Source organism: Squalius cephalus (genome assembly GCF_949319135.1).
Source record: "Squalius cephalus genome assembly, chromosome: 4".
Lineage (NCBI taxonomy): Eukaryota > Metazoa > Chordata > Actinopteri > Cypriniformes > Leuciscidae > Squalius > Squalius cephalus.
Window position 1 is genome coordinate 46,734,651 of NC_137125.1, and position 61,833 is coordinate 46,796,483.

Below are 61,833 nucleotides of genomic sequence, written 5' to 3' on the forward strand. Positions count from 1 at the left end.
AAAAAAGTACATTTACCTAGAAATTAGCCTTTTTCTTTTTTTTTTAAACCATATTCTCTTTCCTCAGATACTGTGATGAGGTGGAGCCCAAATGCTCCAGACTCAGACATTGATGCAGCAGTGGAGGAACACCTGAAGAACGCTCCAGGAACAGCTGAGGGTGGTGGATTTAAAAATGAGCCATAAAACAAAAGCCATAAACTTCGTAGACTCTAAAAACTTTTATTTATGGCTGTTTAACAGTAATGCAAGACTGTTAGTAGCTGAAACTTAGTACTGCCACAGCTCTGACTTCTATTCATCAATGATGGAATATTATAGAAAGACTCTAAAAATGGAATGCGTTGACTGTTCCTGTACTTTTGTTATATTCTGGTTTGATTAATGTCTGCTTAACCTTAATGTGAAACTGTTAGAGAAAATGCCATTACCACAGAATTTACCACATTGTATTATATCTAACAACTGGAAGACATTTCAAATGTAATATTCACAATAAAATGTTGTGCTAAATTATAGCACTATTTTTTGCTTCAGTCCACAAATAATTTGTTGATGTACACGTGATTAAACGGTTTTATAGACGTTCAGGTCTGACCGCACCGATTTTGGACCTTTTTAGAGCCTTTGTCAAGTTCAGATGTGTAAAAATAGCCTTAATGATTGCCTTTCACGATGTTACACAATATGGGTGTGATTATTTTATATGCAGGATTATATATATATAATAAACATCCAGAAGAACTAAAAAAATAAACCCATTTAGACGTCCAGGGACGCGCAGAAAAGACGTGGAATTCACGGCCAGACGACGTCAAAGACGTCGGTTCAACTTTCATTTTGGAACTATTTTTCAACCATGACGGGACGTCTCGGACGGACGTCTTTTCAACGGTCATTAAACGTCCAAATGTTTGCTGGATGAAGGTAAATCAGTAGCAAAACTCGAGAGCACGTAGATGTGAATTTGAGAACTTGTACAATAAATATTCGTACTTGTACATGAACATTTACACTCACAGCTCAAATGTGAAAACCTGTAAAATAAAAATCTGAAGTTGAATGTTGAAATTTGTACTCGCAGACAATAGTCACAAACCTGTATTCTGAAGCTGCAGACAAGTAGACACAAATGTGTAAAATGCCATTCACAGAAATACAACGACAGACACAAACTTGTAATATATATTTTGCGTTTAATCTTACATTCACATTCGCGGTACAACCTCAATTAGGCACTTGCAACTTCTCAAATCTGTCACTGCAATTTCAAATTTCGCGCCTTGACTTTTGCTACTCTTTTCGCGATATATCAGGTGCAAAACTAACTTGTGCACTTGAAACTCAGAGGCGGTGAGAGAGAAAGGGGGGCGGGAGGAGGGGGGGGTCAAAGGAGCCGTTTTATTGGTTGGCACCTAGCCAATGAAATGGGACTTCGACGATGTCACGAAACCCGCGTGCACTGAAACTAGACTGATATTTGAACGTGTGTAGAGGGAGTTCCTTTAGGTTATTAGCAGGGGGGGTGAAAAAAAAATGGCGGTGGTGTGAGTCATGCGGGTAGAAGGATCCCAATAATTAACTCCAAAACTTACAGAAAATCCTCACATTCTTCAATTATTTTTCAGTACTCATAAGAAAATTCTATGTGGTTTTAGTCTTGACCGACTTGGACTATTTATGTTGGTTTTTTTTTTGTCGATATTTATTTTCGTCGGCCTCATGCTTTTAACATTGCATTCTATGCTAACAAACCTGGACTTGCTATGCTAAGATCTGAGTAAGTTTATAACGTTAGAACTGCTGTAGCCTACGCCTTCTAAGTGAAGTGATGCCAAAAACCAAACGCCAGACAACAGCCATGACAACAGCCATGCAACCAACTCCCGACGTTGGTGCAAATGTCATTGTGGATATGGATGAGCTGGAAGCGGCTGTTTATCTGCTCCCAGATACGCCATCAAAAGAACCAGCTCCCAAAAAAGGCAGGTGCAACGACAACTCTGATGAGCTAAATTCAGCCATGGCGCTTGCCATCATCTCTTCTCTCAAGTCTGTAATTAACGACAGAGCCGACATTCTCGATAAAGGTATTGAAGGTCTGAAAACTTCTGTTGAATTTCTTACGGAAGAAATGAAAGACATTAAATGTAAGGCTGAACGCACTGATAAACGAGTCGATGCTGCTGAGAATAGGATTAACGATCTAGAAAGCAAAGTTATGGAGCTGGCACGATACAAAAGACGCTGGAACCTGCGTTTATATGGCCTTCCAGAACTACAGGGAGAAAATGTCCGTCAGCGTGTTTTGGATGTGTGCACATCCGTGATACCTGCTTATGCAGACAAAGTCAGCGATCTCACCGACTCGGTTCACAGGCTTGGGAAAATAAAGAACAGCAATACAGCCGGCGCTACTCCGAAACCACGAGGTGTCATCGTCCAATTTACAATGCGCCACTTTCGCGATGCTCTTTGGAAAGCTGCAAAGAACTCCGCCTTCTTGGCAGACAACCATCTACGCTTCGCAGAGGACCTCTCACCTGATGACCGTGAACGTCGCCAACAGCTATGGCCACTCGTTGAGAAAGCTCGTCAAGAGGGTCACCGTGCATACTTTGTTGGTCCGAAGGCTTTTGTGGATGGTAAAGAACTGATGCCTCCTAGTAAGATCTCAGGCAATGTCTGACTGCAATTAGTTCATACGCATCTAACCTTAAAGTTTTTGCTTATTGTTCCTGATGCCTTACTACTTTTGCTCGAACGTTACGTTACGTTACACACTTTCCGTACATCTATTTAAGGATAACCGCAATGTGTTAGGTAGCCTAGGCTATGTAAGGATTTGTTCAGTGTTAATTTTATTCATAGGCTACGTTAAGTGGTTTGGCTATCTCAACTTTTACAGCTATTTTACAGCTAACAATGTTTTCTTTCCATTACTGTCCTAGTTGGTTACATAAATTTTTTGAGGATAGACATTTTTTACAATGGGTTTACTCCTTCTTTCTAATTGAATTATTGCTTGCTATTCAATGTTCCCTAGCATCTCGTTATGTTCCTTTAATACAAGAGGGTTACGTAATGATCTTAAACGGAAGGCTATTTTTCTGTATGCCAAAGGGCTAAATTCTGATTTTTGTTTCTTTCAAGAATCACATGCTAATCCAGATGATACTAAATTTTGGAAATCTCAGTGGGGAGATGAAGTTTTCTTTTCCTTTGGGTCAACCCATTCTGCAGGGGTTATCATTCTGAAACACAAATTTCAAGGTAAAATTATTGAAGTGATTCCTGACCAAAACGGTCATTTTCTGTTTCTTGTGGTGTCTTTAGGTGACTTCTCTTCCTACTGATAAATGTATATGGCTTTAACTCCCCTAAAAAGAATCTCTTCCTGTTTAATCTAATAGAGGTTCAAATAAAATCCCTTTGTTGTAAATATCCCAATATACATGTAATTTTAGGTGGTGACTTGAACGAAACTTTGTGACACTCTTGATCGTTATCCCCGAAATCTTCGCATAAAGTTTCTCATCTGTCTGATTTTGTTTCACGCCTTGGGCTACTGGATATTTGGAGAGATAAGAATCCTGCAGCCTCTCAATTCACTTGGTCCAATAATTCAGGGTCTCTCAAATCTAGAATAGACTATTGGTTAATCTCATTTTCAGTATCACAATATGTATCTAGAACTGATATTTTACCATCTCCCTTTTCTGATCATAACTGCATCCTGCTTAATTTAAACGAACCTAGTCATATCCCGCGCTATTTAAATTCATACTGGAAGCTTAACGCCTCTCTGCTTGAACATAAGATTTTAGTTAAAGCTATTAACAACAAAATTAATCTTTACTTTAAGAAAGCTCAAATGGAAGGCAAATTCAGCACTAACTGGGAACTTCTCAAATTTGATATTCAAACAACCTTTAGAAAGGCTGGTGCTAAAAAGGCCAATTTGAGGAAATCATTTGAAGCTGATTTAATCAAGAAAATTATTAATTTATCTAATATTCCTTATGAGAACTTAACTGATAATCAAAAAGCTAATATGATGGATCTTCAACATAAGCTAGATAACTTGTATATGCAAAAAGCAAAAGGTGCCTTTATTCGCTCTCGTAGAAGATGGCTTGAGGAAGGGGAAAAGAATTCTGCCTATTTTTTTTAAATTAGAAAAGCATCGTTCTCAATACAATTCTATAAACAAACTAGCTTCAAATGGTGTTACATTAACAAGCCACAAGGACATCTCCCATGTCTGCAGGGAGTTTTATGAAGGCTTATCGGTCAAAATTTTCTCAATTGAATCTGGATAACTTTTTTAACTCACTGAACTTAAGTAGTGTTACTACTATTTCGGAAGACGATAAATCATTGTGTGAATCTCCTATCCAGCCTAAAGATATCGCGGAGGCTATTGACCGGTTAAAGCTTAATAAATCCCCTGGCAATGATGGTTTAACTGCAGAGTTTTTTAAGAAATTTGCTAAAGCCATCATCCCTTTCCTACATAATGTCTACGCTGAATGTCTTCACAATGGTGCTCTCCCCCCATCCATGACACAAAGTGTTATTTCACTACTTCCAAAACCTCAAAAAGATCGTTTATATATAGAGAACTGGCGGCCTATAAGTCTCCTAAATATTGATTACAAAATCCTGGCCTCTGTACTGGCTAAAAGACTAAAGTGCGTCCTGGACTGTATTATAGATGAATGTCAGTCGGGCTTCATTCCAGGAAGACTAATTTCCAACAACATTAGACTTGTTCTCGATTTAATAGATTATTCACATTTATTGGCAGATGACAGTTTCTTACTCTTTCTTGATTTTTACAAAGCCTTCGACACCATTGAACATCCATTTCTTTTCAGAGCCTTAATGTCTTTGGATTTGGGCAGAATTTTATCAATTCCATTCAGACTATTTATAAACACAATAATGCCTCAATCAAATTACAACATGGTACAACAAAGAGATTCAACATAGAGAGAGGTATCCGTCAAGGCCTTCCCATCTCACCCTTTCTTTTCCTTCTTCCGATGCAGCTTCTAGCCACTCACCTTAATTCCTGCAATATTGAAGGAATTTCTATTGCTGAACACTCCTTATTAATTAGTCAACTTGCAGATGACTCTACCTTATTTTTAAAAAACAAGGATCAAGTTCCCATAGCTCTGAACAGCATTAGATCCTTTTCAGAAGCATCAGGCCTTATGCTTAAAGGTACCGTATGTAGGATTGTGGCCAAAACTGGTACTGCAATCACTTTAAAAATGCTGTAGAGCGGTGTATCCCCTCCCCCTACCCCCTGACTCGAGGTTGCCAGATAAGCTGCAGGATTCAGCAGAAACGTAGGCTGCTTCAATGAGCTTCCAATGGCAAGTGACGACGAGACGTCCACAGTAAGTTTTTTTTCTGTTAATTGTGTTTATGCTTCATGAGAGATATTTTGAAAACAAAACAAAAAACATATAAACAACAAAATAAAACTTACTTATTTTTCAATACGAAAAAAAATAAATAATAACTCGATTTACAAGTACTAAAGTTTTTGTCATAAGTAGGCTAAAACATAACCAAAACATTTGCCACAGCAATTATAACGCGGGACAAATTAATATCACCAATGGCTATCACAGGGTTGTTTTCAGTCCCATCAGAAAATATTGTTAGAGTAACTAAATTACATTAGCAATGGTCATACAGGTCAACTTGCAGCATGTGTAACTTAGTCCACATTATACGTGAAGAACGAATGACGAATAATTTTTTCTGAGGTAAAGTTAGGCTTCTGTCTCAATTACGTTTCAAATTGCCATAATGGGCGTGCTAATGTTGTTTTCCTCAGCGTCTCAGCATAAGTACAGAGAAACGGGCTCCTATAATGCATTGCTAATGTTAGCAGACGTCCATGTGAGCTAACGTTACGTTACTTTGCACGAACATGCATTACTTTGTTCGACTGTCATGAATATATGAAATGGCCATTGACATCAAGTACAAGTTAGCCAAGCATAGATGAATCTTACCTGCCCAGGAGAAAATTAGCAACGTTGGCGTCTGTGTTCAAATTCTTCTGTTTTCAGCCGTCTCCATCTTTCAAAAGCATCTCCAATACAAATTCTGGTTTTATTTCGGACTTTGTCACGAAGAATTTCTGAATTATAACGAGGTCTTTTTGATTTAGTAACGTTAGACATTTTTATCCGACTAGAGTTAGGGTATGTTAGAGCAAAGCTGGCAACCCGGATCCCGAAACACTACTGACTTCGTGATTGGTAGATAGGTGGAGGGAGGCGCGTCAGGCCAAAACACAAAATGACAACATCAACATCAGTTGAGGGCTGCAAGTCCACTTTTTAAATGACAATATCCTAGCCATACTACTGTTGTCAGTGATATAAGTATTTGAAATGAACATGATTTCTTAATGTCTAGTGACACATCAGGGCAATTTTATGATTAATTGAAATAGATTTCTTACATACAGCTCCTTTAATATAAATAAATGTGAACTTTTTTCCTTAGGTTCTTCAACTTATGACACGTTATATAATATTCCTGTAAAAGCAGAGCTAAAGTATTTGGGCATAACGGTATGCAGAGATCAAAAAAGGAGAACGTCAGTAAATTTTGACCCCCTGATAATCAATATTCAAAGAAAATTAAATTCTTGGTTACAGAGGGACCTTTCAATCTCTGGTAGGATTTTGCTGTCTAAAACGGAAGCATTATCCTGCGTTATATATCCTGCTATGGTCTTGGATGTCCCTCTCGAGGTGTGCAGGAGATTAGACAAATTAATTGTCAACTTTGTGTGGAAATCTAGGTCTCACTTAATTAAAAAAAGTGTAATGTTAGCTGATCACACATATGGGGGTTTCAATCTTCTTGATTCCTCTCTACTTAGCAACTCTTTTAAAATCAAGTGGATTAAATCATTCCTTAAGAACCCCACTTCTATCTGGAACTGTATCCCTAACTTCCTGTTAAAACCTGTGGGAGGGCTTGAATTCCTTATACATTGCAATTATAATATCTCCAAGCTCCCTTTGAAGTTAGCAAACTTTCACAAACAGATGTTATCCTGTTGGTCTCTTATGTACAATCACAATTTTTCACCTCACACTTATTTTATTTGGAACAATAAGGATATTACATATAAGAATAAAACACTATTCTACCATTCTTGGTTTGATAAAAATATCCTTTTAGTGTCACAGCTTCTTGATGAAAATTCTGATTTCTTGTCTTATAGAGACTTTATGGATGCATTTTCTTTTCCGATCCCACCAAAAGAATATGCAGTCATTTTTGATGCTATTCCCTCTGGTGTTAGAATGCTACTTCAATCCAGTCCTAAAGGTCCTTCTTGTTCTCCTCCCTCTTTAGACTCCTCTAACCTCTATGTAGATAACTGTCTCTTTATAAGTAGTGAATTCACCAACAAGAAAATCAGATCAATCCTTCTCAAACCTTGTGCTACTGTTCCCCCTTGCATCAGTTTTTGGAATAATAAGTTCGAAAATATCGATTGGAAAAGATTTTGGTCTCTAAAAAAAGAGTTCTTGATTACCAACAAAGTTGTTGAGGTTTCCCTCAAGATTGTTCATAAATGTTACCCTTGTAACTATCGTCTGTCTAAATTTCATACTAGTATCAAAGAGGAATGCTCTTTTTGTCTGTGTTACCCAGAAACTATTGATCATATTTTTTGGGAGTGTATATATTCAAGGATTTTCTGACTTGATTTTTCGAACTATGTGAATAAAAATATTTCCGAAGATTTTACTTTAACTTTAAAAAAAGTTTATTTTGGGGTCCCCAAAGTCCAAAGTGATATTTCTAATAGAGAATTTGTTATTATTCTGCTTCTTTTCCTAGCAAAGTTTTTTATCCACAAATGTAAGTTTATCGATAGAAAACCTCTTTTTTGTATCTTTCTAAAGGACTTTAACCAATACTTGCTCTCTCTTGAACACTCATCAAGCCCTTTGGCTATAAATACACGTCTACAATGTGTCATGTTTAAGCTATTGAATTCCCCGTAACCTCTTGTATGTATTGTCATTTTATACTTGATATGTATTTTCTTGCAAGTACTTGTACTTATTCTGTTATCACTTTTTACAGCATCTGCTTGTTTGTGTACTCGTACTGAAATTTATAATAAAAAAAATAAATAAATAAAAAAAAGACTGATATTAAAAGAACAATATTATCAAACTCAGTAAACACCATGCTAATAATGCATACTACAGAAAAGCAGATGAGCACAGAATATGAACGCAACGCGTTTAATTGAGACAGTGGTATTAAAAGACCAAACCCAGGAAACACCATACAAACAAAGCACACAGAAAAGCAGATGAGCACAGAATATGAACACAACGCGTTTAATTGAGACAGTGGTATTAAAAGACCAAACTCAGGAAACACCATACAAACAAAGCACACAGAAAAGCAATTGAGAACAGAATATGAACGCAACAATTGTACGTTTTCTTCCCATAGAAAACCAAGAAAACACTTAATGAGGCTTAATGGATCAACAGTTATATATATATATAAAAAAAAACAATAACAAAAAACACATAATTCGTTGCATTATTAATAAAACACAGGCAGCAAGTTTATTTGCACTGAACACACATTTGCTTTCTTTCGTCATATTCTGCGCTCATCTGCTTTTCTGTAGTATGCATTATTAGCATGGTGTTTACTGAGTTTGATAATATTGTTTATTTCTTTTAATATCAGTCTAACAGAGCATCATAGTGTCACGGTGTGACAAATGAGAGGGCGGAACTAAAGTTCGCCGCAATTGTGTCCCCTCCGGTACAATAACAAGGACACACCACCCCCGTGTAAATGTGTATCTGTTGCCTTGCCAACTGGGATGAGGAAATCGACATCAGGGGGGTATTGCACAAAAGCAAGATAAGGGATTAAGCTGGGATTTTCCAGTTATCCTGGCTGAATTTAGCCCTGACTCGGTTGCATGAAGGGAGGCTAAATTAATCTACATTAAGTTACTATGGAGATTTACACTTTGCAGCTAGCCTGCTCCGGAGCAGGCTAACAACCAGGCTAAGATTAATCCTAGTGATTGATCGGCTAGTTCCTCCCTAAATCCTACTAGATATTAATGTGTTTTAGTCACTTCATGGTCCTGCATTAAAATACTAGATATACTGTCATTCATCCAAGTATGCGTACTGTTATTTTAGTTATTATTGAAAACTGCTGTTCATTTCAATGTCAGAGGTTTGATGAATATTATTCGAGATTTAAAGCATTTATTGTCATACACCCAGTGAGGAAAGCAGATTTTCCTGAGCAATTATTACTTTACTGTCCACAATGAATGCCAACACAGTGCAAAAGAACTATACAATACAATATGAGAAATAGAATATAGACTGTATATCTAAATATGCAAGTATAGAGTAGAAATGTACTGTTGAATGAGAAAAAATATCAATATATTATATTTTATTGCAGTTGATGAGATACAGTGCTAAGCATAAGTTTAGACACCCATGCTAAAAAGAGGAATAAAAAAATCATCTTTTGGAAATTGAACTTAATGCCTTAATTAAAAAAAATTAGGAAAAATCCAACCTTTAAGGACACCAATTTTCTTTGTGAATGAATAATGTATCGTAAATAAATAAATGTTCTTCCTTAAAATACAGGGTGCATAAGTCTGGACACCCCTATGTTAAATTCCCTTAGAGGCAGGCAGATTTTTATTTTTAAAGGCCAGTTACTTCATGGATCCAGGATACTATGCATCTTGATAAAGTTCCCTTGGCCTTTGGAATTAAAATAGCCCCACATCATCACATAGCCTTCACCATACCTAGAGATTGGCATGGTTTTATTTCAGTTAGCCTAATGATTTGCATTGAGAGATGATCTTATGGAAAGAACTCCATGCCAATCTCTAGGTATGGTGAAGGCTATGTGATGATGTGGGGCTTTTAGATGGATAAAAATAGAGCAAATTATCTGATTATAGATTACATCAAATCAATTAGAAACAAAACCTACATACAAATTGATAAGAGTAAAAAGATTATTGACATAAAATAAACTAAATAGATCAAATAGATGCACATAGTGGGTAGGTGTTTGCAATTATTCTACATGTTAAATGCATGTCCACTGGTCACATTTAAGGCAAAGTATACAATTATTTTTGAAAATGACAAGTAGGGCCTAACTCCTTGAATTGTAATTATGAGGGTTTCAGTGGAGCACTGGTTATTTGGACTATGCATTCAATCGGTCCGCTATTATTTGCCAAGCATTCTCTCTTTGCTTTATTACAGCAGCTGTGTTGCCTTTTTTACATATTATATGTTTAATTTCTTCATACGTTTCCATAAGAAGCTTTTGCTCATTAGGCGAAAAGTATGCCGCACGGGTTTTGTCCATTTTTGCATCGGTGATTCTGTGATCGATTTCGTGATCTTTTTAAGAATGCCGTGAACGCGCATTTATCCAAACTATATACACCCGGCTTGACATATCCGCGCGTTCTCATCCTGGCTCAGCAAACGTGCAACGGATTAAGCCAGGATGCACTGATTAAACTAGGTCAAGCCGCGACTGTTCTGTTATCCTGGCTTTCTTAATTCTACTTTTGTGCAATACCCCTCTGGTGTGGGGAATTAATCTAGAGCCATGACGAAGCCATGTGGGCATTGAGAAGGATATAAAAAGTCAGTGAAGAGAGACTGTGGTGTGGTTCTCCTCCCGTGAGATACTGTGTTTGTCGGCGGGCTGTGTTTTATTTGAGGCTGGGCTGTGAAGCGGGCGAAGATTGAAGCTGAGAAGTGGAAAGGAGAGAGTGAAGTATTTATCAATGAAAACCCAAGGAAGATCGTCAGCAGTGGGGAAGACGTGAAGTGATGAGTATCGGATCCGTTGTTTATATGCACTAACACTGAAGTGGTGTTGAGAGTTTGGAAAGTGTGTGGCACGAGTGAACTAGTACACCGAGTGAATTGTTGATCTGTCTCCAACCTTTGTCTGCCCCTCGCTGAATGTGACGATCGCTGCACCCGTTTTCTGCTGTCTCTGGAGAGAAGTCGAGCCCTTGTGAGAGACGAGAGTCGATCTGGTGGGAGAAAGACTGGTGGGTGAGTGCTGGCCCGAATGCACGGTGTGCAAGTGGAATGCAGTGCCTGAAGTGACGATTCACACGGTTTGTGTTATGGAGTGAAGTTCATCGTGTGGAGGAGTAATAGTAGTCTGCTGTGCACTCTCTCCTTACAGTCTTTCACTCGCCGTCTCCAAGGAAGGTTTTGATATATCAAGCGCCCACTTACCATTTTGAGATAGCTCGGCTCTGTTAATGCTGAATGTGTTATATGCTGTTGAACTGTTAAACCCTGCTACATTGTTACAGTGCACAGCTGAAGTGGAGTGTCTCGCTAAAGCATCCTCCCCGCCTGGTGGTCTCCACACGTCCTAACTGAAAGTCTCTGCCCTGTTCATAAAGAGAGAAGGTATGTCAGCTGAATGTTTCGTGTACTGTTGAACAGTTAAACCCTGCGACATTGTTACAGTGTACAGCCGAAGTGGAGCGTCCTGCTCGAAGTGTCCTCCCTGCCTGGTGGTCTTCACACGTCCTAATTGGAAGCCTCTGCCCTGTTCAGGAAGAGAGAAGGTATTTCAGCTGAATGTTTCGTATACTGTTGAACAGTTAAACCCTGCGACATTGTTACAGTGTACAGCCGAAGTGGAGTGTCCCGCTCAAAGTGTCCTCCCCGCCTGGTGGTCTTCATACGTTCCATCGAAAGCTTCTGCCCTGTTCAGAAATAGAGAAGGTATTTCAACTGGATGTTTATTGTGCTGTTGAATAGTTAAATCCTGCTACCTGGTTACAGCGCATAGCCGAAGTGGAGTGTCTCGTTCAAAGTGTCCTCCCCGTCTGGTGGTCTTCACAACTCCAAGCCCATCTGCATGGTGTGAAGTTATCTGTCCCCTGCAACACACGTGAGAACTGTATACTGATGTTGAAGTTGATTCTGTCTTAGAGAAGCTCCGTTCAGTCTGCGACTTCGAGCCTGCTACAACCCCAAGTCCATCTGCATGGTTTGAAGTTATCTGTCCCCTGCAACACGCGTGAGAACTGTATACTGCTGTGAAGTTGATTCTGTCTGTCTTAGAAAAAGCCCCGCTCAACCTGTTGACTTTGAGTCTGCTGCAGCCCCATAACCCACCTGTTTGGTGCGAAGTGTTCATTCCCTCTGTATTACAGGTGAGGACTGCACCCTCTGCTTGAAGTATTGACCCTGTCTGTCTTAGAAGAAGCTCTGCTCCGCCTGTTGACTTCGAGTCTGCAGCAGTTCCAGAGCCCACCTGTCTAGTGTGAAGTGTCCACCCTCCTGCAACACACGTGAGAATTGCACACTCTACTCGCTGTGTTGATTCTGCTATTCTTCGCCAAAGCCCCGCCCAAGTCGCCGTTCTGTTCGTCCTCGAGGAACCTTGTCCAGGCTGTCGGGGTGAGACAATTACATCCCGTTTGACCACCGACCCACCTGTGGAGACTCACCTGTCCCTCACAGGCCACTGCGAACCTGGCACCGGTGTGAGAAGAGGAAGAGCCCTGACCATCTACTCACTTGTGGAAACTCACCTGTCCATCGTATACCCTTGTGAACCCTACATCGGCGCGGGAAGAGGAAAGGCCCCGACCGGTTACTCACCTGGGGAAATTCACCTGTCCGTCGTAGGTCCCTGAGAACCCTGCATCAGTGCGGGAAGAGGAAAGGCCCCGACCGTCTACTCACCTGTGGAAATTCACCTGTCCATCGTAGGTCCCTGTGAACTCTGCATCAGTGTGGGAAGAGGAACAGCCCCGACCGCATACTCACCTGTGGAAATCCACTGGTCCATCACAGGCCACTGTGAACCTTGTACCGGCGTGGGAGTGGGCCCCGGAGACTACTGCATTGCCTCGATTCCTGGGAAGAAGAAAGGAGGATTTTAGTTTAGGTTATTCAAATTACTTTTAACTTTAATAAAAAGAACTGTTATTCCTTTAAATTCTGTCTCCGTCTCGTCTCTGACACGCTCCTCAGGGTGGTCCTGGTTCAGGGGTGGGCGCAGTCCGGCTTGGCCCATCCCGACCTGTGACAATAGTCCCGCCCACAGCCGGTTCCGGAAGTAAAAATTCAATACAATTTCTCCATTGACAGTTGGGATATAAGCCATAAAAACGTAACCATACATGGTAGACTTAAAACCAGCTACGGCTGTACTAAGCGATTATATATGCTCATATAACCGCCAAAAGTTCATGGGGCACTAACCTTGTTTTGGGATAAATGCCTTTTATTCACGATGTCTTGGAGAAGTACTTCATTACCCACAATCCTGAACAATCCCACAGTGATGCATCTGATTGGTGGAGCTCGTGTAACTGTCTGGTTAAACCCCGCGAAAGTCCGTGAAGACTGAAGATCATTAAAAAAAAAAAAAACTGTGTTTGTTGCGTTTTTTGCACGTTAGACTTATCAGTGCAATCATGATCTCCTTGGCTGCCATGTTTTTTTTCAAGGAGGAAAACAAAAGTGTAAAAAGGGGTGAAAACCACTTCAAATCGGGTCATGTAGTTGAGTGTAGCGTGTCTGAGGGTCAGCTTGTGGGTTTTGTAAGGGCCAGCATGAGGGACAAGACCTACAAAGTTGTGGTGAGTTTGGCAGGGAGATGGCAACGTTAGTTAGCATTATCGTTCACTTTAGCTAGGCTACTGTAGCCTCCATATGGTATGAGTCATATCAAGCATTTTATGATGCCACTGTCAAAACAATATTTAGCTTAGGCATACCTCTTCATGCATTTACTGAACATTTGTGTAATAATTTATTAATGGCAAGTTAATAAACTGAATATGATGCACTTTCTGGTTTGCTGACCATCACTGTTTCATTTTCACTTGTTGTTATTAAGAAAATACATTAAATGTTATTACAATTAAGGATGAACTATAACTTCATGAATAAAATGAGCATGGACCACAAGTGGGAAATTGTTGAGGCATTTGTCTGCAACCTGCCCGTGGGCCGCTGAAACTGATGAGCAGAACGCCGCGGACCGCCAAAACTATTAAACCTTGCAGGCTGTTGGTGACCCGGCTACCGGCAGTTTCATAAACACGTCCACACACAACACAACATGCTAGACATTACAAATAATAATGTCACGCACACAATATAAAATACACGATAAAATACACGATGATAAATATAAAATTCAATACACAATACCTATAAAACACTATTATTTACACGATTACTACTGAAAGAACTGCTATAAACTGCACAAGAAAAAGTTTGCGTGGCTGTCGTCAGATTTGAAAGTCGCTCTAAAGGCTCTTTCGCGGTTGTGGCTTCAGTCTACTTAAGTGAGGCGCGGTGGTTTATGGGATGAGTAGTTCCTTCGCTCGGAAATTAAAATATGTACACAGTCTTGTACCTTTGACTTTTTTTGGATTTTCTCGTCGTTTTTTCACTCGAAACGATATGTTGTATGCCTATGAGTTCAGCCGTAGCTGGTTATCCTCAGACATGCTCTAAAACTCTTTAAATACGGATTTTCCAAAACGTCAATGGGAGAAATGAATGGGAAATTTACTTCCGGCACCAAAGCGCTCTCGGGCTGTGGGCGGGACTGTGATGCTCTATAGCGTTTCAGTGCACGTGGGTTTCGTGACATCATCGAAGTCCCATTTCATTGGCTAGGTGCCAACCAATAAAACGGCTCCTTTGACCCCCCCCTCCTCCCGCCCCCCTTTCTCTCTCACCGCCTCTGAGTTTCAAGTGCACAAGTTAGTTTTGCACCTGATATATCGCGAAAAGAGTAGCAAAAGTCAAGGCGCGAAATTTGAAATTGCAGTGACAGATTTGAGAAGTTGCAAGTGCCTAATTGAGGTTGTACCGCGAATGTGAATGTAAGATTAAACGCAAAATATATATTACAAGTTTGTGTCTGTCGTTGTATTTCTGTGAATGGCATTTTACACATTTGTGTCTACTTGTCTGCAGCTTCAGATTCAGAATACAGGTTTGTGACTATTGTCTGCGAGTACAAATTTCAACATTCAACTTCAGATTTTTATTTTACAGGTTTTCACATTTGAGCTGTGAGTGTAAATGTTCATGTAGCCTACAAGTACGAATATTTATTGTACAAGTTCTCAAATTCACATCTACGTGCTCTCGAGTTTTGCTACTGATTTACCTTCATATGACAACGACCTCAGGATTATGATGACAGAATTTTCTGTGAAATTGTTTAGGTCTTTTTGCTGTGAATGGTGTCCTGAAGCTGGTCAGTGATGTTGCTGTGTGTGATTTAGATCATGTTCCTCTCAGACTTGATACATTTTGTCTGTTTTGTGAACATGTTTCTGGTTCTGCCGTCCCTCCACAACAGGAAGTGTCCTTTCTGAAGAACAGCATTCTGGGTATGAATGCTGATAAGTTTCTGTCAGGTTAGAGGACTGAAATAGAATGCATGTATCTGCATTTTATTTTTACATACATGATGTTGAATGTATTATTTATCAATTTAATTATCAGAATCTGCGGTAGGAATCACACCTGATTATTATGATGCCACCACCATTAAAAGCCCAACACATCGTGCTATAGTTTTATTTTTATAATTATTAATATTATTTGAAAATGCATGTGTATTTTATGTGATTTCAAATATGTGTACATTTTCAACATCCATCCAAAACATGCATGCATTTTATTTTGTAATATTTTGTTGCAGATGACATATCAGAAACCTACGATGATGTCGTCATCATACCACAGTTCTCCAATAATAAAGCAGGTGAGCGTTTAAAATAAAAAATCTTCATAACTAAATATTCAAATGAATTTAAAACATTTCAGAACATCACTATTAAACAGAAAAACCCAGTATTTAACAATTCACTGCACCTTCAACTTATTTAAAATCATATATAGATGAACATGTGGAAAATGGATTATAATTCAGGCATGTGATCAGCTAAGGACAAAAAGTAAAACCTCCCATTTTCTCCCGCATTCAATATAACTGCAATAACAACTACAATAATGATTATTTTTCACAATTTATTTTATTATTGTTTGAACTATAAATTCAACAAATAAATATATTACTATTGCAATAATACTTCTCGTAAAATAAAAACATTAATATTTATTAATATTATTAATATAAAATAAATTGCAAATAATAATAATAAAATGTTAATTGTAATATTTTAAGTCATTTTGCGGACCCCTATGGAAGTTTGCTGAGGCCCCCTATAGTGGGCCCTGACCCCCTGATTAAGAACCACTGTTCCTGGGAAAGGTAAAACACTTCAAAACAAAGTCAATAAGGTTATATATATATATATATATATATATATATATATATATATATATATATATATATATATATATATATATCTTTAATGATTATTATAAGAAAATACAAATACCACTAAAATTAATGTGCAGTAAAATATGCTTTACGCAAAAAAAAAACAAAAAAAAAGATTTGTACATTAGCTGTAAAAAAGAAAAAGAGTAATGATCAATTTCTGTAAAAATTTTTTGTCAATTTGTCCACAAGGTCAAGACTCCTGTCTGCTCCTCTTTACAATAACAAGTTCTTTGTCGCCATCTGGAGGATGAATCAAGCATTACAGCATTAACCATACATTACAGCTACAAATGCTTGACATGATGCCAAATTAATAACTTTGGAACAGAAACTAATGTTTATTTACAAATATTATCTGAATAGCCATCTTGGTTGTTGGTTGAAATGGACACAAATCAGTCCATTTCATTTTATATATTATTAATTTTCCTATAATTTTATATATTATTAAATTCCACTAAATATTATGCACATTTCCTCAAAAAAATTATAACTTCTATATTTATAGCAAAACTATTTTGTGTGTGAAAAAAAAAAGTAATTGAGCAGTCAGTCATCAGTCAGTCTTGTATGTTGTGTGTGCAGATACAGGCTTTGATGCTGAATATAACCTGCAGTGTTTCTCTATCAATCTCCTGTAAGTTTAGAGTGACTTTCTCTCCACGCTGAAATATGACTGACACGAGTCTGTCCTCAGTGAAGTGTCTCTTCACACTGGAGGAGGAGTCCCGCTCATCAGCGCTCACACTTTATTGATATATATGGAGAAAATAAAAATGCTGCTGTGTGATTTGTCAGTGATTGTGTTTGATGATTTCCTCTGTTGTGTCTAATAAGGTAACAGTGAGTGTCATTGGCAGCTGTGAGAGTCTCTCTCTCTTTAGGGGACTGACAGGAGCCAGTTTCTTCAGTGTGTTTGAGGGAGCAGAGGAGAAACAGAGTCAAACAAACAGTGTGACGAGCAGAAGAAGATGGAGGGATTTCTGACACTCGTTTTACTCTCCTCTATAGTCACTATAACCACATCTGGTAAGTGCAAAATAGATTTTAAAATTTTAAATACGTAGTTGTTTATAATGGCATTAGACCTCTACAAACTGAATAGAAGCCTTTGTAATATCTAGAAACTAAGATATTGTGACACTAGATCATTAATTATCAATTACATTTTATAAATGATTTGAGCTTTTACAGGAAACCAATTTGTTATACACTCATGCCCAGCTTTAGTTGTCCAGTTAGAAATATATATATATATATTTCTATTTACCAACTTATTACATTTTATGTTTCTTGACTTAGCATGATTCGATCCCTTTCTCTCTTTCATGTACAGATTTTGAGACTGTGAGGTTAGTTGGTGGTAACAGTCCCTGTGCTGGTAGAGTGGAGGTGCATCATGATGGTCAGTGGGGAACAGTGTGTGATGATGAATGGGATATGACTGATGCTGCAGTGGTGTGTAGAGAGATAGGATGTGGAGAGGCTCTAGAGGCTGTGCGTAATGCTCGCTTTGGACAAGGATCAGGACCAATCTGGATGGATGATGTGGGCTGTAGTGGATCAGAGTCAACACTGAAGAACTGTACATCAAGAGGATGGGGTGTTAGTAACTGTGGTCATAATGAAGATGCTGGAGTCAGATGCTCAGGTGAGCGGCTCCATACATCACACTGTTACATCACTGATCAGACTTTCATTGATAAATATCTTATAAGCAATTTAATGTAATTTGTTGTCAGAGCAAATCATAAGCGGCTAGTTGATGAAAAGTATATTTTATTGTCTTAACAACTCAATTTTATATATTTATGAAGGAATATTGTCTTATGTCCATATCATAATCATTGTGACAGATGGTCTTCTCTTTTGTGTAAATATATCCAGAAACAAACTACGGAAGGTCAAGACTTGTGGACGGGTCTCACCTGTGTTCTGGGAGAGTGGAGATGTTTCTCGTAGGCGGCTGGGGTTCAGTGTGTGACGCTGCCTTTGACCAGCAGGATGCAGAGGTTGTGTGTAGAGAGCTGGACTGTGGGGCTCCTGTACAGGTGCTGGGAGAAGATGCTTTTGGAAAAGGAAAGGGTCAGATTGGATCAAAAGAGATTCAGTGCAGAGGAGATGAAACACACATTCGACGTTGTCCATCATCAACTTCACAGAATATAAACTGCACCCATGACAATGACGTAGGACTGATATGTTCTGGTAAAATGTCAATGTTCAGCCTTTCAATAGAGAAATCAAATTGTTAACTAAAATGTAATTATTTGATTGGTTTCTTGGTTTGATCAGTTTCAGTAAACTCTCTGTTCTTTGTCTAGGTTACACTGACCTCAGACTGGTCAACGGTCCTGACGTCTGTTCTGGTCAAGTTGAGCGTCAGTACTTCAGTAAATGGGATACAGTGTCTGATGCATGCTGGGATATGAGAGCTGCCAGTGTCCTCTGTAGACAGCTGAATTGTGGGATTGCTGTGTCTGTTGTGGGATCAGACTGGTTTGGAGAGGGAAGCGGTAAAATCTGGGCTGATGTGTTTGATTGTGACGGGAATGAAACAAAACTCTCAGAATGTTCCATCTCTTCATGGAGTCGAGCTGAATGTTCTCATGGACGACATTTTGGAGTCATCTGCTCTAGTGAGTCCAAATTACCAGAAGATTTACTGATATTGTGCCCCTGAAAAGACTTACTAGTAGGCCTATAATAATGATGCAATATTTCAGTTTTTATTTTTTTATAAACTGTATTAATGTAAAGCATATTACCAAATTTGCAAATAAAACATGAGCTCTCCTCTCTAGATTCCTCTCTGGCTGTTCATGATGGTCTGGTGCGGTTGTCTGGAGAGAGACAGTGTGAGGGGGAGCTGGAAGTTTCCATCCATCAGGTCTGGAGGAGAGTTCTGCTGGACTCCTGGAGTCTCACTGAATCCTCTGTGGTCTGCAGACAGCTGGGCTGTGGCTCTGTGCTGAACTTCTCCGGCTCCTCTTCATCCAGTCCTGAACACAGTCATGAGTGTGTGACGGGCTTCCAGTGCTCTGGGAGTGAAGCTCATCTGGGGAACTGCAGCTCTCCACAAACTCTCAACTGCAGCTCCACACAACAGCTGTCAATCACCTGCCTTGGTGAGAACAACAACATCTGGGCAGATTCTTCAGTTGTTAGTGATCAATAATGTGTTTTTCTCTCTCTGAATATCAGGTCGCGGGTCCATCAGGCTGGTGGGTTCTGGGGGAGACTGTGCAGGGAGGCTGGAGGTTTTTCACAGCGGCTCATGGGGGACAGTGTGTGATGACTCCTGGGATATTAAAGATGCCCATGTGGTGTGCAGACAGCTGCAGTGTGGAGTGGCCCTCAGTAACCAGCAGGTACCAGCCTGGTTTGGTCCTGGTTCTGGACCCATATGGCTGGATGAGGTGGAGTGTGAGGGGAATGAGACGTCCCTGTGGAACTGCTCTTCTCCAGGCTGGGGGAAACATGACTGTCAACACAAGGAGGATGTAGGAGTCGTGTGCTCAGGTGAACAGTAAAGTAATGTCATTCATTTTTAAATATATAATTTCAAATGTTTAAAGGAATAATGTGCAGCTGGTAATTTTTGCAAAATAAACACCAGGATAATCAGGAGCGGATGGCTCATATTTTACAACAAAGACCATCTTACTGTATCGATGGTCTGATAGACAGCGCTGCCATGGATGCAGAATCAAGTAGTACATAAGATTCATAATATATTATAAAAATATAATTAAGTATCTTTTTCAGATGCTACCAGTATAGCAGTGTGCATTAGCCTTGTATTAACCAGTTATTTTGGTGATATTTTGGGTTTAGCACAACTTAAACTCCAATATTAATGCACATCCCTTTCCATGTAGAGTTTAAAGAGATCAGGTTAACTGAGGGCTGTGAAGGCAATGTGGAGGTTTTCTACAATGGATCCTGGGGTAATGTGTGCTGGAACCAGATGAACACAGACACAGTGAGTCTGATCTGTCAAGAGCTGAACTGTGGAAGATCTGGTGTTGTGTCTGATTCTACACCAAGACTGGAATCAGCTCGTAACTGGCTGGATGAAGTGAAATGTCGACCTCATGATACAAATTTGTGGCAGTGTCCGTCTTCACCCTGGGGACAGAATGACTGTAATAGAGATGAAGTGGCCAAAATCACCTGCTCAAGTGAGATTATGTTTAAATAATGTAAGATGGTCTCAGTAGTTATGTTTCTTTAAACACAATGTTTGTATATAATGTGGTGAATAAACTGTTTCTGAAACACTAAACTAATTTGATGGACAGAGCCTAATATGATTTATGAGGCTTAAATTATGTTTTCACATTGATATGTTTCACTGAGAGAAGTTATGATTTTTGAGTCCTAATGTTCAGTTCTCTTAATATTTAATCTCAGAGGAGGAGAATCCTGAGTCTCCTCTCAGTCGTCTGACATGTTCTACCTCTCCATCTCCTCACCAGAGACAGTGTTCAAGTAAGATTTTTAATTTAAGACTGTTTTCCATTAAAATGTGCATTTCAACAAGAATTTATTTGGATTTAAAAAACATAATCAAATTCATAAATGTAATCCACTAATCATACATTTAAAGCCGTCTTACTTAAGCTTCCATGTGTTTTCTTGAAAATGTTGTCCTGAAGCTGGTCAGTGATGTTGCTGTGTGTGATTTAGATCATGTTCCTCTCAGACTGAGGGGAGGTTTGGGCCGGTGCTCTGGGAGGCTGGAGGTGTATCATAACGCTGTGTGGGGTTCAGTCTGTGCTGATCTGTGGGACATCAGCGATGCTCAGGTGGTCTGCAGGCAGCTGGGTTGTGGAGCAGCACTGAGGGCTGATGGGAATTCAGTCTTTGGTGCTGGTGAAGGTGTTGTGTGGCTGAACAGAGTCGAGTGCAGAGGGAATGAGATTCACCTGTGGGACTGTCCTCTCTCCCTGAAGAACCACACTGACTGCTCCCACAAAGAGCACGCTGGACTCACCTGTGCAGGTCAGAGCAAATCACTGACTGAAATGAGTCATTTTCACATAATTGTAGTGCTACTAACTGTGTATTTGCATGATTTTTAATCTGTCTGTCTGTTGACAGATTTTCCAGATTTGTCAGTGTCCACTACTCCTGCCACAACAACATCAGCTTCTCCTCCAGTTTCTCAGACAGTGCGCTCAACATCAGTCACTCCTCCACAAACTCCTCCAGTGTCTCTCTCTGTGCTTGTGGTTGTACTGGGAGTTTTGCTCTTACTGCTCTTAGTGCCACTGCTTATACTGATTCAGCAGAACAGAGTGATGAGGAGAGGTAGGAGAGATCCAGAGACTGTCATATTGTGTGTTATTCAGTGTGTGATCAGTCATGTGTTGTGAACTGACAGCAGGTTTGTCTGTCTACACTCACAGCTCTCTCTAAGAGGAGACACAGGACGACGACTGAGGCCGTTTATGAGGAGATTCATCACAGACACAATCACTTCACTCAGAGAGGTGAGACATGAGCCGTGAAACTTATTTAATATGATTAATAAGAGAGTCTGTCAGACACTTGATGTTCATCTATTATTAGTCCTAAACCTCCGGCTTTAAACCAGAGAATTCCTCACAGAAAACCACAGAGCTGCAGGTGCATGTTTATGTGTGTGTGTGTGTGTGTGTGTGTGTCAGTGAGTGTCTCTTCCTGTGTGTATTTAGAGGGTAATAAGGAGGGGTTCATATTTTTCTAAGTCTAGGTGCAGGTGTGTGTGTGTGTGTGTGTGTGTGTGTGTGTGTGTGTGTGTGTGTGTGTGTGTGTGTGTGTGTGTGTGTGTGTGTGTGTGTGTGTGTGTGTGTTTGTTTCTTCCTGTGTGTATTTCTGGAAGGCAGTGAGGAATGGGTTCATGTGAGGATACATGTGTTTTTCTAATAGGCCTAAAACAAAAAACATGGTATTTCTGCCTCTAATGCTTTTAAAATGTAAGTAATTAATATTTGTGTTGTAAGTAACACAATGCTTCATGATCCAAAGGAGAAATGAGGATTCAATCTGTATGGAATTATGAATATGTTTCTGACTGTTCTGCTGTCCTTTAACAGGGAGTCTCGTCTCTGAAGAACTGCATTCTGGGTATGAAGATGCTGATGAGCTTCTCTCAGGTTAGAGAGCTGAAGAAGATCCAAATCAATAATTTGATTTACAAATGTAAAAAAAAATATTTACACATTTTAACACTAATTCAACTGTTCACAATACTAAAACTTTGATCTTATTAGAAAAAGAGTTCAAGACTGCATATTATGATGATGTCACCAATGGCAGTGTCCTGAAAGGTCACTGATCCCGCTGTGTCCCAATCTGAGGCTGTGTCCCAATCAGAGGCTGTGTCCAATCAGAGGCTGTGTCCAATCAGAGGCTGTGTCCCAATCAGAGGCTGTGTCCCAATCAGAGGCTGTGTCCTCCGGAGGTCGCATCTGAAGACTGCATACGTCATTCAGGCGGTCTCATTTAAGAAAAATACCTGTTAGATTGCAAAGTAAGAAAGAAATTTCAGTATTTTACACTTCATGAGGAATAACAGTCAATTTTATTACGGTTACTTCTCTTAAGTAAGACATCCTTGATGAGGTATACAGCCTTCAAATGTGACGACCGGAGGACACAGCCTCTGAATTGGGACACAGCAAACATTCATTACCCAAAACCTGCAACAGTATATTTTACATTTGTTTTGTTTCCCAAAATATTAAACAAGTAATAAAAACTCAGTGAGTGTTTTAGCGCAATTTTCTCACCTCATGGGATCACAACACTAAGAGATAGTAAATTTTTTCCTGTATTTTTTTTGTGCGTTCCCGAGATTAGACCTTCCTTAACATAATGCCAAAAACCCGAAGTCTCTAGGTGGTCTGGTTGAGGAGGAGATAGAAGTGCAAGATTGGTGCGCACAGACAGAACAGAAATCATGAGTTAACAATCGCAATTTGTCCGGTGGAAAATTGCGCTAAAAATGCCCAAATTATACATGTTTTGATGCAGAAGAGATGATGAAGGAAATCACACCGGGATACTATGATGATGTCATCACTGATGGACTGAAACCAGATCGTGAGACAGGTGTCGTTCGGTTATTCTGTATTAGAATATTAAATATTTAAAATATATTAAAATCTGTATATATGTATATATATATAAATATATTTACATTATATATTGTCTCATGTTAAATTTACAGAATACACACCTGAGAGCTATGATGATGTAATGACAAGTGGACAGAACTCTATCAAAAATGGTGTTTACTTTTTATTGTTATTGGTGTATTTTCCATAATCCTTTTATAGTGATTTATGATATTATGTATTAATTCCATTACATTGTAAGATATAATGCAATGTTTGTTCTGTCTATATGTTCATGTGTAGTGGACACACCAGAGCATTATGATGATGTCATCATTAATGGACAGATCTTTCGAGATGTAACAGGTGAGACACACAGAACTGCATTTCATGATCACCTTCACCCACTAATATTGAACATTCTACCATTAATGAATCATCACGACTTTATCAGGAGTAAGTCTAATAATCTCAGACAGTCATGAGGTGAAAGAGATCAATGACATCATTAATGACACAAGCTGATTTACAAACTACAATGTGAGGTTTTTATTTCACATATGAATCAGAGGGAGATCAGGAGGAGTATGATGATGTGAAGAACAGCAGTGAAGATGAGAGGAACCTGTTGGGTAGGTTATTGTAACATTTCTATAACATATATCTGCTTTTATTTGTTATGTTGCTCATTTAATCTACATCTTGGTGCATTTATAACAATGAAAATATGAGTTTGCTTTTGTTTTTAAAAACAGATTATAATGATGTGGGGGAGGAGTCAAATAAAGAGGGAGGAGCCATATGACTCACTGACCACACCCACTGCCTCTTCATCAAATCAGTTCCTGGAGCTCCTGGGAGATTCTTATGTTGTTTCTAATGCATCAGTGCCTTATGTTTTTATGCTATTTCAAATCTTTTTGTATGAAATGCTACATGCGCCGCAAAATTTGATTCAGTATTTGGCCTGTGATTTTTCTATTGATATCAACGGATACTCAAAAGATATGTTTTTTAATCAATTAATTAATTTGTATGAACTTAATGATTTTTTTTTTTTTTTTTTAAAGAACAGGATAGTGGACAAAAGAAAATGTAGGGAAATAATTTTTAGTTACAGTATTTTAGGCAGTTGACAGCACTATCCAATGACAAAATTTAAAATCAATTTAGAGCATAACAATTCCCAATGCAATTTTATTTAATACATTTTAGTGATAACAACAAAAAGGTGTGCAAAGATAATTGTACGAATAATTTTGGTCATCAATAAATAAATAACACACATTTAAACACCAATCTCAACTGCAGTTTATTGTGTGATGGTCCATTTTAAATTTAAAATGCTTAAAATAATTGAAAGTTTTTTAGTCTTATTTTGTGGTTGATAGAATATTTTGCATTAGCTCATCTGCAGGTTGATGTTGGACTGTCCATTCTTGGCTTTTCTTTTCAACAACTTTTCAAAATTTCATAATTTCAAAATTTCATCTTTCAAAAATTCACACAGACAGACATAAGACATGCATCAATCATTTGCCAAATAATTAACAGGGTGCTGAATATGTTTACATGATATTAAATACAGTACATTCACTAAGACAAGGTAAACACAAATATATTTCATCTTTTCTTCTTATCTAATCGTATTAAAAAGAGTAAACTAATCCAGTTACCTCAACATGAAAGTAACATGATAATACTGAATTATTTTATTTATTATAATTTTTAATATTATTTATTATACCTATATTACTTCAAGACATACAAATAAAGAAACACGAACAGGATTTTTGTATTGATTCTCAAAACAAAGTAATAAATAACAACAGAATACAAAAAACAACAACTGGGGGGATTACAAATAATGAGAATTACATGTCACTGAAAAAAAAATAATTGCAGACAGATAATGTTTTTAAGACTTTTTTGTTCTCAGTCAATGTATAATTGAAAAGAGGTATTTTTTAAAAGTTCTTTCATAAAAACAAGAAAGAGAGGTTTAGCATTTAGATTTATGAATGTGGAATTTAGTGAGTAACAAGATCAGATTAATTACATATAATTGGCTTTTTTTTTTAGATTGATCATAATCAACAAATCTTACCACATCCTTCCAATACAACAGACATTCATTATAAATTTAAATCCAAATAAATCCTGAAACATCTTGCCAAAACATTTTCGTGATTGGTAAAAAGGAAAGAGATTTAAGCATCCACACTTTTATTTAAACAGATATAGGCCTTGTATATAACTGCATAGTTCCAGTAAGCGGTCACTGGTGGTTAAGGAGCAATGTCCTGATGGAATAGTGTTCGGACTGATCTATTATTATTTTTATTGGGTGAAGCAAAACACAATTTGCCAACAGGAGTATTGACCAAACTCAGAGAGACTGGAAGTAGAGATCGAGCACCTCTCAATAATAAAGCAAGAACACCTAAAGGGATTGAACTCTTCAAACATGAACAGCATCAAGATAGATGGATGTGACGCCAAATAAAAGGATTTACCAGACAAACAGTACATTTTAGGAGTAGGCCTATACATTTTTGCAATATTGTAAATGTAACATATGAATATAGAAAATATCTGAATCAGCGGAATCTCTTTAAATGTTTGATATATAACATTTACTCAACATTCACTGAAAAGTAAAAAAAAAAAAAGTAAATTTTAATACAAATATTACAAACTGCTGTTATATTAGTTGCAACACCTCTAAAGTATGTAACTCTTTGTACTTGACATTATTTTAAACTGTTTTGGGATAAGTAGCAGATTTCAAAACAACTTTAACTGTAAATCTGTGGCAGACACATTTGGCAGATATCAAATATTGAAAAAAAGAAAAAGAAAAGCTGACTTAAAAACATTAAAGGAAATGTCCAACATGCCATGCTCTCCTAATGAAATATACTCATGCTTTTTTATTTTGGGGAATATCCATCCATCCATCCATCCATCCATCTTCTACCACTTATCCGGGGCCGGGTCGCGGGGGCAGCAGTCTAAGCAGGGATGCCCAGACTTCCCTCTCCCTAGACACTTCCTCCAGCTCTTCCGGGGGGACACAGAGGCGTTCCCAGGCCAGCCGGGAGACATAGTCTCTCCAGCGTGTCCTAGGTCTTCCCCGGGGTCTCCTCCCGGTGGGACATGCCCGGAACGCCTTCCCAGGAAGGCGTCCAGGAGGCATCCGGAAAAGATGCCCGAGCCACCTCAACTGACCCCTCTCGATGTGGAGGAGCAGCGGCTCTGCTCTGAGCTCCTCCCGAGTGACCGAGCTTCTCACCCTATCTCTAAGGGATCGCCCAGCCACCCTGCGGAGAAAGCTCATTTCGGCCGCTTGTATCCGGGATCTTGTCCTTTCGGTCATGACCCACAGCTCATGACCATAGGTGAGAGTAGGAACGTAGATTGACTGGTAAATCGAGAGCTTCACCTTGCGGCTCAGCTCCTTCTTCACCACGACAGACCGGTACAGTGACCGCATTACTGCAGAAGCTGCACCGATCCGCCTGTCAATCTCGCGTTCCATCCTTCCCTCACTCGTGAACAAGACCCCAAGATACTTGAACTCCTCCACTTGAGGCAGGAACTCTCCACCATTTTGGGGAATATATGTTATGATATTTTAAATGATTAATCAACACTCCTGTATTTCAGGCATCAGGCTGGTTGGAGGTTCTCGCTGTTCTGGAAGACTAGAGTTGCCTCATGGAAACACCTGGTACACAGTGTGTGACGCTGCCTTTGACCAGCAGGATGCAGAGGTTGTGTGTAGAGAGCTGGACTGTGGGGCTCCTGTACAGGTGCTGGGAGAAGATGCTTTTGGCAAAGGAGACGCTCAGATGTGGACACAAGAGATTCAGTGCAGAGGAGATGAGTCTTATAATTCTTTTTGTCCAGCATCATCTTCTCTCAAAAACAACTGTACCCATGAGAATGATATTGGACAATGTTATGTTCTGGTAATGAAGCACAAGATTTCAACTTATTGAGATAATCACAAAGAAGGTTTTTTAAACATTTATTTTAATTTACTGTTTAACTAAACTCTATTCTTTGTCCAGGTTACACTGACCTCAGACTGGTCAATGGTCCTGACGTCTGTTCTGGAAGAGTCGACCGTCAGTACTTCAGTAAATGGGGCACAGTGTGTGATGCATGCTGGGATATGAGAGCTTCAGAGGATACTCAAGCCTTTCCAACAGATTGTGGAAGCAAAATAAAGTTCCAAAATCAAAATTTTACAAATATCTTCAGTTGCAACTTTTTTTTAAAAAAACTAAAGATAGAAAAAGGAGAGTTAAGAATGGACATAACAAAAATTGAATACATTTTACTGAATCCAATCTGCTTAAAGGGATCAATATTAAGGACATATGACATCTTGTCTAGCAATTGCCTCTGCCTTGCCAGAACTGAAGGGTGTCTGGGAGAAGGACCGGAAGAAAGTACATAGTGTAATGTAAGATCTTCTTAGACTATATGACCCCAGCTTTGTATTAATTGAATCTTAATGTGAACACTTTGTTTAAAAAAGATGCAATACAGCTATTTGTTGTCCTGGTATACACAGTCGAAAAATGCATTTAGTTACTTTGGTGACGAAAAAAAAAAAAAAAAAAAAACTTTGACAATCCCTATAGACCCTTTGCACGTGACGTCACACTCTGCTCGCGCGAATTCTGAACGCCATGACGGACGGCGGAAGAGCTATTCTGTAGACGGACGGCAAGCCAAATGAGTACGTGTTTGAGTTCGTTCTAGTAGTAAAATGGTTATTTCGTGTTGTGCCGTGGGCTGTGCTAATAGACAGGGTAAAGCCAATATATCTTTTTATCGAATACCATTTGATGGGGAGAGAAGGCAGCGATGGGTTGCTGCTATCAGCCAAAAGGACTGGCAACCCTCCAAGTACTCCAGGATTTGCAGCGAGCATTTTTTACAAGGTAAGGTTCATGTATTTCCCAGTTACGTTTACTTAATTTGTGTAATACCATACCGTCATCCTTGTCCAGATGGAGACCCAGTCAAATTGTCATTTGTAACATGAGTAACCTAAGTTAGCTATGTAATGAGCAAGTACCAGCTAGCGTGATAGGGCTGTGCAGTCTAACGTTACCCATTCACAAAGGTAGCTAACGTTAGCTTAATGTCAGGAATAGCAGATTTTGGTGCCACTTAAATGTCTATGCTTCTCTCTGATGCTCATAAATTTACGTTAGAGGCACAAGTTCAAAGAACATCTAATTTCTTTACTCACTTAGACTATGGTGAAATTAAAAACAGTAACTGTATGTTTGTGTCATTATGTCACACATGCCTGGTTGCAACTGTTGAAAATCTGCATAGGTCAGGGTAACAGATCTGCCTAATTAGGGATTTGGAAGGATTTGTAGGGTCTGTCCTTGCAGCTGACTTGAACCTAGATGCTGTCACCCTACCAGCCCTCATGTCAAACCATAGCCTTGACTTTCCCTGTTGTCGTGTCTCTTCCTCAACTTTTACTGCCTACAACATTGTAAATTATAGAAGATGAAATTAATGACATGACACCTTCAAGCACATTTTAGTCATATGAGATTAAGAGGGATGACTATACCTGCTCTGGTGTGACTTCCATATCATTGAATACCGCATCACATTTTTTCTCAAGGTCCGAGGCAGACAGCTTCCGGTTCTGAGCACTGTATAACTCAGTCAGGGGCTGTGGTAGACCCAGAGACACCACCTTTGGTTGAAACTGTTTACAGTAGTGTGGCAAAATGCGTAGGATACCACTCTTCTCTGAAGGGTTTGGAGTTGCATTATCCAGAGCCTTGTTGAATTGTTCTATAGCTGCTGCAGACACACCCACTTTTTTCACAGATGGACAACCTGAATGGCTTTGGTTGTTTACACCACAACGCTTTTTGGCAGGATTTGAGAAATCAATTCCTGATCCCTCTTCGTACAAAGCCTTGCCCGCTTTCAAAGGAGGAAGTCCCCACTGTCTGGGCCCATCAGTGCAGCTTTTGTCTTCCAGATGTTTAACAGCAGAGTCTATTGCGTACAGCAGAGCTGTCACGTGGGAGCACACCTCTCCCAGGCCCGCTTTACATGTAGAGTGGCCGCACAAGACTGTCCCATCCTTCTTCAAAGATACCCATGGTTGTAGTTGGGTTTCAGACAGTGACTGACTGTGATGCACCTACAATTACAGAAAGTGGCATAAATACATTATTCTTACATGAATGTTATTGTGATGTTATTATTTACTGCTGCAGTGACACCATAAATGCCCCTTGTGAATACATCTTAATCACTACGATAGTCAAATCTTAACATAGGCTACAGCGAATATAATCACAGATAAGATGATGGCTAGATGTAACAATTATGTGTGGCTACTGATCACAGACACTCCATGGTTTACTGGCTATGATGCACCTACAAATACAGAAAGTGGCATAGATACATTATTTTTATATGAATGTTATTGTGATGTTATTGTTTAATGCTGCAGTGACACAATAAATGCACATTGTGAATACTTTGCTGTGATTAACTGGTAGAATCTTAACATAGGCTACTGCGAATATAAATCACAGATAAGAAGATGTCTAGATGTTACAATTATATGTGGTTACTACGGATCACAGACACACCGTGATTTACTGTCTGCATGGATTAACGTGTGATCGATAATTAATGAATGCACTTCCTAGAGCTGGGGGATGCGTCCAGGCATCCATTAAAAAGCCACGGCCGACCATGTCCTCTAAAATCATAGGCTACGTGTTATATAAATATTTATCAAGAAATAACAGACCGCATTCTACATTAGAATTCAACTAAGCCATGTAATAATACAAAATAAAGGATAGATCGATGTCTTACCTTTGCCATTATGAGGTACCTCCCCCCGCCGTTAGCGTAGCATCGTGTTCCTGTAACCCAGCCAGCTACAAAGAACTGGTAAGCATCCAGACTTTTAAAAGCTTTGAGATCAGCACCAGTGTATGGGGATACCCCGTTTACCACATAGTGGTACAAATCGTGTGGGCCGAAGTCAGGCAGACTCGGCGATTTAATGAGGTCCGTGAAAACTGAGGGAGGAAGAAGGTAAGGGTCTGTATCCAAACCTGCTATCTCCAACTTCTCCAAATATCGCTCTTTGTGAGCACCTACCAGATGCCCTACCTCGACCGATAACGGCACTACAACTTGTTCAATAGAAGAAGCCATGAAGTTTAGTGGTAACGTTAACGTTATCTATTTTAATCTGTTTAAAACTATTCAAATTTCCCGCTCGTCTACTACTGCTCAGCCTGCGCGTCCAGTGATTTTGCCGTCCAGCATGGCGTCGTCACGTGGTCGTGGTCACGTGTTTGCAAAGGGTCTATATGACCGCTTTCGCTAGCTACGGTCATAATAATAATAAGAAGAAGAAGAAGAATAAGAAAACTTAAGAATAACAATAAGTGTGCTGCTTTCAGCAAGCACACTTAATTAACAAAGACTTGGTAAAACTCAGAACTGGAACAAGGAAAACTCACGGAAGATACATACATTCATACATTCATTAACTGACCCCGAACAAGAGAACACACAAGGTTTAAATACACAGCGGGATGAGGGAACGAGACACAGCTGGGGCAAATGAGCACAATAATCAGGACCATACAAACTGACAAGACCACACACCTGAAACAAGGGAACTAATAATTAACATGACGACTAACTGAATACAATGAACAGGAACAAGAAACTGAATGTAAAAACCAAAGACAGAGAAAACACAAACCAGAAACATGACAAAATAACACACCGTTACAATCCTGTTGCAAGCAATTGTATTATCCAATCACAAACTAGATTAAATTGTGTGTCCCAAATTTACCTGAAGACTATAAAAATGGGTTCTTTTCATTTTTGAATCTTTGTATATCTTAAAAAAACGTACTCGGTTACCAATGTAACCTCGGTTCTCTCTAGAAGAGGGAACGAGTATTGCGTAAGTTGCTTACGCATCGGAAAGTCTTCTTTCTTCGAGATCTGAAGCCAAAAATTATCCTTAATTTTGTATTCATTGTCAACGCAGTGCGGCAGCCGGCAGACCTAGGCAGGCTGTATAAGCGTGCTCATTGGCTGCTCGGCGGCAACTGCTTAAGCCTATCAGTGAGCGCTCTGATACGCGGCCTCCAATGAGGGCCTCCTTCTAACCGTCAGAATGGGTGTAGCCAGCGCATATATAACCAGCGCTCACAGGCTAAATATCTGGTTTTCGCAGTCTGAAGCGCAAAAGCTCGTGGCGCGACACGGCAGGTTACGCAATACTCGTTCCCTCTTCTAGAGAGAACCGAGGTTACATTGGTAACCGAGTACGTTCTCTTACGAGAGGTTCTCTCGTATTGCGTAAGTTGCTTACGCATCGGGAACCCTTTGTCAACGCCGTGTGCGCCGAGCATCCAGCCCATGAATCCCAGGGAGACCGGGGAAAACATACTGCTGGAATATGTGGCCGGTCGGAGAGACGGGCCAGCACAGCACAAAGCACTTCACTCAGTCTATAAAATAGAGCGGCGCGGCCGGTCTATAAGCATATAGCAGTGCACCCCGCGCTACATAGTGGAATACGGGCGGCCAGCAGCGCAGGCCAGCACCGGTAAAACAGCGCGTAGAGGGGAATGAGAAACAGAGCGGCCCAGCCGGTCTGAGTATAAAAACACTTCACCCTAAGTATATACCAGAAGTATCGTTAGCATGTGAACGTAGTCTGCACATGAGAGACTGGGCAGAGCATACATGTCACTTATACTGACAATAATTTTGCCTGTAAGGCAGGAACTTCCAGGTTATAAAACCTCACGAATGTTGATGGGGAGGCCCAGCCCGCTGCCATACAAATATCGTGGATAGAAATTCCGCTGGACCAGGCCCACGACGAGGCCATGCCTCTAGTAGAGTGGGCTCTGATACCCAGAGGGCACTGCAGGTGTTTGGAGGCATAAGCTGCTGCAATCGCGTCCACTATCCACCTGGACAGGCTCTGTTTCGAGGCGGCGAGACCCTTGGTGCGTTCGCCGAAGGAAACAAAGAGCTGCTCTGAACGCCTGAAAACGGCGGAGCGCGTGACGTAAACTCTCAGCGCCCAGACAGGGCATAGGAGGTTATCACTGTCCCCATTGTCGGATGCTGGCAGAGCCGAAAGGGAAATGACTTATGCCCTAAAAAGGGGTTCCAATCGCTTTGGGGATGTAACCGTGTCTCGGTCTGAGAATGACTTTAGAGTCATTCGGTCCGAACTCAAGACATGCAGGGCTAACAGATAGCGCGTGCAAATCCCCCACACGTTTAACTGAAGAGCTATCAGAAAAACGGTTTTAAGCGACAGGTACTTTAAATCCACGGATTCGAGCGGTTCAAAGGGAAAAGCCTTCAGGGCCCCCAGGACCAAGGACAGATCCCAAAAAAAGGAACCGAGGGGGGCCGCGGGGGGGTTCATCCGTCTAGCTCCTCTGAGGAAGCGGATAATGAGCTCATTCCTTCCTATTGCCCGGCCGCGCGTCGTCTCCACGAACGCTGCAATAGCCGCCACATATACTTTGAGCGTGGAAGGGGACCTGCCCTTTTCCAACAGCTCTTGTAGGAAGGAGAGCACCCGCGGGACCCCGCATGCGCGTGGATCCAAGCTTTTAGTAGCGCACCATTTGGAAAACACCGACCATTTAGACGCGTAGAGCCGTCTCGTAGAGGGGGCTCTAGACTGTGTGATCGTGTTCACGACCCCTTCTGACAGGTCAGATGCCAGATCGATCCACCGGCTTGGGAGAGGAGATCCTTTCTCACCGGGATCGGCCATGGGGATGAGTGCGACAGCCTCACTAGCTCTGGGTACCAAGTTTGGTTCTCCCAGTGCGGGGCTATCAGAAGCACTGAGTGGTGCGTTTATCTGATCCTCGAAATGACCTGTGGCAACAGGGAGATCGGAGGAAAAGCATACAGCGGGAGGCTGGGCCATGTCTGGGACAGCGCGTCCTCGCTTTTCGAGTAATATTTCGGGCAGTGAGCGTTGTCTTTTGACGCAAAGAGGTCGATCTCCGCTCTGCCGAATAGGCGCCAGAGAAACTGGGCTGTCTGGGGGTGCAGGGACCATTCTCCCGGGGGAATGTTGTCCCTGGACAGTCTGTCTGGACCGACATTCAGGTGGCCCAGCACGTGCGCGGCTCTCAGCGAGCGGTAAGCCCACACGAGAAGGCGTTCTGTCAGCTTGCACAGATTCCTGGATCTGACACCGCCCTGTCGGTTCACATAGGATACCACGGACATGTTGTCCGAGCGGACTAGCACATGGTGATCCTGTATGAATGGGAGGAAGCGCTTGAGCGCGTTCTCGACCGCTATCATTTCCAAACAGCCGCTAACCAGGGCTTCAGTGCTGAAACGCAGCTCTGAGTCACTCTGATTCGGATGCCGTCGGAAGCCCATGCTCTGTGAGGCACTCGGGCATTCAGCCAGCATTGTAGCGGGCGCATTCGTAAGAGACCCAGCTGAAGCACTGCTGCAGCTGAGGCCATACAACCCAGCAACCTCTGAAATGTTTTGAGAGGTGCGGTGCTGCCCGGCCGGAAGGATGCGGCCAGGCGTCGAATGCAACGCGCGCGCTGTGTCGACAGGCGGGCCGCCATCGCTACAGTGTCCAGATCCAAACCCAGAAAAGAGGTTGATTGACTGGGCACTAGCGAGCTCTTGGTCCAGTTGACCGTAAGCCCCAGGCTTTCTAGGTGGCTGAGAAGCACTGTTCTGTGGCGGATGAGTTCGGCCTCTGACTGTGCTAAAATCAGCCAATCGTCCAGATAGTTTAGAACTCGCACTCCCTGCCCTCTCAGGGGAGCGAGAGCCGTGTCCATGCACTTCGTGAATGTACGGGGTGCTAAAGACAGGCCAAACGGCGTATTGATATACCTGACCGTCGAAGGCGAATCTCAAGAATGGCCTGTGACGGGGTATAATCTGGATCTGAATGTACGCGTCTTTCAGATCGAGAGAGATGAACCAGTCCCTCGGGCGAATCTGCGCGAGGTCTGCCTGGTTGTGAGCATTTTGAACGGTCTTCTCATAAGAGCTTTGTTCAAATATCTCAGATCCAAAATCGGTCTCAGAGCTCCGTCCTTCTTGGAAACGAGGAAATAACGGCTGTAAAAAAGCCTGACTCGCTCATAGAAGGGTGAACCGGTTCTATAGCCCCTTTGCACAGAAGTGTGCTATTTCTGCTCGAAGTAGATGTGCTACTTCTCCATTCACTCTCGTCTCGGTACGCGCCTGAAAGCGCGGAGGGCGGCGAGCGAACTGCAGAGTATAGCTCATGTTTACTGTGCTTAGCACCCATTCTGATGCGCCTGGAATAGCTTCCCACGCTTTTGCGTGTGCAGCCAGGGGCAGAATGGCCTCCGATCGCCGCGCATCGCGGACTCGAGAGCTCGAAACGGAGGGGCGGGCGCGGCGCGCGCGCTCTTGGTGCTTAAATACGGCGGATCGCACGCAGCGATAGCTGCCCGTTTTACACAGTGTCCCGGTGGCTTTAGACGGAGAACATATAGTGTGAGGCGCGACGCGCGCTTGCGGCGTCGGGGCGAAAATGTTCGTTAGTATGTGTGAGCGCTCGAGGGCGGGCACAGGACTTACATTCAAAACATGACCGGTCGTGCGAGGCCGTGTGACAGAGCGGGCAGTGAGTAGGTGTGGGCACGGAGAAGTGGACACGTGACCTACTTTTAACACTAGAGCGGCTTTTGCCTGCTTTATGAGAGTGGGCTCTGTGAGAGACACGGGATGTATAGTGCTTGTGTACAGAGGTGAGCACAGAAACGTGGGTACAATCACTGCACTTGAAACACATACGGCGTCAGCCGTGCAACCAGACATAATGCTCTTTTGAAATTTCTCTGGGTTGCCGTGAGAACGGCGGTTGCGCGCAGGCGAGCGGGTAGATATACCGGCTCGTTGACTGCGAGGTAAACAGCGGCAGTAGCCGTGGCAACGGGGACTGACAGTGCGTGAAGCTTTGACGGTGGTCCAGCCGCAGCGCTGCGGGACTTAACCGTCTTTTCTTCTCTCGTGTTTAGACGCTCATAAATACTCGAGCACCATGAGTAGGTGTGGTGCGAGAGGCGGGTTCGCTTTCTGTAAGTAAGAAAAACTAGCCGCGAGCTCGGAGAAGCAAGCAGCATAAATTTTTATCTGCCCCGAGAGCTGGGATCGAACACGGATGTCCCGCGGGCTAGCCTATGATTTTGCCACTGAGCCACAGGGGAAAACACATTAGCTTTCGGTTAGCGCGAGCAGATAAAAAGCGACCTCATGTGTCGCGTCGGCGTTTGTTTGCAGGCGTGCGTGTATTAAAACAGGCCCGTTTACTGCAATAGTAATATTTCCAGCCGCCTGAACTTAAGAGGGGACTGAGAAATGTGTGAGAATTGGCGGTTGTCCGGCCGTAGCGGGACTAACACACTCTCTTCTCTTTTCGCCGGTGAGTGAGGCGCGCGCGCTGAACGTTGCTCGTGACCGTCCGCTCTGTCATCCCTTGTGAACGGCGCAATCTGCGCTGCCCAACAAGGGAGAGAGCGGGCATGCTTTCTGTATGTAAGAAAAACTGGCCGCGAGCTCGGAGAAGCGAACAGCATAAATTTTAACTGTAATAATGTAAAGGATATGTTGCCGGATAGCGTAGCAGGCACGGATGGCTGAAGGCGGCGAAGACGGCCGGCTTCCTCAGGCGCTGTCCTAAGCTTGCTGGTCGCTGGTTTCAACGGCGACGGCTCTCAAGATCCAGCGATGCGAAGAGCTTCGCTGAAGACAAGAAAATCAGATATTTAGCCTGTGAGCGCTGGTTATATACGCGCTGGCTACACCCATTCTGACGGTTAGAAGGGTGTGGAGGGCGCGAAGCGCCCTCATTGGAGGCCGCGTATCAGAGCGCTCACTGATAGGCTTAAGCAGTTGCCGCCGAGCAGCCAATGAGCACGCTTATACAGCCTGCCTAGGTCTGCCGGCTGCCGCACTGCGTTGACAATGAATACAAAATTAAGGATAATTTTTGGCTTCAGATCTCGAAGAAAGAAGACTTTCCGATGCGTAAGCAACTTACGCAATACGAGAGAACCTCTCGTAAGAGAACACCCATATTCCTTCAAAAACCATAGCTGGAGATACAAGAGACCTTGAGCATTAACAGTGTAGGTAGAATAGATTTATTTGTATTTAATACACAGTTTACCAAAAAAGTGTCCCAATTTTGCTGACTTCACTCTATCTAATAAATTAAAATTGTAGCTGTAGACAAAGTAATTAGCATTTTCTGCCCATATAAATGTATGCTATGAGAAGCTCTAACATGGACCAGACTCTTTTCTGCTTCTCTTTATAATAAGTGTTTTGCTGCTCTCTGCTGGAGGAATTACGCATTGCAATATTAAACACATTACAGCTACAAATGTGTTGAATATAATGCCAAATGATTATATGTGGAAAAGAAAACAATGTTTATTTACAAATGTGGTCTGAAACTTTTCTGTTTTTTGTACACAACCATTCCAGTTTAATTAATAATTTATTAACATACTGTTAATTGGTCTATTGGTTAGAACATAATAACAGTATAGTAAAATACACTTGATTTTATACACATTTGTTCCAAAAATTACTTTTAAAATGTTCAGTTTAATATGATTTATATATTTATAACAAAGATCAAGTATTTTTGTGTGTGAAATAAAGCTTCAGTAAGCGAGCAGTCAGTCAGTCTTGTATGTTGTGTGTGCAGATACAGGCTTTGATGCTGAATATAACCTGCAGTGTTTCTCTATCAATCTCCTGTAAGTTTAGAGTGACTTTCTCTCCACGCTGACATATGACTGACACGAGTCTGTCCTCAGTGAAGTGTCTCTTCACACTGGAGGAGGAGTCCCGCTCATCAGCGCTCACACTTTATTGATATATATGGAGAAAATAAAAATGCTGCTGTGTGATTTGTCAGTGATTGTGTTTGATGATTTCCTCTGTTGTGTCTAATAAGGGAACAGTGAGTGTCATTGGCAGCTGTGAGAGTCTCTCTCTCTTTAGGGGACTGACAGGAGCCAGTTTCTTCAGTGTGTTTGAGGGAGCAGAGGAGAAACAGAGTCAAACAAACAGTGTGACGAGCAGAAGAAGATGGAGGGATTTCTGACACTCGTTTTACTCTCCTCTATAGTCACTATAATCACATCTGGTAAGTGCAAAAAAGATTTTAAAGATGTAAAATAGATTTTAAAGATGTAAAATTTAACATTTTTAAATAAGTAGTTTGTTTATGATGGCATTACACCACTACAAACTGAATAGAAGCCTTTGTAATATTTAGAAACTAAGATCTTGTGACACTAGATCATTAATAACCAATTACATTTTATAAATGATTTGAGATCTTACAGGCAACCGAATTGTTATACACTTATGCCCAGCTATTTCTATTTACCAACTTTTTACATCATATATTGACTTTGCATGATTCGATCCCTTTCTTTCTCTTTCATGTACAGATTTCGAGACTGTGAGGTTAGTTGCTGGTAACAGTCCCTGTGCTGGTAGAGTGGAGGTTCTTCATGGAGGTCAGTGGGGAACAGTGTGTGATGATGCCTGGGGTATGCCTGATGCTGCAGTGGTGTGTAGAGAGCTGGGATGTGGAGAGGCTCTAGAGGCTGTGGGTGATGCTCACTTTGGACAAGGATCAGGACCAATCTGGATGGATTATGTGGGCTGTAGTGGATCAGAGTCAACACTGAAGAACTGTAGATCAAACGGATGGGGTGCTCATAACTGTGCCAATAATCATAATGAAGATGCTGGAGTCAGATGCTCAGGTGAGCGGCTCCATACACCACACTGTTAATGCATCACTGATCAGACTTTCATTAATAAACATCTTATAAGCAATTTAATGTAGTTTGATGTAATTGTTATCAGAGCAAATCATAAGCAGCTAGTTGATGAAAAGTATATCTTATTGTCTTAACAACTCAATTTTATCTATTTATAAAATATATTATTAATGAAGGAATGTTTTATATTGTTGTTATATTGAATGTTTTTATTGTTTTATGTCCATATCATAATCATTGTGACAGATGGTCTTCTCTTTTGTGTAAATATATTCAGAAACAATAAACTACGGAAGGCCTAGTCTTGTGGACGGGTCTCACCTGTGTTCTGGGAGAGTGGAGATGTATTTTGGAGGACGATGGAGCACAGTGTGTGACGCTGCCTTTGACCAGCAGGATGCAGAGGTTGTGTGTAGAGAGCTGGACTGTGGGGCTCCTGTACAGGTGCTGGGAGAGGATGCTTTTGGAAAAGGAAAGGGTCAGGTTGGATCAAAAGAGATTCAGTGCAGAGGAGATGAATCACACATTCAACACTGTCCATCATCAACCTCACATAATATAAACTGCACCCATGACAACGACGTAGGACTGATATGTTCTGGTAAAATGTCAATGTTCAGCCTTTCAATAGAGAAATCAAATTGTTAACTAAAACTTAATTATTTGATTGGTTTCTTCTTGGTTTGATCAGTTTCAGTAAACTCTGTGTTCTTTGTCCAGGTTACACTGACCTCAGACTGGTCAACGGTCCTGACGTCTGTTCTGGTCGAGTTGAGCGTCAGTACTTCAGTAAATGGGGCACAGTGTGTGATGCATGCTGGGATATGAGAGCTGCCAGTGTCCTCTGTAGACAGCTGAATTGTGGGATTGCTGTGTCTGTTGTGGGATCAGACTGGTTTGGAGAGGGAAGTGGTGAAATCTGGGCTGATGTGTTTGATTGTGACGGGAATGAAACAAAACTCTTGATGGAGTCGAGCTGAATGTTCTCATGGACGAGATGTTGGAGTCGTCTGCTCTGGTGAGCAAATTCACACTGTGATGAAGTCATTGGTTTCAGATTAAAATGTTGTATAGCCTACATTTTTGATAAATACTGAATTACAAATAAATATTCTCTCCAGAGAGTGAAGCTCATCTGAGGAACTGCAGCTCTCCACAAACTCTCAACTGCAGCTCCACACAACAGCTGTCAATCAAACACTTTGGTGAGAAAATCAACATCTGGGCAGATTCTTCAGTTGTTAGTGATTAATAATGTGTTTTTCTCTCTCTGAATATCAGGTCGCGGGTCCATCAGGCTGGTGGGTTCTGGGGGAGACTGTGCAGGGAGGCTGGAGGTTTTTCACAGCGGCTCATGGGGGACAGTGTGTGATGACTCCTGGGATATTAAAGATGCCCATGTGGTGTGCAGACAGCTGCAGTGTGGAGTGGCCCTCAGTAACCAGCAGGTACCAGCCTGGTTTGGTCCTGGTTCTGGACCCATATGGCTGGATGAGGTGGAGTGTGAGGGGAATGAGACGTCCCTGTGGAACTGCTCTTCTCCAGGCTGGGGGAAACATGACTGTCAACACAAGGAGGATGTAGGAGTCGTGTGCTCAGGTAAACAGTAAAGTTTAATTTTAAAGAAAATTAATGATTTTTAAATATATAATTTCCAATATTTAAAGGGATAATGTACATCTGATAATTTTTGCAAAATAAACACTAGAATAATCAGGAGCGGATGGGTCATATTTTACAACAAAGACTATCTTACTGTTTCGATGGTCTGGTAGACAGAGCTACCATGGACTTTTTAAATATTTTTTTATTGACCAAGCAGAATTAAGTAGTCAAGTTTCATAATATATTATAAAAATATAATTAAGTATCTTTTTCAAAAGCTAACAGTGATAGCAGCATGCATTAGCCTTGTATTAACCAGTTATTTTGGTGATATTTTAGGTTCGGCACAACCTGAATTCCAATATTTATAATGCACATCCTTTTCCATCTAGAGTTTAAAGAGATCAGGTTAACTGAGGGCTGTGAAGGGAATGTGGAGGTTTTCTACAATGGATCCTGGGGAAATGTGTGCTGGAACCAGATGGACAGAGACACAGCAAGTCTGATCTGTCAAGAGCTGAACTGTGGAAGATCTGGTGTTTTGTCTGATTCTACACCAAGACTAGAATCAGCTCGTAACTGGCTGGATGAAGTGAAATGTCGACCACATGATTCAAATCTGTGGCAGTGTCCATCTTCACCCTGGGGACAGAACTACTGTAATAATGATGAAGTGGCCAAAATCACCTGCTCAAGTGAGATTATGTTTAAATAATGTAAGATGGTCTCAGTAGTTATGTTTAACACAATGTTTGTATATAATGCAGTGAATAAACTGTTTCTGAAAGACTGAACTAATTTGATGGACAGAGCCAAAATCATTTATGAGGTTTAAATAATGTTCTCACATTGATATGTTTCACTGAGAGAAGTTATGATTTTTGTGTCCTAATGTTCAGTTCTCTTAATATTTAATCTCAGAGGAGGAAAGTCCTGAGTCTCCTCGGAGTCGTCTGACATGTTCTACCTCTCCATCTCCTCACCAGAGACAGTGTTCAAGTAAGATTTTTCCATTAAAATGTGTTTTTTTTATTTGCAAATTATACAAGAATTTATTTTTTATTTATTAAAAATCATAATCAAATTCATAAATGTAATCGACTAATCATACATTTAAAGCCGTCTTAGTTCAGTTTCAGTGTGTTTTGTTGTAAATGGTGTCCTGAAGCTGGTCAGTGATGTTGCTGTGTGTGATTTAGATCATGTTCCTCTCAGACTGAGGGGAGGTTTGGGCCGGTGCTCTGGGAGGCTGGAGGTGTATCATAACGCTGTGTGGGGTTCAGTCTGTGCTGATCTGTGGGACATCAGCGATGCTCAGGTGGTCTGCAGGCAGCTGGGTTGTGGAGCAGCACTGAGGGCTGATGGGAATTCAGTCTTTGGTGCTGGTGAAGGTGTTGTGTGGCTGAACAGAGTCGAGTGCAGAGGGAATGAGATTCACCTGTGGGACTGTCCTCTCTCCCTGAAGAACCACACTGACTGCTCCCACAAAGAGCACGCTGGACTCGCCTGTGCAGGTCACAGCAAAACACTGACCGATAATAGTGATTTTCACATCATTTTAGTGCTACTAACTGTGTATTTGCATGATTTTTAATCTGTCTGTGTCTGTTTTGACAGATTTGACAGATTTGTCAGTGTCCACTACTCCTGCCACAACAACATCAGCTTCTCCTCCAGTTTCTCAGACAGTGCGCTCAACATCAGTCACTCCTCCACAAACTCCTCCAGTGTCTCTCTCTGTGCTTGTGGTTGTACTGGTAGTTTTGCTCTTACTGCTCTTAGTGCCACTGCTTATACTGATTCAGCAGAACAGAGTGATGAGGAGAGGTAGGAGAGATCCAGAGACTGTCATATTGTGTGTTATTCAGTGTGTGATCAGTCATGTGTTGTGAACTGACAGCAGGTTTGTCTGTCTACACTCACAGCTCTCTCTAAGAGGAGACACAGGACGACGACTGAGGCCGTTTATGAGGAGATTCATCACAGACACAATCACTTCACTCAGAGAGGTGAGACATGAGCCGTGAATCTTATTTAATATGATTAATAAGAGAGTCTGTCAGACACTTGATGTTCATCTATTTTTAGTCCTGTTAAACCTCCGGCTTTAAGCCAGAGAATTCCTCACAGAAAACCACAGAGCTGCAGGTGCATGTTTATGTGTGTGTGTGTGTGTGTGTGTGTGTGTGTGTGTGTGTGTGTGTGTGTGTGTGTGTGTGTGTGTGTGTGTGTGTGTCTTCCTGTGTGTATTTTGAGGGTAATAAGGAGGGGTTCATATGTTTGTAAGTCTAGGTGCAGGTGTGTTGTGTGAGTGTGTGTATTTGTGTGTGTCTCTTCCTGTGTGTATTTCTGGAAGGCAGTGAGGAATGGGTTCATGTGAGGATACATGTGTGTTTGCTAATAGGCCTAAAACTTAGGATTTCTGCCTCTAATGCTTTTAAAATGTAAGTAATTAATATTTGTGTTGTGTTGTAACTAAGTAACACAATGCTTCATGATCCAAATGAGAAATGAGGATTCAATCTGTATGGAATTATGAATATGTTTCTGACTGTTCTGCTGTCCTTTAACAGGAAGTCTTGTCTCTGAAGAACTGCATTCTGGGTATGAAGATGCTGATGAGCTTCTCTCAGGTTAGAGAGCTGAAGTAGATCCAAATCAATAATTTGATTTACAAATGTAAAAAAAAAATATTTACACATTTTAACACTAATTCAACTGTTCACAATACTAAAACTTTGATCTTATTAGAAAAAGAGTTCAAGACTGCATATTATGATGATGGCACCAATGGCAGTGTCCTGAAAGGTCAGTGATCCCGCTGTGTCCCAATCAGAGGCTGTGTCCCAATCAGAGGCTGTGTCCCAATCAGAGGCTGTGTCCCAATCAGAGGCTGCGTCCCAATCAGAGGCTGTGTCCTCCGGAGGTCGCATCTGAAGACTGCATACGTCACTGAGTCTCATTTAAGAAAAATACCCGTTAGATTGCAAAGTAAGAAAGAAATTTCAGTATTTTACACCTCATGAGGAATAACAGTCAATTTTATTACGGTTACTTCTCTTAAATAAGACATCCTTGATGAGGTATACAGCCTTCAAATGTGACGACCGGAGGACGCAGCCTCTGAATTGGGACACAGCAAACATTCATTACCCAAAACCTGCAACAGTATATTTTACATTTATTTTGTTTCCCAAAATATAAAAAAATGCCCAAATTATACATGTTTTGATGCAGAAGAGATGATGAAGGAAATCACACCGGGATACTATGATGATGTCATCACTGATGGACTGAAACCAGATCGTGAGACAGGTGTCGTTCGGTTATTCTGTATTAGAATATTAAATATTTAAAATATATTAAAATCTGTATATATGTATATATATATAAATATATTTACATTATATATTGTCTCATGTTAAATTTACAGAATACACACCTGAGAGCTATGATGATGTAATGACAAGTGGACAGAACTCTATCAAAAATGGTGTTTACTTTTTATTGTTATTGGTGTATTTTCCATAATCCTTTTATAGTGATTTATGATATTATGTATTAATTCCATTACATTGTAAGATATAATGCAATGTTTGTTCTGTCTATATGTTCATGTGTAGTGGACACACCAGAGCATTATGATGATGTCATCATTAATGGACAGATCTATCGAGATGTAACAGGTGAGTCACACAGAACTGCATTTCATGATCACCTTCACCCACTAATATTGAACATTTCTACCATTAATGAATCATCATGACTTTATCAGGAGTAAATCTAATAATCTCAGACAGTCATGAGGTGAAAGAGATCAATGACATCATTAATGACACAAGCTGATTTACAAACTACAATGTGAGGTTTTTATTTCACATGTGAATCAGAGGGAGATCAGGAGGAGTATGATGATGTGAAGAACAGCAATGAAGATGAGAGGAACCTGTTGGGTAGGTTATTGTAACATTTCTATAGCATATTTAATGTATTTGTTGTGTTTCATATTTAATGTATTTGTGTGATGTAAATATTACAATAAAAATTATCATTGTAGTTAAATTATAATTTGCTTTTGTTTTTAAAAACAGATTATGATGATGTGGGGGAGGAGTCAAATAAAGAGGGAGGAGCCATATGACTCACTGACCACACCCACTGCCTCTTCATCAAATCAGTTCCTGGAGCTCCTGGGAGATTCTTATGTTGTTTCTAATGCATCAGTGCCTTATGTTTTTATGCTATTTCAAATCTTTTTGTATGAAATGCTACATGCGCCGCAAAATTTGATTCAGTATTTGGCCTGTGATTTTTCTATTGATATCAACAGATACTCAAAAGATATGTTTTTTAATCAATGAATTAATTTGTATGGACTTAATGAATTCTTTTTTTTTAAAGAACATTTGCAGGATAGTGGACAAAAGAAAATGTAGGGAAATCATTTTTAGTTACAGTATTTTAGGCAGTTGGCAGCACTATCCAATGACAACATTTAAAATCAATTTAGAGCATAACAATTCCCAATGCAATTTTATTTTATACATTTTAGTGATAACAACAAAAATGTATGCAAAGATAATTGTACGAATAATTTTGGTCATCAATAAATAAATAACACACATTTAAACACCAATCTCAACTGCAGTTTATTGTGTTTTTTAAAGTTTAAAGTTCTAAAGTTTTTTAGTCTTATTTTGTGGTTGATAGAATATTTTGCATTAGCTCATCTGCAGGTTGATGTTGTTCTTGGTTTTTCTTTTCAACAACTTTTCAAAATTTCATAATTTCAAAATTTCATAATTAATTTCATAATTTAAAATTTTCATCTTTCAAAAATTCATACAGACAGACATAATAAGACATGTATCAATCATTTGCCAAATAATTGACAGGGTGCTGAATATGTTTACATGATATTAAAAACAAGACAAGGTAAACATAAATATATTCCATCTTTTCTTTTCTTCTTATCTAATCGTATTAAAAAGAGTAAACTAATCCAGTTACCTCAACATGAAAGTAACATAATAATACTGAATTATTTTATTTATTATAATTTTTATTATTATTTATTCAGCCTGATCTCACACACGAAACGTACATATTTAGACGTAAATAAAAACGATCCAATTCGTATATATATTTACGTATTATAGTGACTTTTACGTATCATATGGACGTTATTTCAGGTTCGATACGTATCTATATTTACGTATTACAACTTAAAATACGTATAGATTCAACGTATATCTATAAATGCATTTATACTATGAAGGTAAATCAGTAGCAAAACTCGAGAGCACGTAGATGTGAATTTGAGAACTTGTACAATAAATATTCGTACTTGTACATGAACATTTACACTCACAGCTCAAATGTGAAAACCTGTAAAATAAAAATCTGAAGTTGAATGTTGAAATTTGCACTCGCAGACAATAGTCACAAACCTGTATTCTAAATCTGAAGCTGCAGACAAGTAGACACAAATGTGTAAAATGCCATTCACAGAAATACAACGACAGACACAAACTTGTAATATATATTTTGCGTTTAATCTTACATTCACATTCGCGGTACAACCTCAATTAGGCACTTGCAACTTCTCAAATCTGTCACTGCAATTTCAAATTTCGCGCCTTGACTTTTGCTACTCTTTTCGCGATATATTCCGCCCCCCTTTCTCTCTCACCGCCTCTGAGTTTCAAGTGCACAAGTTGGCGGTAATACAACAACAAGTTGTCAACCGCCAGATAAAAATAGAAGAAGAAGAAGAAGAAGAAGAAGTGCACAAGTTAGTTTTGCACCTGATATATCTCGAAAAGAGTAGCAAAAGTCAAGGCGCGAAATTTGAAATTGCAGTGACAGATTTGAGAAGTTGCAAGTGCCTAATTGAGGTTGTACCGCGAATGTGAATGTAAGATTAAACGCAAAATATATATTACAAGTTTGTGTCTGTCGTTGTATTTCTGTGAATGGCATTTTACACATTTGTGTCTACTTGTCTGCAGCTTCAGATTCAGAATACAGGTTTGTGACTATTGTCTGCGAGTGCAAATTTCAACATTCAACTTCAGATTTTTATTTTACAGGTTTTCACATTTGAGCTGTGAGTGTAAATGTTCATGTACAAGTATGAATATTTATTGTACAAGTTCTCAAATTCACATCTACGTGCTCTCGAGTTTTGCTACTGATTTACCTTCATATTATACAGCCTGGTCTCATTGTTAATACGCAGTATTAATACGTAATTTTCAAAGATAGAAAACTGTATAATTTACCTTTTACCGTTTTATAGATAAATGGAAGATCCCTTAACCCAACTCCCAAACCTAAACATAACGTTACCCATTTTATACAGAATATAAAAAGGACAAAACTTACAGAGATGTGTAGGGAAATGGCAATTTTATTAACAATATCATTAAAAGATTTTTTTAGCAGCTAATCCTACTCCTACCCCTAAACCTACCCATAACAATTTCTTAAAACTACATAGGCTACAATTATGAAGAAAAATTACAACATAGGCTACGTGTAATCACAATAATTTATTGCGAAAATGTCAAAACCGGTACTAAAAGTCGTTCACATGACGATGTGTTGCAGTCACAGTCCTCTCTTTCAGTATAATAGTTTTGAATGAGGTACAGAGCAGAATTTAAGTCATTAATCCATGAAAATGTTAATCCGGCTTCGCTCTGTGTGAAGGCGCGCGCGCTTCTCCATTTCAAATGTAGTTTACCGACTGAAATACGGCATGTCGCAATCTGTGGCGAGAGCCAATGAGCGTTTGATATTACTGCCGTAAAACATGTCGTAACGCTTCTTGAGGGCGCAATTTTTTTATTTAAATTCATCACGAGCGCGGAATTTGACAGTTACGGACTGACTGCGCTGCTGTGATAGCCTGTGAAATGGAGATGAAGATCACTCACTGGGTAAAGGGCTGAATTTGGATCTCTTTCTTGCAAACATATGGATTCTAAAGATTTGGATTATAATATCAAGCTAATAAAATGTATGTCTTTTGTGAATTTATGTTGGGTTTGGTGTATTATTGTTCTATTGGAGAAAACGCATTTTGTGTCTCACTGTAAATAAACTTAATAATACAAAATGGTTAAACGATTAAATAAGGTATTTTTAAGGTTTTAAAGTGTATTCTTGTGTAACTGCTTAGGCTAATCCTCCGAAACGAGTTTGCAGCAGAATTGCACGAACAGGGCGAATGGTTATTAGCCTATTTCTTGAGTAAACTGCATTTAATAATAATAAACGTAAAACGTAATTGATAAGACATTTGAATGCAATAGAGTCAAAACATTAATGCCACGATTTTAATATGCATAAATAAGAATACGTACAAATATGTACGTCGGTAGAGTTGTTCATACGTAAATAATTTACGTTTTTGTGCTGTTAATACGTAAATATTTTACGTTTTAGTGCTGTAAATACGTCAGTATTATACGTAAAGTAAATGTACGTATGGTAGAATTACACTTTACGTAAAAATACACACGAATTCTCATGAGATCACGTTGATTTATTATACCTATTTTACTTCAAGACATGCAAATGGGGGGGGGGGTAACATTTTGCTGTTCTAGAAATGTATTTACAATAAAATCACTGACCAGCACACGTATAATTTGATGTTCTGTTGGTCTAGGGCAGGTGTCACCAACCCTGCTCCTGGAGGGCTACAGTCCTGCAGATTTCAGCTCCAACCCCAATCAAACACACCTGGACCAGCTAATCAAGCTGTTCAGGGTTGCTTGATAATTACAGGCAGGTGTGTTGGAACAGGGTTGGACCTAAAGTCTGCAGGACAGTAGCCCTCCAGGAGCAGGGTTGGTGACACCTGGTCTAGGGGGAGATATTAACTGTTAAAAAGTATTATTTTATTTTTCCCATTTAAGAAAACAAGACCTTTTATAATTTGCCCCTTTTTTTATGGCTTCATTTGACAGTTTCATTTGATTTTTAATAAACACTTAACTTTAGAAACGATTCTTATTATTAGGTTTTTATTATGATAAGAGAACCTGCTGAAAATACAATAAGCTTATCACTCTCACTGCTACAGTAGCTTATATTTACATCATTGTTATTCTGTGTACTGTGTATTACAATAGCCTACATTATAAAGTCAGACAAAGAATAAAATGAATGTGCTATGAATTGGACTGACAGATCAGTTTAACCAATTAGAATTGAGTTACAGGGATGAAATCACACAATAATATCTCAGTGATCTCAGTAAATTGTAATACAAATATTACAAACTGCTGTTATATTAGTTGCAACACCTCTAAAGTCTGTAACACTCTTTGTACTTGACATTATTTTAAACTGTTTTGGGATAAGTAGCAGATTTCAAAACAACTTTAACTGTAAATCTGTGGCAGACACATTTGGCAGATATCAAATATTGAAAAAAGAAAAAGAAAAGCTGACTTAAAAACATTAAAGGAAATATCCAACATGCCATGCTCTCCTCTACCATGAAATATGCTTTTTTATTTTGGGGAATATATGTTATGATATTTTAAATGATTAATCAACACTCCTGTATTTCAGGCATCAGGCTGGTTGGAGGTTCTCGCTGTTCTGGAAGACTAGAGTTGCCTCATGGAAACACCTGGCACACAATGTGTGATGCTGCCTTTGACCAGCAGGACACAGAGGTTGTGTGTAGAGAGCTGGACTGTGGGGCTCCTGTACAGGTGCTGGGAGAAGATGCTTTTGGAAAAGGAGACGCTCAGATGTGGACACAAGAGATTCAGTGCAGAGGAAATGAATCACACTTTGGGTTCTGTCCTACATCCAACTATTCAAATACACACTGTTCCCATAACAATGCTGTAGGAGTAATATGCTCTGGTTAATAATATTTTATACCTCTCATTACATTATATTACACATATAAAGACATTCAGTAGCCTTAAACTGTGTTTTTTTCCTCAATAACCTTTGCACAGGTTACACTCAGACTGGTCTCAGACTGGTAAACGGTCCTGACGTCTGTTCTGGTCGAGTTGAGCGTCAGTACTTCAGTAAATGGGGCTCAGTGTGTGATGCATGCTGGGATATGAGAGCTGCCAGTGTCCTCTGTAGACAGCTGAATTGTGGGATTGCTGTGTCTGTTGTGGGATCAGACTGGTTTGGAGAGGGAAGTGGTGAAATCTGGGCTGATGTGTTTGATTGTGACGGGAATGAAACAAAACTCTCAGAATGTTCCGTCTCTTCATGGAGTCAAGCTGAATGTTCTCATAGACGAGATGTTGGAGTCATTTGCTCTAGTGAGGGGGTTTTATTTAAGAAAAAAAGTTATAAATTACCTATATAAATCTTGCAATGACTTAATTAAATGCCACATCTTTCACTCAGATTCCTCTCTGGCTGTTCATGATGGTCTGGTGCGGTTGTCTGGAGAAAGACAGTGTGAGGGGGAGCTGGAAGTTTCCATCGATCAGGTCTGGAGGAGAGTTCTGCTGGACTCCTGGAGTCTCACTGAATCCTCTGTGGTCTGCAGACAGCTGGGCTGTGGCTCTGTGCTGAACTTCTCCAGCTCCTCTTCATCCAGTCCTGAACACAGTCATGAGTGTGTGACGGGCTTCCAGTGCTCTGGGAGTGAAGCTCATCTGGGGAACTGCAGCTCTCCACAAACTCTCAACTGCAGCTCCACACAACAACTGTCAATCACCTGCCTTGGTGAGAACAACAACATCTGGGCAGATTCTTCAGTTGTTAGTGATCAATAATGTGTTTTTCTCTCTCTGAATATCAGGTCGCGGGTCCATCAGGCTGGTGGGTTCTGGGGGAGACTGTGCAGGGAGGCTGGAGGTTTTTCACAGCGGCTCATGGGGGACAGTGTGTGATGACTCCTGGGATATTAAAGATGCCCATGTGGTGTGCAGACAGCTGCAGTGTGGAGTGGCCCTCAGTAACCAGCAGGTACCAGCCTGGTTTGGTCCTGGTTCTGGACCCATATGGCTGGATGAGGTGGAGTGTGAGGGGAATGAGACGTCCCTGTGGAACTGCTCTTCTCCAGGCTGGGGGAAACATGACTGTCAACACAAGGAGGATGTAGGAGTCGTGTGCTCAGGTGAACAGTAAAGTAATGTGATTGATTTTTAAATATATCATTTCAAATGTTTAAAGGAATAATGTACAGCTGGTATTTTTTGCAAAATGAACACCAGGATAATCAGGAGCAGATGGATCATATTTTGCAACAAAGTCCATCTTACTGTATGATGGTCTGATAGACAGCGCTGTCATGGATGGCGCTACTTTTTAAATATTTTTTATTGACCAAGCAGAATCAAGTAATACATAAGATTCATAATTTATTATAAAAATATTATTAAGTAGCAGTGTGCATTATCCTTGTATTAACCAGTTATTTTGGTGATATTTTAGGTTTAGCACAACTTAAACTCCAATATTTTTAATGCACATTCTTTTCCATCTAGAATTTAAAGAGATCAGGTTAACTGAGGGTTGTGAAGGGAATGTGGAGGTTTTCTACAATGGATCCTGGGGAAATGTGTGCTGGAACCAGATGGACAGAGACACAGCGAGTCTGATCTGTCAAGAGCTGAACTGTGGAAGATCTGGTGTTTTGTCTGATTCTACACCAAGACTGGAATCAGCTCGTAACTGGCTGGATGAAGTGAAATGTCGACCACATGATTCAAATCTGTGGCAGTGTCCATCTTTACCCTGGGGACAGAACTACTGTAATAATGATGAAGTGGCCAAAATCACCTGCTCAAGTGAGATTATGTTTAAATAATGTAAAATGGTCTCAATAGTTAAACACAATGTTTGTTTATAATGTGGTGAATAAACTGTTTCTGAAACACTAAACTAATTTGATGGACAGAATCTAAAATGATTTATGAGGCTTAAATTATGTTTTCACATTGATATGTTTCACTGAGAGAAGTTATGATTTTTGAGTCCTAATGTTCAGTTCTCTTAATATTTAATCTCAGAGGAGGAGAATCCTGAGTCTCCTCGGAGTCGTCTGACATGTTCTACCTCTCCATCTCCTCACCAGAGACAGTGTTCAAGTAAGATTTTAAATTTAAGACTGTTTTCCATTAAAATGTGCATTTAAACAAGAATTTACTTGCATTTAAAAATCATAATCAAATTCATAAATGTAATCCACTAATCACACATTTAATGCAGTCTTAGTTCAGTTTCAGTGAGTTTTGTTGTAAATGGTGTCCTGAAGCTGGTCAGTGATGTTGCTGTGTGTGATTTAGATCACACCTAGATGTTCCTCTCAGACTGAATGGAGGTTTGGGCCGGTGCTCTGGGAGGCTGGAGGTGTATCATAACGCTGTGTGGGGTTCAGTCTGTGCTGATCTGTGGGACATCAGCGATGCTCAGGTGGTCTGCAGGCAGCTGGGTTGTGGAGCAGCACTGAGGGCTGATGGGAATTCAGTCTTTGGTGCTGGTGAAGGTGTTGTGTGGCTGAACAGAGTCGAGTGCAGAGGGAATGAGATTCACCTGTGGGACTGTCCTCTCTCCCTGAAGAACCACACTGACTGCTCCCACAAAGAGCACGCTGGACTCACCTGTGCAAGTCAGAGCAAAACACTGAGCAATATTAGTCATTTTTAAATAATTTAAGTGGTAATAATATTTGTGTATTTGCTTTTTCCAATGTGTTTGTGTCTGTTTTGCCAGATTTGTCAGTGTCCACTACTCCTGCCACAACATCAGCTTCTCCTCCAGTTTCTCAGACAGTGCGCTCAACATCAGTCACTCCTCCACAAACTCCTCCAGTGTCTCTCTCTGTGCTTGTGGTTGTACTGGGAGTTTTGCTCTTACTGCTCTTAGTGCCACTGCTTATACTGATTCAGCAGAACAGAGTGATGAGGAGAGGTAGGAGAGATCCAGAGACTGTCATATTGTGTGTTATTCAGTGTGTGATCAGTCATGTGTTGTGAACTGACAGCAGGTTTGTCTGTCTACACTCTCAGCTCTCTCTAAGAGGAGACACAGGACGACGACTGAGGCCGTTTATGAGGAGATTCATCGCAGACACAATCACTTCACTCAGAGAGGTGAGACATGAGCCGTGAAACTTATTTAATATTATTAATAAGAGAGTCTGTCAGACACTTGATGTTCATCTATTATTAGTCCTGTTAAACCTCCGGCTTTAAACCAGAGAATTCCTCACAGAAAACCACAGAGCTGCAGGTGCATGTTTATGTGTGTGTGTGTGTGTGTGTGTGTGTGTGTGTGTCAGAGTTGTGTCTCTTCCTGTCTGTAATTTGAGGTAATAAGGAGGGGTTCATACATTTGTAAGTTTAGGTGCAGGTGTGTGTGTGTGTGTGTGTGTGTGTGTGTGTGTGTGTGTGTGTGTGTGTGTGTGTGTATTTGTGTGTGTGTGTGTATTTGTGTGTGTTTGTCTCTTCCTGTGTGTATTTCTGGAAGGCAGTGAGGTTTCATGAGTTCATGTGAGGATACATGTGTGTTTACTAATAGGCCTAAAACTTAGGATTTTCTGCCTCTAATGCTTTTAAAATGTAAGTAATTAATATTTGTGATGTGTTGTCAGTAACACAATGCTTCATGATCCAAAGGAGAAATGAGGATTCAGTCTGTATGGAATTATGGATATGTTTTTGACTGTTCTGCTGTCCTTTAACAGGAAGTCTCGTCTCTGAAGAACTGCATTCTGGGTATGAAGATGCTGATGAGCTTCTCTCAGGTTAGAGAGCTGAAGAAGATCCAAATCAATAATTTGATTTACAAATGTAAAAAAAAAAAAAATATTTACACATTTTAACACTAATTCAACTGTTCACAATACTAAAACTTTTATCTTTTTAGAAAAAGAGTTCAAGACTGCATATTATGATGATGTCACCAATGGCAGTGTCCTGAAAGGTCAGTGATCCCGCTGTGTCCAATCAGAGGCTGTGTCCCAATCAGAGGCTGTGTCCCAATCAGAGGCTGTGTCCAATCAGAGGCTGTGTCCCAATCAGAGGCTGCGTCCCAATCAGAGGCTGTGTCCAATCAGAGGCTGTGTCCCAATCAGAGGCTGTGTCCCAATCAGAGGCTGTGTCCTCCGGAGGTCGCATCTAAAGACTGCATATGTCACTGAGTCTCATTTAAGAAAAATACCTGTTCTCTTACGAGAGGTTCTCTCGTATTGCGTAAGTTGCTTACGCATCGGGAAAGTCTTCTTTCTTCGAGATCTGAAGCCAAAAATTATCCTTAATTTTGTATTCATTGTCAACGCAGTGCGGCAGCCGGCAGACCTAGGCAGGCTGTATAAGCGTGCTCATTGGCTGCTCGGCGGCAACTGCTTAAGCCTATCAGTGAGCGCTCTGATACGCGGCCTCCAATGAGGGCGCTTCGCGCCCTCCACACCCTTCTAACCGTCAGAATGGGTGTAGCCAGCGCGTATATAACCAGCGCTCACAGGCTAAATATCTGATTTTCTTGTCTTCAGCGAAGCTCTTCGCATTGCTGGATCTTGAGAGCCGCCGCCGTTGAAACCAGCGACCAGCAAGCTTAGGACAGCGCCTGAGGAAGCCGGCCGTCTTCGCCATCCGTGCCTGCTACGCTATCCGGCGACATATCCTTTACATTATTACAGTTAAAATTTATGCTGTTCGCTTCTCCGAGCTCGCGGCCAGTTTTTCTTACATACAGAAAGCATGCCCGCTCTCTCCCTTGTTGGGCCGCGCAGATTGCGCCGTTCACAAGGGATGACAGAGCGGACGGTCACGAGCAACGTTCAGCGCGCGCGCCTCACTCACCGGCGAAAAGAGAAGAGAGTGTTTTCGTCCCGCCGTGGCAGGACTATAACCTCTATTTCTCACACATTTCTCAGTCCCCTCTTAAGTTCAGGCGACTGGAATTGTTACTATCGCAGTATACGAGCCTGTTATAAATACACGCACGCCTGCAAGCAAACGCCGTCACAAGACATGATGACTCTAACTGAAATCTAATGTATTCTCCCCTGTGGCTCAGTGGCGGAATCTTAGACTTTCACACTAGAGACCCGGGTTCGATCCCGGCTCTCGCGGCAGATAAAATTTATGCTGTTCGCTTCTCCGAGCTCGCTGCCAGTTTTTCTTACATACAGAAAGCAAGCCCGCTCTCTACCTCGTTGGGCCGCGCAGATTGCGCCGTTCACAAGGGATGACAGAGCGGACGGTCACGAGCAACGTTCAGCGCGCGCGCCTCACTCACCGGCGAAAAGAGAAGAGAGTGTGTTAGTCCCGCTACGGCCGGACAACCGCCAATTCTCACACATTTCTCAGTCCCCTCTTAAGTTCAGGCGGCTGGAAATATTACTATTGCAGTAAACGGGCCTGTTTTAATACACGCACGCCTGCAAACAAACGCCGACGCGACACATGAGGTCGCTTTTTATCTGCTCGCGCTAACCGAAAGCTAATGTGTTTTCCCCTGTGGCTCAGTGGCAAAATCATAGGCTAGCCTGCGGGAGATCCGTGTTCGATCCCAGCTCTCGGGGCAGATAAAAATTTATGCTGCTTGCTTCTCCGAGCTCGCGGCCAGTTTTTCTTACTTACAGAAAGCGAACCCGCCTCTCGCACCACACCTACTCATGGTGCTCGAGTATTTATGAGCGTCTAAACACGAGAGAAGAAAAGACGGTTAAGTCCCGCAGCGCTGCGGCTGGACCACCGTCAAAGCTTCACGCTCTGTCAGTCCCCGTTGCCACGGCTACTGCCGCTGTTTACCTCGCAGTCAACGAGCCGGTATATCTACCCGCTCGCCTGCGCGCAACCGCCGTTCTCACGGCAACCCAGAGAAATTTCAAAAGAGCATTATGTCTGGTTGCACGGCTGACGCCGTATGTGTTTCAAGTGCAGTGATTGTGCCCACGTTTCTGTGCTCACCTCTGTACACAAGCACTATACATCCCGTGTCTCTCACAGAGCCCACTCTCATAAAGCAGGCAAAAGCCGCTCTAGTGTTAAAAGTAGGTCACGTGTCCACTTCTCCGTGCCCACACCTACTCACTGCCCGCTCTGTCACACGGCCTCGCACGACCGGTCATGTTTTGAATGTAAGTCCTGTGCCCGCCCTCGAGCGCTCACACATACTAACGAACATTTTCGCCCCGACGCCGCAAGCGCGCGTCGCACCTCACACTATATGTTCTCCGTCTAAAGCCACCGGGACACTGTGTAAAACGGCCAGCTATCGCTGCGTGCGATCCGCCGTATTTAAGCACCAAGAGCGCGCGCGCCGCGCCCGCCCCTCCGTTTCGAGCTCTCGAGTCCGCGATGCGCGGCGATCGGAGGCCATTCTGCCCCTGGCTGCACACGCAAAAGCGTGGGAAGCTATTCCAGGCGCATCAGAATGGGTGCTAAGCACAGTAAACATGAGCTATACTCTGCAGTTCGCTCGCCGCCCTCCGCGCTTTCAGGCGCGTACCGAGACGAGAGTGAATGGAGAAGTAGCACATCTACTTCGAGCAGAAATAGCACACTTCTGTGCAAAGGGGCTATAGAACCGGTTCACCCTTCTATGAGCGAGTCAGGCTTTTTTACAGCCGTTATTTCCTCGTTTCCAAGAAGGACGGAGCTCTGAGACCGATTTTGGATCTGAGATATTTGAACAACGCTCTTATGAGAAGACCGTTCAAAATGCTCACAACCAGGCAGACCTCGCGCAGATTTGCCCGAGGGACTGGTTCATCTCTCTCGATCTGAAAGACGCGTACATTCAGATCCAGATTATACCCCGTCACAGGCCATTCTTGAGATTCGCCTTCGACGGTCAGGTATATCAATACGCCGTTTGGCCTGTCTTTAGCACCCCGTACATTCACGAAGTGCATGGACACGGCTCTCGCTCCCCTGAGAGGGCAGGGAGTGCGAGTTCTAAACTATCTGGACGATTGGCTGATTTTAGCACAGTCAGAGGCCGAACTCATCCGCCACAGAACAGTGCTTCTCAGCCACCTAGAAAGCCTGGGGCTTACGGTCAACTGGACCAAGAGCTCGCTAGTGCCCAGTCAATCAACCTCTTTTCTGGGTTTGGATCTGGACACTGTAGCGATGGCGGCCCGCCTGTCGACACAGCGCGCGCGTTGCATTCGACGCCTGGCCGCATCCTTCCGGCCGGGCAGCACCGCACCTCTCAAAACATTTCAGAGGTTGCTGGGTTGTATGGCCTCAGCTGCAGCAGTGCTTCAGCTGGGTCTCTTACGAATGCGCCCGCTACAATGCTGGCTGAATGCCCGAGTGCCTCACAGAGCATGGGCTTCCGACGGCATCCGAATCAGAGTGACTCAGAGCTGCGTTTCAGCACTGAAGCCCTGGTTAGCGGCTGTTTGGAAATGATAGCGGTCGAGAACGCGCTCAAGCGCTTCCTCCCATTCATACAGGATCACCATGTGCTAGTCCGCTCGGACAACATGTCCGTGGTATCCTATGTGAACCGACAGGGCGGTGTCAGATCCAGGAATCTGTGCAAGCTGACAGAACGCCTTCTCGTGTGGGCTTACCGCTCGCTGAGAGCCGCGCACGTGCTGGGCCACCTGAATGTCGGTCCAGACAGACTGTCCAGGGACAACATTCCCCCGGGAGAATGGTCCCTGCACCCCCAGACAGCCCAGTTTCTCTGGCGCCTATTCGGCAGAGCGGAGATCGACCTCTTTGCGTCAAAAGACAACGCTCACTGCCCGAAATATTACTCGAAAAGCGAGGACGCGCTGTCCCAGACATGGCCCAGCCTCCCGCTGTATGCTTTTCCTCCGATCTCCCTGTTGCCACAGGTCATTTCGAGGATCAGATAAACGCACCACTCAGTGCTTCTGATAGCCCCGCGCTGGGAGAACCAAACTTGGTACCCAGAGCTAGTGAGGCTGTCGCACTCATCCCCATGGCCGATCCCGGTGAGAAAGGATCTCCTCTCCCAAGCCGGTGGATCGATCTGGCATCTGACCTGTCAGAAGGGGTCGTGAACACGATCACACAGTCTAGAGCCCCCTCTACGAGACGGCTCTACGCGTCTAAATGGTCGGTGTTTTCCAAATGGTGCGCTACTAAAAGCTTGGATCCACGCGCATGCGGGGTCCCGCGGGTGCTCTCCTTCCTACAAGAGCTGTTGGAAAAGGGCAGGTCCCCTTCCACGCTCAAAGTATATGTGGCGGCTATTGCAGCGTTCGTGGAGACGACGCGCGGCCGGGCAATAGGAAGGAATGAGCTCATTATCCGCTTCCTCAGAGGAGCTAGACGGATGAACCCCCCCGCGGCCCCCCTCGGTTCCTTTTTTTGGGATCTGTCCTTGGTCCTGGGGGCCCTGAAGGCTTTTCCCTTTGAACCGCTCGAATCCGTGGATTTAAAGTACCTGTCGCTTAAAACCGTTTTTCTGATAGCTCTTCAGTTAAACGTGTGGGGGATTTGCACGCGCTATCTGTTAGCCCTGCATGTCTTGAGTTCGGACCGAATGACTCTAAAGTCATTCTCAGACCGAGACACGGTTACATCCCCAAAGCGATTGGAACCCCTTTTTAGGGCACAAGTCATTTCCCTTTCGGCTCTGCCAGCATCCGACAATGGGGACAGTGATAACCTCCTATGCCCTGTCTGGGCGCTGAGAGTTTACGTCACGCGCTCCGCCGTTTTCAGGCGTTCAGAGCAGCTCTTTGTTTCCTTCGGCGGACGCACCAAGGGTCTCGCCGCCTCGAAACAGAGCCTGTCCAGGTGGATAGTGGACGCGATTGCAGCAGCTTATGCCTCCAAACACCTGCAGTGCCCTCTGGGTATCAGAGCCCACTCTACTAGAGGCATGGCCTCGTCGTGGGCCTGGTCCAGCGGAATTTCTATCCACGATATTTGTATGGCAGCGGGCTGGGCCTCCCCATCAACATTCGTGAGGTTTTATAACCTGGAAGTTCCTGCCTTACAGGCAAAATTATTGTCAGTATAAGTGACATGTATGCTCTGCCCAGTCTCTCATGTGCAGACTACGTTCACATGCTAACGATACTTCTGGTATATACTTAGGGTGAAGTGTTTTTATACTCAGACCGGCTGGGCCGCTCTGTTTCTCATTCCCCTCTACGCGCTGTTTTACCGGTGCTGGCCTGCGCTGCTGGCCGCCCGTATTCCACTATGTAGCGCGGGGGTGCACTGCTATATGCTTATAGACCGGCCGCGCCGCTCTATTTTATAGACTGAGTGAAGTGCTTTGTGCTGTGCTGGCCCGTCTCTCCGACCGGCCACATATTCCAGCAGTATGTTTTCCCCGGTCTCCCTGGGATTCATGGGCTGGATGCTCGGCGCACACGGCGTTGACAAAGGGTTCCCGATGCGTAAGCAACTTACGCAATACGAGAGAACCTCTCGTAAGAGAACGTACTCGGTTACCAATGTAACCTCGGTTCTCTCTAGAAGAGGGAACGAGTATTGCGTAACCTGCCGTGTCGCGCCACGAGCTTTTGCGCTTCAGACTGCGAAAACCAGATATTTAGCCTGTGAGCGCTGGTTATATACGCGCTGGCTACACCCATTCTGACGGTTAGAAGGAGGCCCTCATTGGAGGCCGCGTATCAGAGCGCTCACTGATAGGCTTAAGCAGTTGCCGCCGAGCAGCCAATGAGCACGCTTATACAGCCTGCCTAGGTCTGCCGGCTGCCGCACTGCGTTGACAATGAATACAAAATTAAGGATAATTTTTGGCTTCAGATCTCGAAGAAAGAAGACTTTCCGATGCGTAAGCAACTTACGCAATACTCGTTCCCTCTTCTAGAGAGAACCGAGGTTACATTGGTAACCGAGTACGTTAGATTGCAAAGTAAGAAAGAAATCTCAGTATTTTACACCTCATGAGGAATAACAGTCAAGTTTTATTACGGTTACTTCTCTTAAATAAGACATCCTTGATGAGGTATACAGCCTTCAAATGTGACGACCGGAGGACACAGCCGACGAATTGGGACACAGCAAACATTCATTACCCAAAACCTGCAACAGTATATTTTACATTTATTTTGTTTCCCAAAATATTAAAAAATGCCCAAATTATACATGTTTTGATGCAGAAGAGATGATGAAGGAAATCACACCGGGATACTATGATGATGTCATCACTGATGGACTGAAACCAGATCGTGAGACAGGTGTCGTTCGTTATTCTATAATAGGAAGAAATATTTAAAATATATTAAAATATGTATATATGTATATATAGAAATATGTATACATTATATATTGTCTCATGTTGAATTTACAGAATACACACCTGAGAGCTATGATGATGTAATGACAAGTGGACAGAACTCTATCAAAAACGGTGTTTACTTTTTATTGTTATTGGTGTATTTTCCATAATCCTTTTATTGTGATTTATGTTATTATGTATTAATCCCATTACATTGTAAAATACAGTGCTATGCATAAGTTTAGACACCCATACTAAAGTTGACTAAAAAGAGGAATAAAAAATCATCTTTTGGAAATTGAACTTAATGCCTTAATTTAAAAAAATTGGGAAAAATCCAACCTTTAAGATTTAAAAAAAAAAAAAAATTAGGATACTATGCATCCTGATAAAGTTCCCTTGGCCTTTGGAATTAAAATAGCCCCACATCATCACATAGCCTTCACCATACCTAGAGATTGGCATGGGGTACTTTCCATAAGATCATCTCTCAATGCAAATCAAACTAGCTATTAGGCTAACTGAAATAAAACCATGCCAATCTCTAGGTATGGTGAAGGCTATGTGATGATGTGGGGCTATTTTAATTCCAAAGGCCAAGGGAACTTTATCAGGATGCATAGTATCCTAAAAAAAAGTAAAAAAAAAATACTTAAAAATAAAAATCTGCCTGCCTCTTTGGGAATTTAACATAAGGGTGTACTCACTTATGCACCATGTATTTTAAGGAAGAACATTTATTTATTTACGATACATTATTCATTCACAAAGAAATTTGGTGTCCTTAAAGGTTGGATTTTTCCTAATTTTTTTAATTAAGGCATTAAGTTCAGTTTCCAAAAGATGATTTTTTATTTCTCTTTTTAGTCAACTTTAGCATGGGTGTATTTACTTATGCATTGCACTGTATAATGCAATGTTTGTTCTGTCTATATGTTCATGTGTAGTGGACACACCAGAGCATTATGATGATGTCATCATTAATGGACAGATCTTTCGAGATGTAACAGGTGAGACACACAGAACTGCATTTCATGATCACCTTCACCCACTAATATTGAACATTTCTACCATTAATGAATCATCACGACTTTATCAGGAGTAAATCTAATAATCTCAGACAGTCATGAGGTGAAAGAGATCAATGACATCATTAATGACACAAGCTGATTTACAAACTACAATATGAGGTTTTTATTTCACATGTGAATCAGAGGGAGATCAGGAGGAGTATGATGATGTGAAGAACAGCAATGAAGATGAGAGGAACCTGTTGGGTAGGTTATTGAACATTTCTATAACATATATCTGCTTTTATTTGTTATGTTGCTCATTTAATCTACATCTTGGTGCATTTATAACAATGAAAATATGAGTTTGCTTTTGTTTTTAAAAACAGATTATGATGATGTGGGGGAGGAGTCAAATAAAGAGGGAGGAGCCATATGACTCACTGACCACACCCACTGCCTCTTCATCAAATCATATTACAGTTCCTGGAGCTCCTGGGAGATTCTTATGTTGTTTCTAATGCATCAGTGCCTTATGTTTTTATGCTATTTCAAATCTTTTTGTATGAAATGCTATGTTCCGCAAAATTTGATTCAGTATTTGGCCTGTTATTTTTCTATTGATATCAACGGATACTCAAAAGATATGTTTTTTAATCAATGAATTAATTTGTATGAACTACTTGAATTCATTTTTTTTAAAGAACATTTGCAGGATAGTGGACAAAAGAAAATGTAGGGAAATAATTTTTAGTTACAGTATTTTAGGCAGTTGACAGCACTATCCAATGACAAAATTTAAAATCAATTTAGAGCATAACAATTCCCAATGCAATTTTATTTTATACATTTTAGTGATAACAACAAAAAGGTATGCAAAGATAATTGTACGAATAATTTTGGTCATCAATAAATAAATAACACACATTTAAACACGATCTCAACTGCAGTTTATTGTGTGATGGTCCATTTTAAATTTAAAATGCGTAAAATAATTGAAAGTTTTTTAGTCTTATTTTGTGGTTGATAGAATATTTTGCATTAGCTCATCTGCAGGTTGATGTTGGACTGTCCATTCTTGGTTTTTATTTTCAACAACTTTTCAAAATTTCATAATTTCATAATTAATTTCATAATTTAAAATTTTCATCTTTCAAAAATTCATACAGACAGACATAATAAGACATGCATCAATCATTTGCCAAATAATTGACAGGGTGCTGAATATGTTTACATGATATTAAATACAGTACATTCACTAAGACAAGGTAAACGTATAAATATATTCCATCTTTTCTTTTCTTCTTATCTAATCGTATTAAAAAGAGTAAACTAATCCAGTTACCTCAACATGAAAGTAACATGATAATACTGAATTATTTTATTTATTGTAATTTTTATTATTATTTATTATACCTATATTACTTCAAGACATGCAAATAAAGAAACACAAACAGCATTTTTGTATTGATTCTTAAAACAAAGTAATAAATAACAACAGAATACAAAAAAACAACAACTGGGGGGGGTTACAAATAAAGAGAAATTGCAAAC

At 41.2% G+C, this 61,833-nt stretch overlaps 2 protein-coding genes and 1 long non-coding RNA gene across 4 annotated transcripts in view; all 3 read left to right on the plus strand.

The window, feature by feature from the left end:
- LOC307157513 overlaps positions 1-567 on the plus strand; it is a 2,827-nt gene extending 2,260 nt beyond the window's left edge. For both annotated transcript variants that reach the window (XR_013821014.1, XR_013821015.1), the window contains exon 5: positions 68-567. This is a non-coding gene — a long non-coding RNA (uncharacterized lncRNA). The remainder of the gene's footprint in view (positions 1-67) is intronic.
- Positions 568-37,763: 37,196 nt separating this feature from the next.
- Positions 37,764-60,736, plus strand: LOC307157716 (scavenger receptor cysteine-rich type 1 protein M130-like; the record flags this gene model as incomplete). Its single annotated transcript, XM_079869641.1, has 18 exons — positions 37,764-37,821; positions 38,132-38,452; positions 48,665-48,967; positions 49,066-49,386; positions 49,475-49,798; positions 49,875-50,192; positions 50,563-50,865; positions 51,088-51,165; positions 51,375-51,686; positions 51,791-51,988; positions 52,087-52,170; positions 52,764-52,823; positions 52,946-53,002; positions 59,151-59,228; positions 59,342-59,401; positions 60,217-60,279; positions 60,484-60,546; positions 60,669-60,736. The coding sequence occupies 18 exons, from the start codon at positions 37,764-37,766 to the stop codon at positions 60,716-60,718; spliced, it is 3,051 nt and encodes a 1,016-aa protein (XP_079725767.1). The 3' UTR covers positions 60,719-60,736.
- Positions 38,813-44,702, plus strand: LOC307157028 (scavenger receptor cysteine-rich type 1 protein M130-like; the record flags this gene model as incomplete). The annotated part of the gene is made up of 15 exons (XM_079868773.1): positions 38,813-39,071; positions 39,191-39,382; positions 39,752-40,069; positions 40,468-40,770; positions 40,997-41,074; positions 41,275-41,589; positions 41,693-41,902; positions 42,001-42,084; positions 42,649-42,708; positions 42,827-42,883; positions 43,313-43,390; positions 43,509-43,568; positions 43,699-43,761; positions 43,966-44,028; positions 44,167-44,702. 15 exons carry the CDS (start codon positions 38,813-38,815, stop codon positions 44,214-44,216), a joined length of 2,190 nt encoding a protein of 729 aa, XP_079724899.1. The 3' UTR covers positions 44,217-44,702.
- Positions 60,737-61,833: the final 1,097 nt, after the last annotated feature.